This window comes from Schistocerca americana, chromosome 3 (genome assembly GCF_021461395.2).
Source record: "Schistocerca americana isolate TAMUIC-IGC-003095 chromosome 3, iqSchAmer2.1, whole genome shotgun sequence".
Lineage (NCBI taxonomy): Eukaryota > Metazoa > Arthropoda > Insecta > Orthoptera > Acrididae > Schistocerca > Schistocerca americana.
Window position 1 is genome coordinate 860,185,120 of NC_060121.1, and position 72,089 is coordinate 860,257,208.

The following is a 72,089-nucleotide window of genomic DNA, read 5'->3' on the forward strand; positions in this document are numbered from 1 at the left end:
ATTTTTTACAGAATAATTGAAATGGATAAAAAAATTACTCACCGAGTGGCGGCAGAACACACTCATAAAAGAGGGCTGTAATTAGCAAGTTTTCGGAGCCAGTGGCTCCTTTTTTCAGGCAGAAGGGTTGAAGGGAAGGAGTAGGGGTGAAGGAAAAGGACTGGAGATGTCTAGGAAAAGGGGTAGATTTCGGGAAAGTCACCCAGAATTGCGAATCAGGGGAGACTTGCCGCACGGGATGAGAAGGAAAGACTCATTGTTGGGGACTGCATCGGACGAGATACGAAACAGGTCTCATGTTTTCAAATCACGTCCGATGCATTCCGCAACAATCACACTTTCCTTCTCATCCCGTGCGGTAAGTCTCCCCCTTCCTTCCCTTCAACCCTTCTGCCTGAAGAAGAAGCCACTGGCGCCGAAAGCTTGCCTAATTATTAACTTCTTTTATGTGTGTATTCTGCCGCCGCTTGGTGAGTACATTTTTTTATCCATCCAATTGAAGTACAGATTAAATGTGGGTACAACCAAAGCGGCTCATATTGAAATGTACTCAAAAATTACTTGAGTCAATTAAACAGGAAACATTTCTCATACTGGGTGGTCAGAAACAGTCTCGAAAGTCTGCAAGAGTGGCCGGCCGGCGTGCCGAGCGGTTCTAGGCACTGCAGTCAGGAACCGCTCGACCGCTACGCTCGCAGCTTCGAATCCTGCCTCGGGCATGGGTGTGTGATGTCCTTAAGTTATTTAGGTTTAAGTAGTTCTAAGTTCTAGGGGACTGATGACCTGAGAAGTTAAGTCCCATAGTGCTCAGAGCCATCTGAACCATTTTTTTCTGCAAAGGTGTTGTAGCGGAGGTTTATCGGAGAAAGAATTGTGAAGGGGGGTAGGACGTCAAACTGGACGAACTGGAGCAGGAGAGGCACCACAGGACATTTTATTTTCCACTGTCTATACTTTTACAAATAAATTCATAACACTTCGTCAGCATGACCAGGAAGGATTCAAGATTCACACTCATAGCAGTTGAAGTTCAAAAACATAACAAAATAATTTTTTTTACATGTGAAATTTCATCATTTTTTCACTTAATATTGGCTGCATTTGTTGCTATAGATACATTTTTCTTATTAAGTAAGAGAAATCCTTCGATGAATTTTGCACAGCATACAAACCATACTTACAGGTGTATGAAACTCTAGAATTTATTTAATTTATGAAAAAAATGAATGAGCTGTTACGTTTTAAACTTCATTTTTAGAAAAAAACTCAAATTTTATAGTTAATTACCTCAATTATTACCATAGTCTTTAATATATTTGGAAAATTCTAGAGTTTTGCATTAAGGAGGTTCATTTTAATAAGCGTACTAAGTTTGAAAGCAAATACAAAATTTATTTTGGATGTTACATGTACCTAAGCACGGAAATTTTTTGGTTTTTGCGGAAAATGTCACTTAAAGTTTCTGCTTGTATTTGACATTCTTTTAGAACTGTCCAGCACCATAAGCAGGTTCTTTTTCATTTTCTAATTCAGTTTTCTACCTTTTCACGTTCCTATGATGAACTCTTCTTGATTTTATCACCTCCAAAAATAATTTATCTGCTTTCACTGCACGCTCTCTGTCTATCGCATACAAAGCTTTGATGCAGTTCACTCCAGGCTTAATTCCCATTTTCTCTAAAATATATTTCCTGTTTCACACACCATCATTAAAACACGAAACTCTGTCATAAACAACAATATCAAGTGCATTTCTGCCCCACAAAAATGATTTTTGGCAATCTTTCCCATACACATTGGATAAAATTTTCATGAATATTGAGTACTGCCGTGAAGACACTTCTTCAATAAGTTTTCATTTGCAAGGTCCCTGAATACAGCTTTAATGGCTTCCATTACAGCAGTTGGTAGAGAATTCCTGTGATGATATTCTTGACCGCCAGCAATTGACCTTTGGTAGCCACACCATGATTCGCTTCTTTTTGGGCACAAGTTATGGATGCAGTTATTGCCTGTGGACATGTTGTAGCAGTATAAGGCCCAAACTGCTTGCGTCCCCTGTGTTCATACTTATTGCCAAGCAATAATACGACGCCGCCCGGTGTGGCCGAGCGGTTCTAGGCGCTTCAGTCTGGAACCGCGCGACTGCTACGGTAGCAGGTTCGAATCCTGCCTCGGGCATGGATGTGTGTGATGTCCATAGGTTAGTTAGGTTTAAGTAGTTCTAAGTTCTAGGGGACTGATGACCTCAGATGTTAAGTCCCATAGTGCTCAGAGCCTTTTGCACCATCTGAATAATATGCCAGTAGCATCTCAATTTCTGCATCCGTCAGTCGCCCTCTCCCTTCTATTCCCTTCCCATCAGGTAACTTTTTCCTGACAAATCTTGTCTCAGCCTTCTAAGTCTAGTGCCTAGTCTTTTCTGCACATATACCACACATTCTAATTTCTGCACAATAGTCTCAGCTCGATATGGAGCACAGTTTTGAACCTCAAGGAAAGCTTTACTACCACACCAAGGTACTTCACATATCGCAGGCCACGGTAGGCAACAGATCTGGCAAACAAGCTCACAACTCCCTGCACTTCCACACCTTTACTTAAACCTTCGTGGTTCATATTACATTCATGACCAGGCGTCCCTTTCACACAACCATTACAAAATTTGCTCAACACTTCAACATGTAAAACACCATTCAGGAAAGTATGCCCTCTTTTTTGCCAGGTATCATCAAAAGCAGCCACTATGTCATCTGCAGCACTTTCCATTGATGACTCTACAACTTCTTTTACAGATACAAGCAGGTAGCCACAATATCTCTCAAATTTTGCTGGAAGAGACGGAAGATTGATCACTGCACGAAGTGTCCTTGCTGCCTTCTGTCCCCTTCCAATACAGCACATGCCATATGCTACTCTCAAATACACACCATAACCTTTGTTTACGATTTTAGATGTCATGTAAGATGCACAACGTTGCATTTGCTGCATATCACAGATAAGTTCGTAGCAAGGCCTTTCCTGGCACTCTCATCTTCCACCACAGAAACACACTGCACACGAAAGCAATTCTTGCACATAACATTGTCCAATATTAACTTTGACAGTATGTTAACATTGAAAGGTGGCTACACTGAGCCACAGCGCCAGAGAGTTTTGTTTCGCCGCCTCCACTGGCAGTTATTATTGAGAAGTGGCGGAGGGCAGTGCTTGTTGAGAACTCGTAGTAGTGAGTGCTTGCTGAGATGTCGTAATGAAGAGTGCTTGTCGAGATGTGGCAGTAGTCAGTTCTTGTTGAGATTTGGTAGTAGCGAGTCGGTGTGGAGATATTGTAATGATTAGAGTGCTTTTCATCAATATAAATGAAGGTAACAAACTCCTTTTCTTTTTTTTCTCATTATTTCAATGTCCTGAATAATGCGTCATTACAGGTTCAGTCAACAAACCATCTGGCTTGTGTTCTTGTATTAGAGTGTAATTCTGGTTTTCTTGCGCAATTATAGTATTTCTAATTTTTTTTCACTTCAGTATAAATGGTATTTGAAATTTGTTGTCTTATTGAAGAAGAACCGTGCCCGATGTGTACGTTGAGTCATACTTCCACACACAGAACAGTTATACTTGTGCTTTGGTTTCGTAGGTTTTATAGTTGCTGGGGACTTAATTAATTAATTGTGTTAACGAAAATTTTCTTTCATTCTTTGTTGTTATTCTATGCAGTCAGATTGCGTACTAATACTAGTCAGGGCCAACCGTTTACGAGACACAGCGTAGTCGGACATACAGCTACCAAAAATAAAAATGATTTTCAAATTTAATAAATAAGCCCCCATGCACGTGGCGACCGCTGCTTCGGATCGTCGCTTGGAATTCTTCTGATTGTAAAAATAGTAGACAGTAGTATTGTTGTAGTAATTTGTAGTTTAGTAATTGTAGTCTATATTGCATGTGTAGATTTGGTAATTGTCATTCTTCTAATGGTATTTCAGAATTTAATTTGTATACAAGAGCGGCTAAGAAGTATACAATCCCGAACCGTACTCACCCCGTCTTGGGAATCTGAGACGGTATTTCGAGAAGTACATAAACAATTTAGTGCAATTATTTCAATTGTTCGATTAATCGTGTTTGAGGGAAACATTTCGTGTAAATGGTATTGTTGGAGATAAAGAGTCATTGTGTGTAATTTTCGTACAGTGACGAGTTTTGTATGTTTTGTAAATGATTACGCGATCGATGAAAAAGGCAAAAATGATGGATAGTGAGAATGACGAAATTGTTAACATGGCGAACTCGCCAACAGAGGAAAACAGTATCATGAATATGATGTGGAAAACAATTTAATAAGTCGGGAAGATAGTCCGGAACCATTTCAAAATTTTTCTCAATCCGAAAATTCACAGAATACGAGATTAACGATAGAAGATTCTGGAATAGTATCGAACACAGATAGCTTTACAGATATGACGAAGGAAACTGGTTTTGTGGGAAATGCTAGGGGCGAAAAGAATTTCGAACAAGTTAATATGGAGCAGCTGATGAGTGCAATATTAAATTTGGGATCTCGGTTAGACTCACAAATGGAAACACGGTTAGACTCACTGGGATCACAAATAGGAACAATTAAAACAGAGATGGAAACAATGGAAACACGGTTAGATTCACGAATAGGGACATGTTTCAAAACATGAACGATGAATTAAAGAAAGAAATCAGAGAAGAAGTACAACCGATTTTGAATGCTCACAATAATAGATTAATTGCAGTAGAGATTAGACAAAGGGAACAGGATAGAGAACAGGAAGAAAGAGATCACGTGATAGTACAGAAATTTTCAGAGTTAAATTTACAACGTGCAAAAGATAAGGAAGAAATATTTGAGAGAATCGAGGAATCCGTACCAAATGGCAGATTAAATAACCTAACACAACAATATGAACAGCTAACTACCAAATGTGTTAATACTGAAACCCGAGTCACGACACTTACGGAAGACGTAAATAAACAGAAAGAACAAATAGGTGATTTATCGGAAAGAGTTGAGGAGATTTCAGATAAATTGACAAGTCTTAGTTTAAATGGGGACAGAGATTCAGATGATACAGCACCATTGCCATTTGCAGAAACCGAAGAGTACCAGAACATAAATAAGCATGTTGAAAATCAGGGAAAATTTAATGAACGCGTTAAAAGGGAAGTTGAGGCATTACGAAAGCAAGTCAAGCAAATTGAAGGCGAAATCGTAGGAAAAGATAGCAGAAGAAATTTAGAATCACAGATACCAGAAGGCTTTGAAGAAAATAATTTGTTTCATTTACGGGATGCAACAAGAGAGCGACAGGCGCGTGAACTTGACAATGATCGACATTCAGACGGGAACAGACGCGGTAGGTCTTTGTCGCCACGAGACGAAAACTTTGACTATAAACACTTTTTGACTGTTCGGAAATTTAAGATCTTTCGCAATTCTAAGAATGACATACATCCATGTTCATGGCTAGATCAATTTATGTGCGCATTTCCACCAAATTGGCCACTAAGTCACAAACTAGAAATTATGTGCGGCTATTAAAGTCCTCATGGGATTCACTACACTAAGTGAATATGTGCCGTAGCGTGCATAGGGCTCCGAGCTGTAGTGGTGCTATTTCCCTTTTAGTTTTCTGCACCGCTGCCTACTCTTTTACTATTCTTTGCATCTGTCAAAACAACTCTTCGACTATCAATCTAGCTAGTGAGTAAGTAAACAATAACCTGATATGACTATTTTTCCTAAATGTGATTTCGGAAATTACCGTTTGGACTTACTGTACCTTCAGCAGCATTCATTCCTAGTTTAAACGAAATCTTACCTGTTTGTCTTCGTGACAATATTACTTCATATGTTGACGATATTCTTATTGCTAAACGTTCTTGGAGTGAGCACAACAAAATTTTGGATTCATTATTACGTATTTTTGCAAGAGTTGGCATTACAGTGAACTTGGAAAAATCTTAATTTGGTCGTTCTCAGGTGAAATTTCTCGGTCACATTATTTCTACAGAAGGTATTCTTCCTGATCCAGAGACACTAGACGCTATTCGTAATTATGCTGTTCCTACCACAAAACGTGATGTTCGTAGTTTCCTTGGTGTGTCTAATTTTCCTAGACACTTTGTTAGATTGGAAAATTTGGCCACACATCGTTTTTGCGAACTATCTGGAAAGTTCTTTTTAAATGAAAATCGGTCGACAACTCTGTTTGGTTAGTTTGTATTCCTGATGAGTGGGTCAATAAATTGCTTTGGTACACACATCTCAGTTATGCACACTTTGGTCCCAGAAAATGCTTTCATAAATTACGGGAAAATTGCTACTTCAGTAATATGGAAAAACGTATTCGATCTGTTCTGGCTAAATGCAAATTATGTCAAAGGGCTAAGCCACCAACTATTTCTCACAGAGCACCGTTGTTTCCTATCATTCCAGCGAAATTAAAGGACATGGCTGCTGTCGATTTGTTCGGTCCAGTGGTTCGTTCTACTAATGGTTTTGCGTACATTTTCGTAGCAGTGGAGTTGACATCAAAATATGTGTGTTTTACACCGTTACGCAAAGCAACAGCTTGTTCAGTATCTAATGCTTTCATTAACCATTTTCTTAAAGAAGTTGGTCATGTTGATAAGGTTATATCAGATAATGGATCACAGTTTCGTTCTAAAATTTGGCTTCGTACTCTACGGCGTCGTAAAATTAAACCAATTTTCATTTCACTTTTTCACCCTCAATCTAACGCTTCAGAGAGATGGATGAAGGAAATCAATAAATTGTGTCGTCTTTATTGTCATCAGAATCACAGAACGTGGGATCAGTATCTTCATATTTTTCAAAACATTCTGAATGAACTTCCTAATGACTCAACTTCTTTACCGCCTATATTGATATTAAAAAACAAAGCACCGACAAATCGCATATCTGAAATCGTTCCTTTTCCGCCTTCACGGAAACTGCGGCATTCTGAAGTTGTCAACCTGGCTCTACAAAATATTGCATCTGCGGCTGCTAGAAGAGAGAAATCAGCTAAGCGTCCTGGTCGTTTAAAAATCTTGTCAGTTGGTCAAAAGGTGTTAATTAAGTCTCATCGTTTGTCTCACAAAGGAAAAGGCTTGTGTCGCAAATTTTTTCTGCTTTATAACGGTCCATATAGAATTCGCAAAATTATTCATGATAACACTGTTGAAGTAGAAACTCTTAAATCACGACGCTCTAAGGGAATACATCATATATCAAACGTTAAAATTTTTGTGGAATGACATACTTTCGAGAAACCAACAGTTTACGTAAACATGCAGAGAATACAAGGATACCGCGCTGTATTTTGGCGGCGGCATATACTCAAAGCAACAGTCAAGTCTGCGCGCCGCACAAGGCAGTCGTTGACCGCAAACAATTGCTTCCTACGTCACGTGCCTACAGCTGATCGAGCGCTCAGTGCGAATGCACTGACAGCCGTAAACAAATACACAGTCTAATTTCTCCGACTAAATTCAGTATAAAGCTATAGTGACTTGATGAATTATGTTATTAACGTTCGGTATTTTTCAGGATACGGTTGTATAAAATATTTAAGAACTTCAGGTAAATTCTGAGTGTCTCCGACGTTAAGAGGACTTGCTATCGAGAAAATTTCAGGAAGAATGTAATTTCCAAGAAGAAACTAATAAACTAAAAAGGTAACTATTAATTGAGTTTATTTTTTCAGGTAACATATTTCCACTTAGGTACGTACTTTAGACGTAATTTGCTGCTCGCAATTACGTGATTCATACTTTGTGCTAATTTCATGTTCTATGAATTTACTTGTGAAGCGACGTGATTGCGTGTTAACTGATTTTGACAATGTTTTATTAATGAACAGGGTTGTTATTTGTATATATTATGCATCGCTTGACTGCTGTGCCTTTTCACTGATGTCATATTTTTCTATTATGTGCATGCTGTGCTTATTTATTTAAATTATAATTGTCACCTGATTAATTGTGCTGACTGTGGTTATGTATGTAAGTTATACTTTGTGATTTATCTGCTTGCGCCTTCATGTTTACTTATTAAGATGACATATGAACATTTATTTGCTTATGCTGATATGATGCTAATGACCTGTTTATTACGGAAGATATATGTTTGCTGCCATGCGTATGGATTGCATATTTATACATTTCTGTTTGTTGTCATAACTACTCTTTAATTTGGTATATAGAAATGCTGATATACTGTGTACAAACATACAGTTTAGGTCACACTATGGTATTAATTATAGATTGTTCGCTTGGCGGAGCCTCGTTGTAAGAATTGTGCTGCATCCACTTGTTGACATTCTATTCTCTACTGGTATATTTACTCGCTATTGCATGTTTTGCTTACGCTCAGTGCCTTATATTTTTAGGATAAGAAAATGAACTGCTATAATTCGACGAACGACATTAGTACAAGAAACTTCATAGAAGTCACATGAGCTGGAGGTTTTATGGAAGCTGTATAAATTTATGCTAATAGGAAGGAAGCTAACGACATGACATACCAAAACTAGGTTTAGACCATTGACAGTTATTACACTGCATTTTTCGTGAGCAATTGAAATAGGAAGTGACACCTGACACAAGAAATACTCCACATGTTTGCTTCTGTTTGCCATAATTCTTGAAGTGGTGTACACACTGTGAAACATTATGATCATTCACACTCCGTAATCGTACTTAATTACTGAGAGTTATTCGAACTACGTCTGTTAGAGGTCATGTATGCATTTCTTTTATTTAATGATGGACAAGGTAACCGAAATCCATCTTATAATTTATAATGAGTAGAAGATGTGGGTCAGATGGATTACACAGAGATTGTGTGTTGACAGTGTGTCTTCGGATTGTATGGGATGATGAGGTTTGCATTAGGATTTTATCTGTACTTGTTCGAGGAGACTGACTAGAGGAAAGAGTTGTTATGGAAGTGAAATGATATTGGCGATAAGGTTTATATGTGTCGACGTATTGAAGAGGTATTATTGAGGTATTGAGATTATATGAAGTTGATGATTATTGGAGTTTTAGTGGACAAGAGGTAAGGTAAATGATATTGATGATAAGATTTATATGTATCGACGTAAGAGGTATTATTGAAGTATTGAGATTATGTGATGCTGATGATTATTGGAGTTTTGGTGGATAAGAGGTAAAGTAAGTGAGGTGCATATTTTTTTTTTTTGGTCTATATGGAACAAGGAGGATGAAGATAGCAGACTAGAACACTCAAGTAGAAGGAAGATTGTCTACACACACTTTGTTAAATCAATAAGCAGTACATATATATATATATATATATATATATATATATATATATATATATAATTTTTTTTTTTTTTTTTTTTTTTTTTTTTTTTTTTTTTTTTTTTTTTTGGAGAGAGGAAGTAATTGCATATCTTGGCTCACTGACAGTTGTTCAGCAACCGTACATTTTGATCTGGCTTGGCAAACATTGGTCTTGACATGATGACTATGACGTTGACTTAATTATTATTGACTGTTATACATTGCTGCCACTACTACTTGATACACATGATGAACATCAAATTTTGACAGAATTGCATTTACACAGTTAACACTATTCAATTACACAGTAGTACTTAATGTGGATGAAAGATGAGTGCGTGTGTTTTGTGTGTTTTCCTTTCCTAATCCTACCCACCTATCTCCTAAATATTATTTTATTTGTTTGTAGTGGCTTGCACTGACACCCATAAATATTATAGGTTTACTGATATTTGAGTATTTGTAATAGTTAATATGACAATTATCTGATATCATTTGTGTGTTTATTAGAATTTGTATGTTTAGTGTAAGAGCATTGAGAATAATTTTGTAAAAGCATTTGTATGTGCATTGAAACTATTGTTCATGCCTGAACTGTCTGATTAGTGATGGTGAATATTATGAACTGTTACCTGCACTTGTTCAACATTGATGTGTGACAGTTAGAAATGTTTAATTTCTGCTGATGAACTGTGTGATTAGGACAGTGAATATTATGGACTGTTACTTGTACTTTTTCTACATGATTGGTGCCACTAGGACATGTTTATTTTCTGCTTATAAACTCTGATGAACAGTGTGATCAGTGATAGTGAATATTATGGACTGCTCTCTGGACCTGCTCATCATTGCTAGGTGCAACTGATGGACTGCTTCTACTGAAATGAAGTCACTTGTTGGTGTCTGCACCTGTTCAGCAATGCTGGGTGCCACAAATGGAACTGCTTCTGCTGAGTGATGTCACTTGTTGCTGTCTGCACCTGTTCAACATTGCTAGGTGCCACTGATGGACTGTTTTTTACTGAAATAATGTGACTTGTTGCTGTGTGCACCTGCTCAACATTGCTGGGTGCCACTGATGAACTGCTTCTACTGAAATAATGTCACTTGTTGCAGTCTGCACCTGCTCAACATTACTGGGTGTCACTGATGGACTGCTTGTACTGAAATAATGTCACTTGTTGCTGTCTGCACCTGCTCAACATTGCTGGGTGCCACTGATGGACTGCTTCTACTGAAATGATGTTGCTTCTTGCTGTCTGCACCTGTTCAACATTACTGGGTGCCACAGATGGAACTGCTTTTACTAAACTGATGTCACTTGTTGGTGTTTGCACCTGTTGACCATTGCTGGGTGCTGCTGCTGGAACTATCAACTATTTTTTTTTTTTGAATAATTAAAAGTATTTTATGTGAACATTTGTATAAACTGATTTTTTGTGTATTGTGTAAACTATTATGTAAAGCCACATCTATGAAAGAATTTGTATTGCCTACTGTATTTTATATATTAGGTTATTGAAAGGTCAGTGCAAAGCCAAAATTTTATCTAATTATGTGATATTTACGTATTAATATTATCTTTTATTTTTGTCTGTATTTTTTTTTTGACGAATTTGGTGGTATTTTCACAACCAGTGCTGGCAAAAATACCATCAAATTCTAGCCCGTGGAGGAAGGGCATATGAAAGGTGGCTACACTGAGCCACAGCGCCAGAGAGTTTTTTTTCGCCGCCTCCACTGGCAGTGATTATTGAGAAGTGGCGGAGGGCAGTGCTTGTTGAGAACTCGTAGTAGTGAGTGCTTGCTGAGATGTCGTAATGAAGAGTGCTTGTCGAGATGTGGCAGTAGTCAGTTCTTGTTGAGATTTGGTAGTAGCGAGTCGGTGTGGAGATATTGTAATGATTAGAGTGCTTTTCATCAATATAAATGAAGGTAACAAACTCCTTTTCTTTTTTTTCTCATTATTTCAATGTCCTGAATAATGCGTCATTACAGGTTCAGTCAACAAACCATCTGGCTTGTGTTCTTGTATTAGAGTGTAATTCTGGTTTTCTTGCGCAATTATAGTATTTCTAATTTTTTTTTCACTTCAGTATAAATGGTATTTGAAATTTCTTGTCTTATTGAAGAAGAACCGTGCCAGATGTGTACGTTGAGTCATACTTCCACACACAGAACAGTTATACTTGTGCTTTGGTTTCGTAGGTTTTATAGTTGCTGGGGACTTAATTAATTAATTGTGTTAACGAAAATTTTCTTTCATTCTTTGTTGTTATTCTATGCAGTCAGATTGCGTACTAATACTAGTCAGGGCCAACCGTTTACGAGACACAGCGTAGTCGGACATACAGCTACCAAAAATAAAAATGATTTTCAAATTTAATAAATAAGCCCCCATGCAACATCAACAATAATATTACACGAACCTTCAGATTCACAGCCTCCGTTTTCATTAGCACCATAAACAAGTTTCCTTCTTGAAGCACCCGGCGTTGCTTTGTTTACCGCCTCAGAGAGATTGCAGTCTTGAGCCACTAGTGTAGCATCTGTTGTAGCGCTCTTTAATGTGTATCTGTTGCCCTGGTGACGTTTTTTTACGGTAGAAGCAACGAATTCTAGGCATCTTGTGCGATAATATGCCACAAACGACAAATTTAAGTTACGTAAATAAAAGCTATGTCTATTTGGTGTGAGGAAATCAAGGGAAGAACACGTTTGGCGACACAGCCTCTGGTAGGCTGCTTGAATTTGCGCACGCGACGACTTGATTGACTAATTTCAGTGCTAAATAACTCGGGAACATCGCAACGTATCGATTTTTTTCCTAAGCATTATCATTTCTCAGCACTACATCCCTTGCAACATCTTTTACAAGCTTTTTAGACTGTTTCTGACCACACAGTATAATGAGTCTGACGCTACAACACATTGGAAGGATAATGCAACTTTTAAGGCACCATATACATAAAGTGTGCTTAAGGAAATCGAGTGACATCCGAAACTAAATGAAATCTCGCGGTTGCTTAGAGCAAGGCACGTGAATCCCACTCATTGATCGGTGTTACACCTACCAAAGGATATCTGGCATTTCCGTGTTACAATAGTTTATCACAGCGTATGGATTAATCAGACCCGTACAAACAATGACAGTAAATACATTTTTACTGTGAACTGGCAGTTAACAACATTAATTCGTGTAAAACGAGTGTAATTTTGCTGTAGTCCTCACATAAAACAATGCAATCTTGCATAGCAGTAGTTAATGCTTCTAACAGAATAAATTTGACCAACAGAAATACAGCAGTAGGGGGTAAGCCACATTTACATAAAGTGAAGTATACTTAATTGAGAAGATTGCATAAGTAACCGAATTCAATAGAGATTACCTGCGATATACACTCCTGGAAATGGAAAAAAAGAGCACATTGACACCGGTGTGTCAGACCCACCATACTTTCTCCGGACACTGCGAGAGGGCTGTACAAGCAATGATCACACGCACGGCACAGCGGACACACCAGGAACCGCGGTGTTGGCCGTCGAATGGCGCTAGCTGCGCAGCATTTGTGCACCGCCGCCGTCAGTGTCAGCCAGTTTGCCGTGGCATACGGAGCTCCATCGCAGTCTTTAACAATGGTAGCATGCCGCGACAGCGTGGACGTGAACCGTATGTGCAGTTGACGGACTTTGAGCGAGGGCGTATAGTGGGCATGCGGGAGGCCGGGTGGACGTACCGCCGAATTGCTCAACACGTGGGGCGTAAGGTCTCCACAGTACATCAATGTTGTCGACAGTGGTCGGCGGAAGGTGCACGTGCCCGTCGACCTGGGACCGGACCGCAGCGACGCACGGATGCACGCCAAGACCGTAGGATCCTACGCAGTGCCGTAGGGGACCGCACCGCCACTTCCCAGCAAATTAGGGACACTGTTGCTCCTGGGGTATCGGCGAGGACCATTCGCAACCGTCTCCATGAAGCTGGGCTACGGTCCCGCACACCGTTAGGCCGTCTTCCGCTCACGCCCCAACATCGTGCAGCCCGCCTCCAGTGGTGTCGCGACAGGCGTGAATGGAGGGACGAATGGAGACGTGTCGTCTTCAGCGATGAGAGTCGCTTCTGCCTTGGTGCCAATGATGGTCGTATGTGTGTTTGGCGCCGTGCAGGTGAGCGCCACAATCAGAACTGCATACGACCGAGGCACACAGGGCCAACACCCGGCATCATGGTGTGGGGAGCGATCTCCTACACTGGCCGTACACCACTGGTGATCGTCGAGGGGACACTGAATAGTGCACGGTACATCCAAACCGTCATCGAACCCATCGTTCTACCATTCCTAGACCGGCAAGGGAACTTGCTGTTCCAACAGGACACTGCACGTCCGCATGTATCCCGTGCCACCCAACGTGCTCTAGAAGGTGTAAGTCAACTACCCTGGCCAGCAAGATCTCCGGATCTGTCCCCCATTGAGCATGTTTGGGACTGGATGAAGCGTCGTCTCACGCGGTCTGCACGTCCAGCACGAACGCTGGTCCAACTGAGGCGCCATGTGGAAATGGCATGGCAAGCCGTTCCACAGGACTACATCCAGCATCTCTACGATCGTCTCCATGGGAGAATAGCAGCCTGCATTGCTGCGAAAGGTGGAAATACACTGTACTAGTGCCGACATTGTGCATGCTCTGTTACCTGTGTCTATTTGCCTGTGGTTCTGTCAGTGTGATCATGTGATGCATCTGACCCCAGGAATGTGTCAATAAAGTTTCCCCTTCCTGGGACAATGAATTCACGGTGTTCTTATTTCAATTTCTAGGAGTGTAGCTTTGTAATGTTTGAATCTTATGCATGTGATTGGTTCTCAAATGTCTCTGAGCACTATGGGACTTAACTGCTGAGGTCATCAGTCCTCTAGAACTTAGAACTACTTAAACCTAACTAACCTAAGGCATCACACACATCGAAACTGCGACCGTAGCGGTCGTGCGGTTCCAGACTGTAGCGCGTAGAACGGCTCGGCGACTCCGGCCGGCTATGCATGTGATTCTTTTTTAATTCTCTATTCCAGAGGTGTGATTGCAATCTGTTCCATTACAAACCCTCGATTCTTTTTAGGCTAATACTGGGCGAACTGGTGCTGGGGAAGGGCTCACAGTTGGCTTCCCTTGAGAGAGGGACCGAGGGGATTAGCGGAAACTAACACAGTAATTAGATTTAATTATTCAAGACTTGCCTCAGAGAATATTTACTCCGTAGGCCTACTACTTTTGATGAAAGTCCACTTTCCATTTACACGTCAGTGTTTAACAGATCACGTTGATGGGACTCGCAGACGGCGCTGTGTTGAATTAATTATCCGATATAACTGCATTTGATTTAGAGCAGAGCATCGGTTAAAAAAAGAAGAGAAAAAGAATATAAGCGGTACGGGAAAGGATCGAGTGCTGCAAATATTGCACTTCATTGTAATCACGTACATCAAGCACACTCAATAACATGAATAGTAGGGGATGGTCTCTTCAGACTTTCACCCCTATAATACAAGCTTAATTTATTATTCGATTTCGAAATGACAGCATTCACTTTACGTGTGCTGCAGTCTTTCTCTGAAATTATAAAAAATACTCTGGAAAAGTTAAGTTTATCCAAAGGTGAAAAAGTGTCACATATCATGTACCTAGAAAAAGTATTGTATTGAAATTTAAAAGTGCTCGGCCGAGAAAATCTTGTCAATACTGTATTTAATAGTCTATCACTGATATTATCACTCTGCTAAACACCGTTAATCAAGTGAGTCAAATTAAAAAGAAGTTTTATTTAAAAAAACAGTTACAAATTAAAAACATTTTGAATTAGACTCTATTGGCAACTAACACAAATTTCCATTTTCAAGACACCGGAAAGTTGTTAACATATGAAAGAAACGCAGTTCCTTTCCAAAAGCATGAGTTTCGTGTTCGAAGACGTTCTTCCGTTTCAAGGCACAAGATGGTGCACAACTGGCGAAGTATGGCTTAACCGTACACACGTTATGTACCTAGTTTAAAAAAATATATACAAAAATTTACTCATCATAAAATTCTGTAACTGAAGAGTTAACAATATCTTCTAAACATGTTTAGCGTATTATACAGTACTTAAATATGTGAAAATTCCTGACATTTAAAAACGATGGATAAAAGACAACCTCATGACTCACAACAACAACAAAAACTGTAGAAAATCTCGGAATCCGCTTATGGCTGTATATAGTGCAAATTCCTTCATGTGATTCTGAAATCAGTCACTAGATCGGAACACCAACCAGGCAACGTCATGTGTTCCTAGGTACGCTATACTCTAGGTACTCTCCTACTACACTGGTACAAAAAAATCCCAACACCAAGAAATAATTAATGTAGGGTAATGAAATTTTAGCAATCCATTTACCTAGGTAACATGTTTAAGGGATTAACGTTGCCAGCTCGCAGGTTAATTAATGTAAGTGCGAGAAATGCTATTGCAAATGTGAAGTGCTGGTACGTTAATATGCGGTGTAGCCGCCAGAACGTTAAATACAACGATACAAACGTGCATGCACTATGTTGCACAGGTGCCGTTTGTGCGACGGAGTTCCATGCCTGATGCACCTGATCGGTCAATATAGGGACGGTTAATGCTGGTTGTAGATGACGCTGGAGTTGTCGCCAGATGATATCCCATATCTGCTCGATTGGAGACAGATCTGGTGATCGAGGGGGCCAAGACAATACGTCGACACTCCGTAGAGCACGTTGGGTTACAACAGCAGTATGTGGGCGAGCGTTATCCTGTTGGATAACACCCCCTGGAAGGCGGTTCATGAACGGCAGCACAGCAGGTCGAATCACCAGACTGACGCACAAATTTGCGGTCAGGGTGCGTGCGATAACCATGAGAGTGCTCCCGCTATCATATGAAACCGCATCTCAGAGTGTAACTCCAACTGTTAAGTCCAGTGTGTCTAGGCCGCGGTCAGGTTGGGTGTAGGCACCTTACCTGGCCTCCTTCTAACCAACAGGCGGTTCAAAATTGTTAAGGCTTTCGTGGCCACTTGTTGACAAACTGCCTATTGGCTTCTGTCTCGGGTTCTTCGGCCGACGTTCATCTAATGATTTTTCTGACGTTTCGCCACCGGCAATGGAGGGTGAAGCTTTGACAATGCCAGCCACTCGTGCTGGCGAAACGTCAGAAAAATCATTAGATGAACGTCGGCCGAAGAACCCGAGATAGAAGCCAATTGGCAGTTTGTCAACAGGCGGTTATCGTCAGTTTCCACCCTGCCCTCCAACGAACTCTCGCTAGACACCACTGAAGTCGCAAACGGCGGTGGTTTGTAGTCAGAGGAATGCAAGCTATAGGGGTCTGGCTCGAAGCTGTCCTTGAAGTAACCGATTTGTTACAGTTTGTTGTGTCATTGTGGTGCCAACTGCTGCTCGAATTACTGCTGCAGATGCAGTACGTTAGCGCCAGAGCCGTACGCCGCACACGATGGTCCACTCTCTTGGTAGAGCCACGTGGCCGTCCGGAGACCAGTCTTTCTGCTACCGTACATTCTCGTGACCACCGCTGTAGCAGTTATGTACAGTGGCCACATTTTTGCTCTTTCTGTAATATTACAGAATGAAAATCGATCTTATCGTAGCCGTATTACATGACCTCCTACAAACACAGTGAGCTACTGATAATGACGTCTTCGTCACCTTAAAAGCGTTCTCGGCTAACCTCTTCTCACTATGCCCAATCTCAAAGCAATTAACACTCACGACCGTTGCAGTGCATAATTAAAGCACGCCTGATTTAAATCCTCATGCTTGAACTTCTAGCGACACTCACGTGCAACAGATGCGACATTTGAACAGACGTCATCTTTAGGATGTAGAAACACGCCTACCAACTTTCGTTTATCTCGCACAACTGCTTCTTGGTGCTGTGATTTTTTTTCCGTCAGTGCAGCTTGAAAGTAAGTAGCATAAATCTTACTTATTCTTTGGAAAAAACGGGAAAAAGAAATTCTCATCCTTTTTGAGTTCACTACCAATACCAAATAACTGATGATGGTCGAAGTAGAGATGATATAAAATGTAGACTGGAAATGGCAAGGAAAGTGTTTCTGAAAAAGAGAAATCTGTTAACATCGGGTATAGATTTAAGTGTCAGGAAGTCGTTTCTGAAAGTATCTGTATGGAGTGTAACCATGTATGGAAGTGAAAAACGGACGATTAACAGTTTAGACAAGAAGAGAATAGGAGCTTTCGAAATGTGGTGCTACAGGAGAATGTTGGAGATTAGATGGGTAGATCACGTAACTAATGAGGAGGCAGTGCTAGAATTGGGGAGAAGAGGAATTTGTGGCACAATTTGATTAGAGGAAGGGATCGGTTGGTAGACCATGTTCTGAGCCATAAAGGGATCACCAATTTACTATTGGAGGACAGTGGAGGGTAAAAATCTTACAGGGAGACCAAGAGATGAATACAGTAAGCAGATTCAGAAGGATGTAGGTTGCAGTAGGTACTTGGAGATGAAGAAGCTTTCACAGGATAGAGTAGCATGGAGAGCTGTATCAAACCAGTCTCTGAACTGAAGACCACAATAACAACAACAATAACCAATGGCTTACTAATTTGTACCTATGCAGTCAAGCGCTTTGGTAATCTCTCCTTCTGCATTAGCGCTCTGTACGAGTTGTACTCGATTCTCAGACAGAAAGTCCTTTGGTTATCTTTGCTGTTACATTAGCGCTTTGTTGAAAGTTTATATGAGTCTCAGACAGCTAGTGCATATGACTTCCTTTCCTTAGATTAAATAACGGCTGTGGCGACAAAAAGGCATTGGCCACGAAGTTGTAATAAAATAAATTTTCCATACCATGGCTGCTAAGACAGAGGGAGAGAGACTGCCAAGGAATGAATCACCCCTCTCATCTTTTCACCAGTTACCAAATACTATTATGTGAGGGTGCATGTCATCCCATATAACGTTTTCAGTATATCTGCAAATAATATTTTTAGGAGTATTAAAAAAGTCATCAAACGGCACGTCACTTTCTGTGCTACCAGTCACTTCAAATTTTGCCATCTTGTCTTCAAACCTTTATCATATAACATTGGTGTGCGTGATACATCCGATCGATTATCCGGATCCAACTCTGAATCCGCAAACGAAGACGGTAAATTGCGGTCAAATCAGATGAAGCTGTTGGTTCGAATGTAATGAATTTTCTTCAGAGTTATAGAGATATAGTGTACATTTCCTGGTCGTTGTATTGAGTCAGTATCCTGAGTATATGTTCCGAGTGATCCGGAACGTATGGTAGTTTATTAGGTATTGCTGATGACGAACCGGTCATTGGTGAAGCTGACAAGCTTCACTGTTCGTCTATTACATATTTTTACGAGCTTCAAACAGGAGCGACTTATTTTCAGTTACCAGTGTAGTTACTACTATAGTTTTGTAATTTCTTTCTTCTCTGAGTGTTTATTAGGCACAATCCTTTATTTTAATAACAGTGTAGTGTAGAGTACTGCCTTTGCTATCGACCCTTGTATCGACCCTCGTATAGTGCAGGCTTTTATTTGTTTTGGTTAGAATAGCTCAGTGTCGGTTAGGCCGTCAGTGAGAGTACACCACGAGTTCCTGCTGCTAATAAGGTGAGTAAACCATTAGTTTATTACATGTTTTTACAAGCTTCAAACAGGATAGACTTCAGTAATTGATAGGATCTGCGATTGCTGTGTACAGATGAGAGCTGAGTTGTTGACTCTTCGCTCACAGCTCCAGGCTGTGTTGGCTTCCGTCACACAGCCTAAGGATGCTGTCAAGTGGCATCACTGTGGGGCGTCGGTCGCGGGGATGTAAAGGATGTCAAGCACATCCCACTTGTCCACCAGTTGGTTCATCGCTGTCGCTGCCCCGGGTACTGTCTGCACTGAGATTGACCCCTCACCCATGGTCGAGTTGAAGATCATTCCAAAGTCTGGCAGGCAGCAAAACACTTTCTGAGGGGCTGATCATAGGGCCTCCCCAGTTCGTTTGACGAACAGGTTTCGGGCGTGATCTGTGGCTGAGCCGGATGCCGTCGTCCACCCTGTTCCAGAAGAAGCTTCTCTGCTCACAAGGTCTGCGCATTCACAGAGGGTGAGTTTGCTGGTAGTTGGGTGCTCCAACGTTAGGCGCATAATGGGGCCCCTTAGGAACATGGCTGCGAAGGAGGGGAAGGAAGCTAGTGTGTACTGTGTGTGCGTACCAGGGGAAGTTATTCCGGATATGAAAGGGGTGCTTGCAGATGCCATGACGAGTACAGGGTGCAGCCAACTGGTGGTGGTGTCCCATGTCGGTACCAATGACGTGTGTCACTTTAGTTCAAAGGAGATTCTCTCTGCTTTCGGGTGGCTAGCGGGAATGGTAAACACTGCCAGTCTTGCTTCCGAGATTAAGGCGGAGCTCACCATCTGCAGCATCGTCGACAGAACCGACTGTGGTCCTTTAGTGCAGAGCCGAGTGGAGGGTCTGAATCAGAGGCTCAGGCGGTTCTGTAACCATGTAGGTTGCAGATTCCCTGGCTTGCGCCATCGGGTGGTGGGTTTCCGGGTTACACTTAATGGGTCAGGAATCCACTAAACACAGGAAGTGGCTACACGGGTAGAGGGGGCTGTGTGGAAGGGTCTGGGAGATTTTTTAGGTTAGAGGGTCCCAGGAAACCACAGAAAGGGCGTCCATATAAAAGTGGGCAGGTGAAACACAGTAAAGTAGTTGTAGAAATGATCGGTATTGCCGGCCGGAGTGGCCGAGCATTTAAAGGCGCTACAGTCTGGAACCGCACGACTGCTGCGGTCGCGGGTTCGAATCCTGCCTCAGGCATGGATGTGTGTGATGTCCTTAGGTTAGTTAGGTTTAAGTAGTTCTAAGTTCTAGGGGACTTATTACCACAGCAGTTGAGTCCCATAGTGCTCAGAGCCATTTGAACCAATTTTGATCCGTATTGTAGTTGTAAATTGCCGTAGCTGTGTTGGGAAACAACCATAGCTCCAGGCCCTAATAGAAAGCACTGAAGCTCAAATAGTTATAAGTACGGAAAGCTAGCTAAAGCCGCAATAAGTTCAGCCGAAATTTTTTCAAACGACCTAACAATGTTCAGAAAGTATAGATTAAATACAGTTGGTGGTGGAGTATTAATTGCTGTCAGAAGTAGTTTACCTTGTAGTGAAATTTAAGTAGTTAGTTCCTGCGAAATAGTATGGTTAGAAGTTATACTTGACAATCGAACTAATCTATTAATTGGATCGTTTTACCAAACCTCCCCCCCCCCCCCCCCCCCCGGACTCGGAAGATATAGCTGCTGAACAGTTCAAAGAAAACTTGAATTTCATTTCAAATAGGTAGCCCACTCATGAAATTATAGTCGGTGGTGATTTCAATCTATCCTCGATATGCCGGAAAAATTATACGTTTAAAGCCGGCGGCATAAAACATCATCCGAAATTGTACTGAATGCATTTTCAGAAAATTATTTTGAACAATTAGTTCATGAGCCCACTCGAAGCGTAAATGGTTGCGAAAGCATACTTGATCTCTTATCAACAAATGATCCTGGACAAATACGTATTATCATGATGAATACAGGGATTAGCGACCACAAGGCAGTTGCTGCTACGCTGAAAACCGTAACACCTACAACGATCAAAAAGGAACGCAATGTACATCCATTTAAAAAAGTTGATAAAAATGCTCTTAACGCCTTTTTAAGAGACAGTCCCCATTCCTTCCGATCTGATCACGTAAGCGTAGAAAAGATGAGGAATGATTTCAAAGAGATAGTATCGATGGCAATTGAGATATATACCACATAAATTAATAAGTGATGGTACTGATCCCCCATGGTACACAGAATGGGTCAGATCGCTGTTGCAGAAGCAACGAAAAAAGCATGCCAAATTTAAAAGAACGCAAAGTCCCCAAGATTGCCAAAGTTTTGCAGAAGTTCGAAATATAGCGCGTATTGCAATGCGAGATGCTTTTAATAATTTCCACAACGAAACTCTGTCTCGGAATCTGGCAGAAAACCCAAAGACATTCTGGTCATACATAAAGCACACCAGGGGCAAGACGCAATCAATATCTTCACTGCGCGATAACAACGATGATGTCACTGATGACAGTGCCACTAAAGCGGAGTTATTAAACATAGTTTTCCGAAACTCCTCCACCAAAGAAGACGAAGTAAATATTCCCGAATTCCAGTCAAGAAGAACTGCCAAGATGAGAAACATAGAAGAAGATATCCTCGGTGTAGCAAAGGCAGCTTAAATCACTTAATAAAGGCAAGGCCTCCGGTCCACATTACATACCAGTTACGTTCCTTTTAGAGTATGCTAATACAACAGCTCCATATTTAGCGACTACTCATATATACAACCGCTCACTTATAGAAAGATAGTTACCCAAGGACTGAGAAATTGTTCAAGTCACACCAATACCCAAAAAGGGAAATAGGAGTAATCCGCTGAATTGCAGGCCCATGTGACTAACATAGATTTCCAGTAGTGTTTTGGAACATATATTGTGTTCGAACATTATGAACTACCTCGGAGAAAACGATTTATTGACACATAGTCAGCATGAATTCAGAAAACATCGTTATTATGAAACACAACTAGCTCTTTATACTCATGAAGTAGTGAGTGTTATCGACAGGGAATGTCAAATTGATTCCATATTTTTACAGTTCCAGAAGGCTTTCGACACGGTTCCTCACAAGCGTCTTCTAACCAAACTGCGTGCCTATGGAATATCACCTCAGTTGTGCGACTGGACTCGTGATTTCCTGTCAGGAAGGTCACAGTTCGTAGTAATGGACGGAAAGTCATCGAGTAAAACAGAAGTAATATCCAGTGTTCTTCAAGAAAGTGTTATAGACCCTCTATTGTTCCCGATGCATATAACGACAATCTGAGTAGCCCTATTAGATTGTTTGCAGATGATTCTGTCATTTACTGTCTTGTAAAGTCTTCAGATGTCCAAAACGAATTGCAAAATGATTAAGATAAGATATCTCTATGGTGCGAAAAGAGGCAATTGACCCTGAATAAAGAAAAGTGTGAAGTTATTCACATGAGTACTAAAAGAAATCTGCTAAATTTCGGTTACGCGATAAGTCACACAAATCTTAACGTTGTAAATTCAACTAAATACTAAGGGATTACAATCACAAATAACTTAAATTGGAACGAACACATAGATAATGTTGTGGGGAGAGCAAACCAATGGATGCGATTCATTGGCAGAACACTTAGAAGGTGCAACAGATCTACTAAAGAGACTACTTACACCACGCTTGTCTGTCCCGTTCTGGAGTACTGCTGTACGGTGTGGGATCCGCATCAGGTGGGACTGACGGGAATCATTAAAACAAAGGCGTTTTTCGATGCGACGGGACCTTCTCATGAAATTTCAACCAGCAGTTTTCACCTCCGATTGCGAAAACATTATGTTGGCACCCACCCACATAGGGAAAAATGGTCATCACGACAAAATAAGAGAAATCAGGGATTGCACAGAAAAATGTAAGTGCTGGTTTCTCCCGCGCGCCGTTCTAGAGTGGAACGGTAGAGAGTCAGCTTCATTGTACCCTCTCCAAGGCACTTTATTGTGAATAGCAGAGTAATCAGATAGACGTAGATGTTGAATAAATTGTGTGCATTAAACCAGTCCAGTGTTCTCTTCACGGCCTCTTACGGTGCGATACGTAGAGGGTTTGTAGTCTCAGATTTCTCGCTTAAAGATGGTTATTAAAACTTTCTAAGGAGTCTTTCGCGGGATGGTTGGCGTCCGTCTTGAATCGTCTTCCAGTTCTGATTTTTCAGCGTCTCCGTGACGCTATTCCCTGGTTCAAACAACCCTGTGACCACTTGTGCTGCCCTTCTCTGTATACATTCAATATTCCCTGATAGTCCTGTTTGGTATGGGTCTCACACACTTGAGCAGTATTCTAGGATGTATCGTGCGAATGTTTTGTAAGCAATGTCGTTGGCAGATGATGGTGTTTACCCAGTATTCCACCCTTCCAATGAACCGAACTCTGCTGCCTGCCTTACCTACGACTGAGACTGTGTGGTCACCCATTTCATCCTCCTCTCAGTTCTCAAACGCAAGTATTTGTATGCGTTAAATTGGTTCAAGTTGAAACTCACTGTCATTGTTGTCATAGAATATTAAGTTTTTTTCGTTTTGTTGAGTGCACAGTTTTACATTTTTTGAAAATTTAAAGATAGTTGCCAATCTTGTACCAATTTGAAATTTTATCTGTGTCTGAGTCAGTGTCTGTATAGATTTTTTTTTTCACACGGTACTCCGTTTCACATAACGAAACTCTAAGGTTACTATTAACATTATATGAACGCGTGAAAGAAAAAATACCTCTTCATTCATAAAATTGATAAAAATCAATGGGAAATTAATCCACCACCTTCAGTGTGGATGTACAATGACGTTCGACCTCTTATGGGAATCTCAAAGTAGCGAGCATGGAGTCCATGGACGGGGACTGTGGATGGGTGATGCTAGGTGAGAGTGTGGCTCAGCTGGGGAGCGTACCGAAATAGTCCGCCAATTGCTATAAACACAGTGTCTGGGTGGCGCAGTGGTTCATGTTACTGTCTACTAAGCAGAAGATCATGGATTCGCGTCCCGATCCGGCACACATTTTTTACTCGTCGCTGCTGGTTCGCATAAATTCCCAATGCAGCTGATGTCATTAGTTCCTTCTCTTTACTTTACTTTCTTCCACCCCCACCTTGAATTACGAAACACTATTAATATCGTGTGCGACATCGATAATATAGGAGTCAATCAGAGCTCCACAGAGAAATTTTCGAAAGTTCTTCAGGGATACCTACTGGTATTTTGGTGTAAGTCTCCGGCAGCTCGTTACAGAATAATAATGTAATTTCGATTTATTCAGTCTGTTACTGCAATCACCCTTATTTCTTTGAAAATATCTTCATAACAATAAAGAAACATGCAATATGCAATACGCAAAATGTACAACAGACAACACAGAGTGGAATTAATTTGGCCTACATGTGGTGTTCCTCAAGATTCCACCTTAGGTCTGTTGCTTTTCTTGTGTGCATTAATTACCTCTCGTCTGTTACATTGCCAGTAGCTAATTTTGTTTTGTTTTCCAATGAACAAACATTACTACAAGCTGCAAGTAGAGTGCAGATTTAGAAATGGCTGCTAATCAAATTTTCATTGACATTAATAAATGGTTTAAAGCGAATTCACTGTCATTGAACTTTTGAAAGAGTCACTACATGCATTTCAGAATCTGTAAGAGATTTCGTTCCACCATGTGTATAACATATGAAACCATGCAGATCAAAGAGGTGGACGGAGTTAAATTTCTGGGATTACAACTCGATAATAAATCCAGCTGGGAAGGGGGTATCACAGAAGTGCTGAAGTGTCTAAACAAGTCTGTATTTGCAGTGAGAATTACGTCAGATGTAGGCGATATAAATATAAAAAACTTGCATACTTTGCTTACTTTCAGTCTATTATGTCATACGGGATTGTATTCTGGAGTAACTCAACAAAACGAGCAACAGTTTTTAGCTTGCAAAAACACATAATAAGAATCATTTGTGGTGTAAATTCAAGAACATAATGTAGAAAGCTGTTCAAGGAACTTTGTATTCTAACCACTGCTTCTTAGTATATTTACTCTTTAATGAAATTTGTTGCAAGTAATATATCACTATTTCCAACTAATAGCTCAATACACAGTATCAATACTAGGAATAAGAACAATCTACATAAAGACTTAAATTACTTACCTAGCTCCAAATAAGAGTCCAATATTCAGGAACACCATTTTCAAGAAATTGCTGGCAATCATTAAAAACTTTGTTTCAGGCAAATCACAGTTTAAACAGAGTTTGAAAGACTTTTTGGTAGGCAGCTCCTACTCTATAGATATCTTAAAATGGACTGTCAGACCAGCTTAAGTAAAAATTTCTGTTTGATTTCCGTTTTGACAGAACTTGGTCACAACAGTCAGGATTAGGTGTTTTGTGTATGATACATTTGTTAAAAGTGCATAAATATGTTTCATTCTGACAGTGTATTAATTCTGTAAATATTAGCCGTTCCAGTTTACTGTAATATTTTCACCTATTTTGACGATCTCCTGACAAACGATCTGGATATTGAGTATTATATTCAAATATTTTATGTTTTTATGTAATACTTTCGGACATGTTCCACACCCACGAGAATCATCTCATTTTTTGATCTGTGGAACGAAAACTGAATCCAAACTAGTCTATTGCAACAACCGTCAACAAAACATCCACATTTTCATCACAGTGAGTTCAGTCTCTTCTGCCACTGTACAGTACACCACGCAACAAAACGACAACTGTTCCTATACAGAATCTGTTAAAAATATACACTCCTGGAAATGGAAAAAAGAACACATTGACACCGGTGTGTCAGACCCACCATACTTGCTCCGGACACTGCGAGAGGGCTGTACAAGCAATGATCACACGTACGGCACAGCGGACACACCAGGAACCGCGGTGTTGGCCGTCGAATGGCGCTAGCTGCGCAGCATTTGTGCACCGCCGCAGTCAGTGTCAGCCAGTTTGCCGTGGCATACGGAGCTCCATCGCAGTCTTTAACACTGGTAGCATGCCGCGACAGCGTGGACGTGAACCGTATGTGCAGTTGACGGACTTTGAGCGAGGGCGTATAGTGGGCATGCGGGAGGCCGGGTGGACGTACCGCCGAATTGCTCAACACGTGGGGCGTGAGGTCTCCACAGTACATCGATGTTGTCGCCAGTGGTCGGCAGAAGGTGCACGTGCCCGTCGACCTGGGACCGGACCGCAGCGACGCACGGATGCACGCCAAGACCGTAGGATCCTACGCAATGCCGTAGGGGACCGCACCGCCACTTCCCAGCAAATTAGGGACACTGCTGCTCCTGGGGTATCGGCGAGGACTATTCGCAACCGTCTCCATGAAGCTGGGCTACGGTCCCGCACACCGTTAGGCCGTCTTCCGCTCACGCCCCAACATCGTGCAGCCCGCCTCCAGTGGTGTCGCGACAGGCGTGAATGGAGGGACGAATGGAGACGTGTCGTCTTCAGCGATGAGAGTCGCTTCTGCCTTGGTGCCAATGATGGTCGTATGCGTGTTTGGCGCCGTGCAGGTGAGCGCCACAATCAGGACTGCATACGACCGAGGCACACAGGGCCAACACCCGGCATCATGGTGTGGGGAGCGATCTCCTACACTGGCCGTACACCACTGGTGATCGTCGAGGGGACACTGAATAGTGCACGGTACATCCAAACCGTCATCGAACCCATCGTTCTACCATTCCTAGACCGGCAAGGGAACTTGCTGTTCCAACAGGACAATGCACGTCCGCATGTATCCCGTGCCACCCAATGTGCTCTAGAAGGTGTAAGTCAACTACCCTGGCCAGCAAGATCTCCGGATCTGTCCCCCATTGAGCATGTTTGGGACTGGATGAAGCGTCGTCTCACGCGGTCTGCACGTCCAGCACGAACGCTGGTCCAACTGAGGCGCCAGGTGGAAATGGCATGGCAAGCCGTTCCGCAGGACTACATCCAGCATCTCTATGATCGTCTCCATGGGAGAACAGCAGCCTGCATTGCTGCAAAAGGTGGATATACACTGTACTAATGCCGATATTGTGCATGCTCTGTTGCCTGTGTCTATGTGCCTGTGGTTCTGTCAGTGTGATCATGTGATGTATCTGACCCCAGGAATGTGTCAATAAAGTTTCCCCTTCCTGGGACAATGAATTCACGGTGTTCTTATTTCAATTTCCAGGAGTGTAGATCACCATGATCAAGGCAGGGTGTACAGCGCCGAACCAGCAACTGTCTTACTCGCTCAAGAGTTGCAGCAGTTTGACGTCCTATTTCCGCGGCTGCAAGAATTCTAACAACCAGGTCCGAGCGAGTATCGGCTGGACTCTCGGAAACTAGGTTCTTCTCGTGCCTCCAGAAAAACAGGTCCATTGGTGTCATGTCTGGTAACCGACCTGGACATGGAATAGGGCCGCCGCGACCAATCCATTGTACTTCAGTGGGGTTCCTAACATCGAGTGCTAAGTGTGCCGGCGCCTCGTCATGTTGAAACACACATAAGCTGACGACGTACAAGCTAACTGGGTCAAGAAACCAAACGAAAAGCAATAATTCTGTAACGAAGCACCCGGAGATCGTGGATCGCTTCTGTCAAACTACTCAGAAGGTGAAACTCCCTGGCAGATTAAAACTGCGTACCGGACTGAGACTCGAATTCGGGACCTTTGCCTTTCCCAGGCAAGTGCTCTACCGTCTGAGCTACCCAAGCACGACTCACGATCCGCCTTGACAGGTTCAGTTCTGCCAGTGCCTCGTGTCAGTAGGTATCCCTGAACAAACTCTGAAATTTTGTCTGAGGAGTTCTAGTTCACCCAGTACAACTTGGACAACCAAGGTTAAAACATCGTTATGGGGGCTTTCCAACAAAGTTACGTGGTGCATTCCTGAATTAAATCTTTTTTTCTTTTCTTTTTTTATTTTGCGACGACTCTCCACCCAAGATAATATGCTGCGTCTTCCCTACTAAAAAATTCACAATCTACTCACAAGTTTCGTTTGGTACCCCACATGATTGAAGTTTCCATAATAAGCTTAGGGTGGTAATGAGTCAAATGCTCTTCGTATATCAAGAAGTCATTCCTCTAACAGACTTGCTTGACCCGCAGATTTTACAACGTAATGTGAGAAGCGTGTTGTGACGTGCTGGCATCGGATTTCATCATTAATTCTTTTTAATTGTTGCAACTAAATCTATGTTTATACTTCGCAAGTCTCCTTCCGGTGCGTGGCGAAGGGTACTTCTGGTTATACGATGAATTACTCCATTTCCTTTTCCAGTCGCAAATAGTGCGTCGAAAAAATAATAAATTAGCGGCATGTAACATAACGAACTAGAATTTTCCCAATTTTCCAGGCACACTCGTTTCGAAAGACGTGCGTTGTAGAAGTAATAGGGTGACTTTCCTATCTCCTCTACTAATACTACGTGATAACGGTTCCATTTTGACGAGCAGTATTCAAGAACGATCGAATGACGATTTTGTAAGTTGCCTCTTCCGTCGGTCGGTTCCATTCCCTTCGTATTCATGGAATGAACCTCAGTTCGATGTACGCTTTTCCTATAGATAGCTTTATGTGTTCCTTCTACTTTACGTCGCTGCAGACGGTTGCTCCCAGATATTTGACGACTGTTAATGTCCTCACTGATTTACAGCCAATAGCGTAATCGAACAATCACGCGTCCTTCCGGCTATTTATGGCCAATACGTTAAAGTTATTTACGTTGATGGTCATTTGTCAATCACCGGACCAAGTGCGGAACTTCTGTAGAGCTTCATAAATTTCGCTACGAGTATCTTCCGTTGCGTCTACCCCTACCCTACATATAACAGTACCATCTACTAACGACCTTTATAAACCGTAACGACACAAGCATGACAATGTCCATGAGGTTTCGACATAATAATTATTTCCTTTCTTCTAGGAGTTGTAGTATGCAGGAGAACTTCTGTGAAGTTTTGGTAAGTAGAAGAGGGGTACTGGTGGATGTGGAGCTGGGAAGATGGGGGAAGGGGGGGGGGGGAGGGTAGGAGAGCGTTCGCGAGTCGTACTTGGGTAGCTTAGTCGATAGAGCACCTACCCGCAAGTGGCAATGCTTTGATGTTCGTATACCCATCTGGTATACAGTATTAGTCTGCCATTAAGTTTCAAACGAGCACAGACTCCACTGCAGAATGAAAATTCATTCTGACAATACTTTTATGTTAATATTCACGTCCTGTTGTAAAGTAATTCAGTCTTCCGTTGCAATATTGCATGTTTGGGGTGATCGCATAAACTCAGTACGTTTTACAGAGTGAAACGGTCCTCAGCAAAAAATGCCTCTTTCCTCTGTCGGACTGATAAAATCCTCGAGTGTCAAATTCTCGGTTCAGTTACCGAGTAACATGACAATCGGTACTGTCACCAATGAATCTAGTGAGCCTGAAAACTATGGTTCCGATACTAATATCGTTCGTTATCAAACATTTTTACTTGACAAAGCTTCCCACTCCCACCACCACTCATAGGGGTGGTCAGAAACCTTAATGAGTGCGCCAACTCACCGAAGTTTCATCGCAATCTAATCACGCCGTGTGTGTGTAGCCCTGTGATTGCTTTACAGTGTGATCTACGGTGTATTCATTCCAAGTCAATATGCGTGGCGGACCGAGCCTCGTTTTTTTGCGCCTTCTGGCCAGCTTTGTGTACGGCTGTGTAAGGATACATTATAAAATCTAACCGAACATGACTTCATACAGAGTGTCGAGGTAGCTTGTTACTCCATGGCACCAGCAGCTTTATATCTCGTCTGACTGTTGTTTAGAAGGTGCACTGTGCCTCTTATTTCGATTACACTTAAAATATTTCGTTGGGGAGACCTTACACATCCTCCATATAGTTCCTGTCTCTCCCCGTGCGATTTCCATATTCGTGGCCGTCAATTTGCTTCGGACGAAGAGGTGCACGCCTCGGTATAATCGCAGTTCCGCAGGCAACCGCAGATATTTTTGCATGAAGGCAATGGCCGTCTTGTCTCTCAGTGGTATAAATGTACTAACAACTGTGCGATTACTTTTGAAATAATAAAGTTTGCTTACTTCTTTTCCATCTGCCTCGTTTTCATTTGCCTACCCCTTATGATATAGATAGCCTCCAGGGATTCACCAAACCCGAACCCTTCAGTCGGAGCCGGCCGCGGTGGTCTCGCGGTTCTAGGCGCGCAGTCAGGAACCGTGCGACTGCTGCGGTCGCAGGTTCGAATCCTGCCTCGGGCATGGATGTGTGTGCTGTCCTTAGGTTAGTTAGGTTTAAGTAGTTCTAAGTTCTAGGGGACTGATGACCACAGCAGTTGAGTCCCATAGTGCTCAGAGCCATTTGAACCTTCAGTCGGATTGTCACAGGGTATAGCGTCGTTCATCACTCCAAATAACTCGTTTCCAATCATCCACTGTCTACAGCTCTTTATACCACCTCAAGCGTCGCTCACAACTGTTTACAGAAATGTGTGGTTGATTGAGGGCTGCTCGACTAGTGTACCTCATTCTTTTTAAATCGTTACACACAGCCATTCTGCTAGCTGAACTGGTGTTAGCACTTTAAAAGTCATAAGTTATTACTTCTGTTGATTTTATGCTATTTTTGTAGTAGAGGAGAGCATTCCTTATACATGATTGTGTAGCTATAAATAAACTACTTTTTTTTGAGCAGGTACTTCAATCTAATAACTGATTTTAGAATCACATTAAGGGAACACGCACTAGACACTGCTGCTGTTTCTATAAGCTGTATTGGTGTTAGACATGGGGCTGTGTTTAGTGTACAGCATTTGTATATATTTCGAGTTCTACGCATTTAAGTGCTTACAACATACTCAAGCTATTTGGAATATATTGTTAATTTTTCCATTGTAGATTTTTCATGACAAGTAAAATTCTGTGTACATACACTTGTGACATCGTCAGCGTGGGGGCGATCTGTAGTGTTATGAGCACTGAATAAATTTTCGACTGCCAAGATCGCTAAAGTTATTTGTTCATATAGATGACAGGTTTCGGCAGTTCGCTGTTGCCATCTTCGCACCTGCAACAGATGAGACCGAAAATTCTAGGATACAGCAACTGACATAACAGCACGCATAATTATATCCAAAATTTGCGGTACGTGGTATAGTAACATACCTATGTTTACACAATCTTCTCCTTCACTACAGTTAAGTAGTAATATTAAATGTACAATATGTCCATGTTGGTATCGTGAGCTATACTACGAGTCGGCATGTCAGTTTTAAAATAACAACTATGCACACACATGTTACTACGTCAATTACAAATGCTCACATTCATGACTACTTTACAACTGATAGATCGCAGCGTAAACATTCATAGTGATACGTAAGTACCTAAAATGACGTTGTGGTAGTTCAAATTGATACTGTCATCACATTAGATTAACGAATGGGTCTACTATTCCATATAACTACAAACGCCTAACTTATTACCGTATCTTATAAGCAAGTCAGTAGTCTAAATTATTAAAAAACTGTCTGTAAAATTTAGAATACTGACTTGGCTTATATATTATGATGATAATTTAGGCATATCTAACTATATGGAATTGTAGATCCACGCCTTAATCTATTGTGAGATGATAGTATCGGTTTGCACTACCACTGCGTCATCTGTTGCACATGTGTATCACTAAGAATGTTTACGCTGGGATCTGTCAATTGCAAAGTGGTGATGAATGTGAGCACTTGTAATTGACGTAGTAACATGTGTATACATACGCGTATCTGTTATTTTAAAACTGACATGCCGACTTCTGATATAGCTCACGATACCGACATGTACATACATTGCACAGCACCACTTACTATAGTGAAGGAGAAGATTGTGTAATATGTCAACATAGGTATGTTGCTATTCCATGTACCGCAAATTTTGGATATAATTATGTGTGCTGTTACGTTAGTTACTGTATCATAGCGTTTTTGGTCTTATCTTTTGCAAATCCGAAGATGGTAACAGAGAACTGCTGAACTAGTCATCTATATAAATAAATGATTTTAGCGATTTTGGCAGTTGAGAATTTATTCAGTGTTCACAGTTCCATCTATTTTTAAAACTAAGTTTTATAACATGTGTACACTTAAGCCATACTTCGTCGGTCATGCACCACCTTGTACTTTGAAACAGAAGCTCTTTTACCATGGAACCTGTAATATTTACAATTTAACTGAGTGTAGTTAATGTCTTAACAATATTACCTGTCTTGGAAATGGAAATTTGTGTTAGTTTCCAACAATGTCCGTTTCAAAACGTATTTGAGTTGTAACACATTTTTGATCATACCTACGCTTATTTGATTTCACTTTCTGATTATTGGTGTGTCATAGAGTAATAATGTAACATTCTTTGGTGTGACGTCACGTGTGCTGGAATGCTGTTGAAATTGCTCGTCAATATCTTATAAAGTTTTAGTTTCAGTTACTTATTTTAAAGTTTATTTGTGTTAATATTTGCTGTAAAAGTAACTTATTAGTGGATTTTCATTAACCTCAGTCTTTATTCCTGTGTTATTGACTCGAGTGGTCTGTTATTCCTGAGTGTGCTTGCATCGTTCGTTCAAGTCTCACGCCTCAGTAGTGTGTTTACATTTTGCGGCGTGCAGTTGCAGCTGTAGCGGTTATCAAGCTAAGTAATGACAACGTTACAGTTACATAGTTATTAAACTTAATAGTTTTCAGCGGTGTTTTGTCCTGTTTGTGGCGGAATAACGATTTAATACACTTTTGGAAACGTTCGCTTGCTGTGTTTTTTAGAGTTTTCTGGGCGTTGAAGTTGTTTATTAAATTTCGTGCTTTTGTTTTCAGCTGACGATTCTTATTGTTTCTAGTGAAGTATTTCAGTAAAATTTTCATTCAATGTTTTAACTTCGTTGAGTCTTCCATTGGCCGTTTGAATTTATGATTTTAGCTAACAATTTTGTGAAGTTTTGTTGGTATTGGTATTAGCTGTGGTGTAGTAGTATTAATATAAGTAGTTGCTTTCTTAGTAGACAGAGAATTTCGATACCGCTATTGTTACTTCTACAAATAGTTCTAATGGTCTAACTGAACTTAGGTAACGTAGACGTATAGATTTTCAGTAACTGTAAAATTTTACCATGAGTGAGAAGTGTGGGCTCTGTTGTAAGTAGTGGGTTACGGTGTGGGATTTCTTTGAAGTATTTTCTTAGGAGGGGGGGGGGGGGGAATGCAGTGGGGAAGCCAGTGGGCATTCTAACGAGATCCTCTCCTGGGAATGCAGAATCTGTAATAGAAATGAGTCTATAGAGGAGCAGGAGCGTAAGATCTGTGCCGCTCAGGTGCAGTTACAACGCGCAAAGGAGGAACTGGACAGGTTGAGAAGGGTGAAGGGTGGTGCGGAATGGAAACTGGCAGGTGGCAAGAAGGCAGCTAGGAAGAGAGGTATTCAGACAGTTGTACTTTTCGTATATGCAATAGATTTGACCAACTGTCAGAGTTGAAAGGAGCCTCTTGTAGCTGTAGATGTAGGGAACATGCAGCAGTCCTCAGAAGTTACGAGGCGTAGGTCAGTTGCAAACAAAGAAGGTTCTGCTGCTACGTAGTTCGCACGGTAGAGGTGTGGGCCAGAAGTTACAGGAAGTGTTGGGGAATGAGTACCAGGTCACCAGCATTGTCAAGCCTAGTGCAGGGTTGACTCAGATGGTTGGCAGCGTAGGGGAATTATGTAGGAATTTTACGAAGGAGGAGCAGGTAGTGATAGTGGGTGGAGCAGGGAACAGTCTTGATAGGAACGGGGAATATGGTGTAGGTGGTGACCTGGTAAAGATAGCTACTCAAAATGGTGGCACTAATGTGCATTTCGTGCAACTGTTTCAGCGTCATGACCGGCCTCATCTTAATGCGACTGTTAGGCGCGTTAACAAGGGGCTGAAGTAGGCACTGATGGCAGAGGGCATGGGTCACATTGCAGTGGTGCCAATTGAGTCTATCAGTAGATAGATAATTTCACCAGATATGGCCTGCGCCTCAATAGGTATGGGAAGGGGAGGCTGGCAAAGCATATAGGTGACAGTGTAATCGGTGGTGGAGGGATCATTCATGGAAAAATTCCTGTAGTAGTTGGTGTTAGAGCCACAACTATGTTAGATTAAAGTAAGCTGATAGGTATACCTGCTTAAAAGAAGCCCCTCTAACTAAGGGCTCACCCTCAGAGGATGTAGTGTTTCCAAGTAGAGAAGGAATTAGCATATTTCATCAAAATATAAGAAGTATTAGAGACAAAGTTAGTGAACTGCTTATAGATGTTAGGTTTCAAATTATTGGTATATAGGAGCACCACTTAAATAACTTGACAATTCAGAGGTTTCCTTTACCAGGATACAGATTAGCTGGCTGTTTTCAGGGAGCTCCTTGCGTGGTGGGGGAGTGGCTATGTACGTAAAAAATAGTATTCCATTTGAGTCCATAGAAGTATCACTGCACTACACTGAACAGATATTTGAATATTGTGCAAGGGCAGTTGAATTTAGTGAAACTGAACTTCTATTTGTTGTTGATTATAGGTCCCCTAACTCTGACTTCAGAGCATTTCTGCTCAAGCTAGAGAGGCTTCTTGATTCACTCTGTAGGAAGTACCAGAAATTAGGTACATGTGGTGACTTCAATATAAATTTTGTATATGATTGTGCAAGAAAGAGGATGTTGGTAGATCTCCTAAATTCATATGATCTGATGTAGACGATGTTTTTTTCCAACCAGGGTGCAAGGGAACAGTAGCACAGCCATAGACAATATTTTTATTCATTCTTCTATACTAGAAGGGCATTCTGTGAGTAAAAGGAAGAGTGAACTTTCAGACTATGATACACAAATTTTAACACTAAAAGGCTTTTGTACTCAAACCAATGTCACATATAATTACAAACTATGTAGGAAAGTTAATCCAACAGCAATAGATTGTTTTTTAAACCTTGTCAAGGATCAAGAGTGGCAGGATGATTATAGTTCCGATAAAATATATGATACGTATAATGCTTTCCTTAACACATTTCTCATGCTCTTTGAGAGTTGTTTCCCGTTAGAACGTTCTAAATGGGGCACTAGCAGTTATTGGCAGCCCAGGTGTCTGACTAGTGGGATAAGGTTATCATGTAGTACAAAGCGGGAATTATATCAAAATGTTAGAAGTGGTCACAATTAAGCTACAGTAGTCCATTACAAACAGTATTGAAAGGTGCTTAAAATGTTATTAGAAAGGCAGAGTATGTGGTATGCAAACAGAATAGTTAATTCACAGGATAAAATTAAAACCATTTGGTCAGTTGTGAAGGAAGTGTCTGGTCAGCAGCACAAGGTCGTCGATATAAAGTCAGTTCGTTGTAAAAATATTTCTGTTACTGATAAATCATATACTTGTACAGTATTTAACAATCATTTTCTGAGCATTGCTGGTGAATTAAATAAAAATTTAGTTTCTACTGGGAATCACATAACTCTCTTGGCAAATGCCTTTAAGAGACCTGTCTGAAATACTACTCTGTGATACAGATAGGGGAAGATTGAGTCAATAATTAAATCACTGAAGACTAAGGACTCTCATGGATATGATGGAGTGCTAGCAGAATATTGAAGTACTGTCCTACACATGTTAGCTCTGTACTTTAATTAGCCGGATATAGACTGGGAGACTCAAACGTTCATAACGGGTGGCAGGGACAAAGAATCCAGTGAAATTTTCTTAAGTGCTTTATCTGAAAACTACCTTGAGCAGTTAAGCAGAGAACCGACTAGTGGCGATAACATATTAGACCTTCTGGTGACAAACAGACCCGAACTATTTGAAACAGTTAAAGCAGAACAGGGAATCAGCGATCATAAAGCGGTTATTGCATCGATGATTTCTGCCGTAAATAGAAATATTAAAAAAGGTAGGAAGATTTTACTGTTTAGCAAAAGTGCCAAAAAGCAGATTTCAGAGTACCTGACGGCTCAGCACAAAATTTTTGTCTCAAGTACAGTTAGTGCTGAGGATCAGTGGACAAAGTTCAAAACCATCGTACAATATGCGTTAGATGAGTATGTGCCAAGAATGACCGTAAGAGATGGAAAAGAGCCACCGTGGTACAACAACCGAGTTAGAAAACTGCTTCGGAAGCAAAGAGAACTTCACACCAAACATAAACATAGCCAAAGCCTTGCGGACAAACAAAAATTACGCGAAGCGAAATGTAGTGTGAGGAGGGCTACGCGAGCGGCGTTCAATGAATTCGAAAGTAAAGTTCTATGTACTGACTTGGCAGAAAATCCTAAGAAATTTAGGTCTTATGTCAAAGCGGTAGGTGGATCAAAACATAATGTCCAGACACTCTGTGACCAAAATGGTACTGAAACAGAGGATGACAGACTAAAGGCTGAAATACTAAATGTCTTTTTCCAAAGCTGTTTCACAGAGGAAGACTGCACTGTAGTTCCTTCTCTAGATTGTCGCACAGATGAAAAAATGGTAGATATCGAAATAGACGACAGAGGGATAGAGAAACAATTAAAATCGCTCAAAAGAGGAAAGGCCGCTGGACCTGATGGGATACCAGTTCGATTTTACACAGAGTACGCGAAGGAATTTGCCCCCCTTATTGCAGCGGTGTACCGTAGGTCTCTAGAAGAGCGTAGCGTTCCAAAGGATTGGAAAAGGGCACAGGTCATCCCTGTTTTCAAGAATGGACGTCGAACAGATGTGCAGAAATATAGACCTATATCTCTAACATCTATCAGTTGTAGAATTTTGGAACACGTATTATGTACGAGTATAATGACTTTTCTGGAGACTAGAAATCTACTCTGTAGGAATCAGCATGGGTTTCGAAAAAGACGATCGTGTGAAACCCAACTCGCGCTATTCGTCCACGAGACTCAGAGGGCCATAGACACGGGATCCCAGGTAGATGCCGTGTTTCTTGACTCCCGCAAGGTGTTCGATACAGTTCCCCACAGTCGTTTAATGAACAAAGTAAGAGCATATAGTCTATCAGACCAATTGTGTGATTGGATTGAAGAGTTCCTAGATAACAGAACGCAGCATGTCATTCTCAATGAAGAGAATTCTTCCGAAGTAAGAGTGATTTCAGGTGTGCCGCAGGGGACTGTCGTAGGACCGTTGCTATTCACAATATACATAAATGACCTTGTGGATGACATCGGAAGTTCACTGAGGCTTTTTGCGGATGATGCTGTGGTATATCGAGAGGTTGTAACAATGGAAAATTGTACTGAAATGCAGGAGGATCTGCAGCGAATTGACGCATGGTGCAGGGAATGGCAGTTGAATCTCAATGTAGACAAGTGTAATGTGCTGCGAATACATAGAAAGAAAGACCCCTTATCATTTAGCTACAATATAGCAGGTCAGCAACTGGAAGCAGTTAATTCCATAAATTATCTGGGAGTACGCATTAGGAGTGATTTAAAATGGAAAGATCATATAAAGTTGATCGTCGGTAAAGCAGATGCCAGACTGAGATTCATTGGAAGAATCCTAAGGAAATGCAATCCGAAAACAAAGGAAGTTGGTTACAGTACGCTTGTTCGCCCACTGCTTGAATACTGCTCAGCAGTGTGGTATCCGTACCAGATAGGGTTGATAGAAGAGATAGAGAAGATCCAACGGAGAGCAATGCGCTTCGTTAGAGGATCATTTAGTAATCGCTAAAGCGTTACGGAGATGATAGATAAACTCCAGTGGAAGATTTTGCAGGAGAGACGCTCAGTAGCTCGGTACGGGCTTTTGTTGAGGTTTCGAGAACATACCTTCAGCGAGGAGTCAAGCGGTATATTCCTCCCTCCTACGTATATCTCGCGAAGAGATCATGAGGATAAAATCAGAGAGATTAGAGCCCACACAGAGGCGTACCGACAATCCTTCTTTCCACGAACAATACGAGACTGAAATAGAAGGGAGAACCGATAGAGGTACTCAAGGTACCCTCCCCCACACACCGTCAGGTGGCTTGCGGTGTATGGATGTAGATGTAAATGTATTTAGCCACATTGTAGTTTTTCCTTTGTGAATGGTCAGTTTCCTGAACGGTTAAAGTACTCAGTAGTAAAGCCGCTTTATAAAAAGGGAGAAAGGGATAATGTAGACAATTTTAGACCTATTTCTATGCCATCAGTATTTGTTAAAGTTATTGAAAAGGCTGTTTATGTAAGGATAATTGATGATTTTATGTTGCACGATTTGCTATCAAATGTACAGTTCTGCTTTAGAAGTCGTTTAACAACTGAAAATGCTATATTCTCTTTTCTTTGTGAGGTACTCGATGGTTTAAACAAAAGGTTTCGAACGCTAGACATATTTTTTGATTTAATTAAGGCGTTTGATTGAGTTGAACACAAAATATTGCTCCAGAAGTTGGATCATTACGGAATACGGGGAGTAGCTCACAATTGGTTCACTTAGCTCACAATTGTTTCACCATTTACTTTAGCAACAGACAGCAAGTCATTATTCACAGTGTTGAGAATGGCTGTGATGTGGGGTCTAAGTGGAGTACAATCAAATGGGGGGCCACTCCTGTTCCTTATTTATATAAATGATATGCCCTCTAGTATTACGGGTAACTCTAAAATATTTCTGTTTGCTGATGACAGTAGCTTGGTAGTGAAGGATGTTGTGCGCAACATTGGCTCGGTTTAAATAGTGCAGTTCATGATCAAATTTCATGGCTTGTAGAAAGTGAACTGACGCTAGATCACAGTAAGACTCAGTTTTTACAGTTTATAACACAGAATTCAACAAAACCTGGCCTTTTAATTTCGCAGAATGGGCATATGATTAGTGAAACTGAACAGTTTAAATTTCTAGGTGTTCAGATAGATAGTAAACTGTCGTGGAAAACCCACGTTCAGGATCTTGTTCAAAGACTTAATGCTGCCATTTTTACTATTCGAAAGGTATCTGAAGTGAGTGACCGTTCTACACGAAAATTAGTCTACTTTCCTCACTTTCATTCGCTCATGTCTTATGGTATTGTATATTGGGGTAACCCTTCCCATTCTGAAAGGATATTTTTGGCTCAGAAAGGGGCGGTTCGGGCAATAAGTGGTGTAAGTTCACGAACCTCTTGTCGACCCCTGTTCACGCGTCTGGGTATTTTTGACATTGGCCTCTCAATATACATATTCCTTACAGTAATTTTTTGTTAACATTATTAGCTTATTCCCAAGAATAAGTAACTTTTACACAGTTAATACTCGACAGAAATCAAATCTGCATTTGGATCGGACCTCCTTAACTCTTGTGCAGAAAGGTGTACAGTATACCGCTGCATCAATTTTCAATAAGCTACCACTCGAATTCAAAAATCTTAGCAGTAATCCACGCGCATTCAAATCAAAACCGTAGAGTTTCCTCATGGGTCGCTCCTTCTATTTTCTCAAAGAGTTCCTTGAAAAATTAAGCTGATTCTTGTTGTGTTGTTGATCGCGTTCACTTAAAGTTATGGACAGATCTTTTTCGGGTTCATAAACATTTTATTTTTAATTGTTATTACTAGTATGCTGTAATTTCATGTACTGACACGTTCCATGAGCTTGTAGATTTGCTCCTCAATTTTGTCCTACGGAACTTGATGTGTAAATAAAAATAAATAAATAAATATGGCACTCAGAAGATTTTCTCGATTGCAATGCTTTTAAATTTCAATAGAACATTTTTTTTCCTGTGTGCACGGCCACGTTGCACCTTGGACCATGTTTCCACATTTGGAAGAGCCATACTTTCGTGTAGCAGATTTTATGATTTCAGAAAAAAAGACTGCAGCACATAACGAGTGAATGCCATCATTTAAAAATGGAATGAGGAAATATATCAGATGTATGTTTCAGGGCTGAAAAACATAGGTTGAGATGTCCCTGATGAATCAGTTTGAGCCGGCCGGAGTAGCCGTCCGGTTCTAGGCGCTATAGTCTGGAACCGAGCAGCCGCTCCGGTCGCAGGCTCGAATCCTGCCTCGGGCATGGATGTGTGTGATGTCCTTAGGTTAGTTAGGTTTAATTAGTTCTAATTTCTAGGTGACTGATGACCTGAGAAGTTAAGTCGCATAGTGCTCAGAGCAATTTGAATCAGTTTGTCAGGTGGTATGCAACGCCTGCTTGACGTTCGAGGTCAGTGAGCTCTGCTGACCGACCCATTCCGCTCTTACTGCTCCTCTGCTGACAACACAACTCTCCACATCTACTTTTATTCTGGAGGGTCCGACTCTCGTAACATCTAGCGGTCAATTCCACGTTACATACGAGTGTCCGGATATTTTCGATCGCTTAGTTTATCCTTAAAGCTTTTCGCAGGTCGCTAAGTACTCTCATTCTCAAATATTGGGTAATTTGCTGCCAAGACTACACTGCCTCAAGAAGCACGTTCAGTTCAGTATTTTGGTTGGTTGGTCGATTCGGGGGAGGGGAGCAAACAACGAGGTCATTGGTCGCATCGTATTGTGGAATGATGGGGAAAGAAGTCGGCCATGTCCTTTCAAAGGAACCATCCCAGTATTTGCTTGAGGCGATTTCAGGAAATCACGGATGGCTGTACGCGGATCTGCACCGTCGTCCTCCAGAATGCAAGTCCGGTGTGCTTACCACTGCACCACCATGCTCGATTCCAGTATTTTAATACTTGTTTTATTGTGTTAATTCCTTGAATCCCAAAAATATGAAACAAACATAATTTTAAAATTTTTCGGGAAGTAACAATTTTCATCATAGTAATCAATGAATATAAGAAGAAACTGCCAGAGAGTAAACAAACAATTATTTTAAGGACGTCCTTTCACTTTTGAAGAACTAGGACCTACACTTTTCAACCGCCCATCATTTCATGTGACATATCTGAAAGCAAGATACAATACCACATCTGGAAACATCCATTGAACGGGTACAGTACCGCCTGACATTGAAAATAGGTACAACATACTTCATTATTCTTGTCAGAACAATATATTTTTTGTAAAAATAACTCAATTTCAATTAATACAGCGAAGCCAGATACCAGTGTGGGAAAGAATGACTATTTATTTATTTAATTGATCACATGTGCACTCCCACAAAATAAATGCCAACATCCAGTTTGGTGAGATCTGTGAAATGTATGAATGTATGGTCATCTGCTAACCGCAGATAGTGAATGTGAATATATGATCATCTTTGAGACGATCTTTTGGCCACCTTTGGTGGAACCAAAGAGATGAAATTTTACCGGAGCTTTGAGCGCCTGAAATGTGGCTGACCAATACGGTAACAAGGTGCTCCCCCATTTCGGCAGAGGTGCGAGAGGACCTGAAGAACGGCCATGTTTCAGCACTCTGCCGCTGGATCTAGTGTTGGTAAGACCTGTCTTAGGTGTGCTCCGTAAAGACAAAAGAGTGGAGACATGGTATGCTTGTGAAATACTTAAGAGTATTTTGGAATAATAATTTCTCTATTTCAGGAACTTTTGTGGGGAGAATTAAATGTCAGGCAGGTAATATTAAGGGGATCGTAGTAATCTTCGGAAGTGACCAACGGTCACAATGAAACCACATGTAGCAATAAGTTGAAATACTTCCGAGTGCTTAAGTTAAGTTGAATTACTAGCGTGTGTACTATAAGTTGGAAATATTTAAGAAATGGCGTGTGCAGGATTTGAAATTAGAGACGAGTACTTCCACGTGGTGAGTACTGTGTGAGTCTCAATCTGTGTATGAGACAAAGGATAAAGAGAAGTACTCGTCCACGGTATCAGTTGAGGACTCGCATGTCTGATGAATATGTTCTTAATATTACTTCGCGTGTTATGTTTCCGTGTGACGCTTGATTCAAACTACAATACTCTGAGAGAGAAGCAAGGTGAGTCAGCCGTCTATCCAGCAACGCCACTTGGCTTGCATTGCACAGGAAGACGTGCATATATCCTCCAGAGTTCATAGTAGGAAAGAAAAATTACGAAGTGGGGCAGTGTCGTGTGAAACTGGGATAAATACTAATTGAAGTGGGAAAGCTGAAAGTGATGTGATTATAACGTTGTGACTATTCTTTGTATTGTATGTTGCCAGTGTGGTGTATTTCATGAAATTTAAGTAGGTGCGGTTGGCATGGGAGAGTAACAAGATAGTTTCAGAGGCAGTGGGTTATGCATGTTCCTTTTTGTACCGCTCGGTCTGGAGGAAATTTTCGTAATGATGGGTGTGAGAGTCGAAGTGTGAGATATAGAAAAGGATCCACCATCCTATCCAGAAAGTGCGCTGTAGCGTTAAATAATTACGAGACCATAAGATAGAGAATCACCAATGTAAAGTCATGCCCACTGGGAGGAATTTCTAATGTGTTATTGTTGTAGGTTATAGAATTTGTGTGTTTAGGTTATAGAATTTATCGGAATAAATAAGATAGTGAAAAGAAAAAGATTGGTGGCCTTTTCCTTCGAATAGTATGTTGTCACGATACCCAGAATTTATAATGTGTCCGCCATTCATATTCAGTGCGATGGCCACGCGTTGATCAAAGCCGTTAAATAAGAAAGAATATGTGGTATTGCCAGTGTGTAGTGAACAGTCAGAGTTGTGTAAATTACTAATAGTCAGATGTGCGTTTCCGAACCCGTTGCGTAATATTCAAACAGGAGAATAACTGGTAACTTAATTGTGAACACTAGAGTTCATGTTACTCGATAAATAAGAATGAGTCCACTCGCTTGGCAGACCACTCATCTTGCAGGCCTGACTGCTTGATGCCACAGTATGAGTAAGGCATGTGGGTGCCTCTCACCATGAACTCATAATGTCTAAAACAAGCTGTAGTCCTAAATAACAAGCAAAAATGGGCCTAAAATTTAACTAATTTTTTATAAAAACTACGTACTACCCCAGTAGTTTCATTTCAAAACCACTCATAAAGGCTGTATTACAGACTCAGATTTACGGTGCAAAAGCAACCAGACACCATCCGAACAGGCCTTGAAGCCCCAAAGGTACCGACTGGCCGCCATGTCATCCTCAGCCCTTAGGCGTCGCCGGATGCGGATAAAGAGGAGTGTGTGGTCAGCACATCTCTCTCCCGGCGGTTGTCAGCTCCTCAATTGGCCCCACAAGGGCTGAGTGCTCCCCGCTTCGGCAGACCCGGACGGTGACCTAGCCAAACCCGACAGCGCTTGACTTCGCTGATCTCGTTACAGTAACTTTAAATATACTTACTTCCACTCTCAGCAATCTCCTTAATATGGCCGCTATATGAAAAAGAAACGCATGTCACAATCTTCTACAATCCCGTACCTCCATGTCTGCGCCGACTGCTACACTGCGCCACATTCGTATAAGTACCGCAGTGCACCATTAGATGTCGCCGTCTTGCAACAGCATCAAGAGTTTCCTGCTGAAGGCACTCGTACTTCAGAAAATGAATAAAACGGTGATTTCAGACAGGAACTACTAGTACACAAAGGGTTAAACCTGCAACGTAAGATTATGACAGCATTTAAATCTTTTAAATTCACTCAGTGATGATATGAAATACTGAAAAGCAAATGTTTGTTGCGCTTGGAAGCCATTAGATACACTCCTGGAAATGGAAAAAAGAACACATTGACACCGGTGTGTCAGACCCATCATACTTGCTCCGGACACTGCGAGAGGGCTGTACAAGCAATGATCACACGCACGGCACAGCGGACACACCAGGAACCGCGGTGTTGGCCGTCGAATGGCGCTAGCTGCGCAGCATTTGTGCACCGCCGCCGTCAGTGTCAGCCAGTTTGCCGTGGCATACGGAGCTCCATCGCAGTCTTTAACACTGGTAGCATGCCGTGACAGCGTGGACGTGAACCGTATGTGCAGTTGACGGACTTTGAGCGAGGGCGTATAGTGGGCATGCGGGAGGCCGGGTGGACGTACCGCCGAATTGCTCAACACGTGGGGCGTGAGGTCTCCACGGTACATCGATGTTGTCGCCAGTGGTCGGCGGAAGGTGCACGTGCCCGTCGACCTGGGACCGGACCGCAGCGACGCACGGATGCACGCCAAGACCGTAGGATCCTACGCAGTGCCGTAGGGGACCGCACCGCCACTTCCCAGCAAATTAGGGACACTGTTGCTCCTGGGGTATCGGCGAGGACCATTCGCAACCGTCTCCATGAAGCTGGGCTACGGTCCCGCACACCGTTAGGCCGTCTTCCGCTCACGCCCCAACATCGTGCAGCCCGCCTCCAGTGGTGTCGCGACAGGCGTCAATGGAGGGACGAATGGAGACGTGTCGTCTTCAGCGATGAGAGTCGCATCTGCCTTGGTGCCAGTGATGGTCGTATGCGTGTTTGGCGCCGTGCAGGTGAGCGCCACAATCAGGACTGCATACGACCGAGGCACACAGGGCCAACACCCGGCATCATGGTGTGGGGAGCGATCTCCTACACTGGCCGTGCACCACTGGTGATCGTCGAGGGGACACTGAATAGTGCACGGTACATCCAAATCGTCATCGAACCCATCGTTCTACCATTCCTAAACCGGCAAGGGAACTTGCTGTTCCAACAGGACAATGCACGTCCGCATGTATCCCGTGCCACCCAACGTGCTCTAGAAGGTGTAAGTCAACTACCCTGGCCAGCAAGATCTCCGGATCTGTCCCCCATTGAGCATGTTTGGGACTGGATGAAGCGTCGTCTCACGCGGTCTGCACGTCCAGCACGAACGCTGGTCCAGCTGAGGCGCCAGGTGGAAATGGCATGGCAAGCCGTTCCACAGGACTACATCCAGCATCTCTACGATCGTCTCCATGGGAGAATAGCAGCCTGCATTGCTGTGAAAGGTGGATATACACTGTACTAGTGCCGGCATTGTGCATGCTCTGTTGCCTGTGTCTATGTGCCTGTGGTTCTGTCAGTGTGATCATGTGATGTATCTGACCCCAGGAATGTGTCAATAAAGTTTCCCCTTCCTGGGACAATGAATTCACGGTGTTCTTATTTCAATTTCCAGGAATGTAGTTGCATTGCTACTGGGATCGAGTGCCCGGTTGAGAGTTTACATGATTAGTTACCTGATTAGTATATAAAATAAAGGGTGAGTCAGGAGGAAAGGTACGTGCTTTTACAGGTGATACTACTGGTGATTCTGAACAAAATACTTCTACTAAACATATGCCCTTTTCTTAACCGTCTCCGGGTAAACCAATGAAAACAGCTAGAAACGGGAAAGGAGTAGGTGCCGGCCTGTGTGGCCGTGCGGTTCTAGGCGCTTCCGTCTGGAACCGCGTGACTGCTACGGTCGCAGGTTCGAATCCTGCCTCGGGCATGGATGTGTGTGATGTCCTTAGGTTAGTTAGGTTTAAGTAGTTCCAAGTTCTAGGGGACTGATTACCGCAGATGTTAAGTCCCATAGTGCTCAGAGCCATTTGAACCATTTGATAGGTACAGGTGACGGTAAATTAAGATACTGTTATGACATAGTTTGCTTAATTGTGTACGTTTCCTCACAGATGTTCAAACAGTCCACCGCCAACTTCAATGCAAGTCGCCGATCGGAGCACAGTTTTACTTTCCTTTACCTTAGCACAAGCATGTAAAATACGAGCGAGAAGTTCCTCTCTTGTGCTCATTCTATCACCACAAACAGAAATCCAGTGGGGTAAGATCGGGTGACCTCGGTGGCCAAGCAATGACTCCACGGTGACCGATCCAACGACCAGGATACGTTGTGTTGAGATACTGTCACTGGCCGTACAGAATGTGTAGGAACTCCGTCATGCTGAAACTACAAACGAGCTCGTGTTACAAAAGGGATATCCTCCACGTATTCTGCTAACAAATTTTGAAGAAACTCAAGGTACCGTGTCCCAGTAAGATGGTTATCTAAAGCAACTAGACCGACGAATTGGTCATCAGTAATACCACACCACGCGTTGACTGAGAAACGTCGCTGTAAATTCGTTTCCACAGTAGCGTGCTCATTTTCATTTGCCCACACATGAGAGTTGCGCGTGTTGTTAATTCCGTTGCGGGTAAATGTTGACTCATCAGTGAACAGAATGCATAGAATTAATCGCTCAAAAAATTGTTCAAATGGCTCTAAGCACTATGGGACTTAACATCTGAGGTCATCAGTCCCCTAGAACTTAGAACTACTTAAACCTAACTAACCTAGGGACATCACACATCCATGCCCGAGGCAGGATACGAACCTGCGACCGTAGCGGTCGCGCGGTTCCAGACTGTAGCGCCTAGAACCGTTCGGTCACGCCGGCCGGCCAATTAATCGCTCAAAAAATGGCTCTAGGCACTATGGGAAATAACATCTGAGGTCATCAGTCCCCTAGACTTAGAACTACTTAAACCTAAAGACATCACGCACATCCATGCCCGAGGCAGGATTCGAACCTGCGACCGCAGCAGCAGCACGGTTCCGGACTGAAGTGCCTAGAACCGCTCGGCCACACCGGCCGGCATTAATCGTTCATTGGTAATGATCCATTGGCAGAATTCTTGCTGGGTGGTAGCATCTCCTTCATGCAGATGTTGTACACTCTGCCAATGAAAGGGATACAACCGTACTCGTGTACTGTGCGTATCAGTCGTGTTTGTGGAATTCTAAGTTGGGCAGCAATTCTTCTAGAGCCAGTAGTACGGTTGCGTTCCACTACTTGAAGAAAGTTCTCAACTTTATTAAGAGTTTCTTGTAAGGGACGTTCAGAGACAACATATCCGCTGGGAAGCGTAGCACGCTCACGTAATCAGTGGAACACCCCGCTAAACACCCTGCTATCTGGAACTCTGAGATTCGGAAATCGTTGTTGGTATTCTCTGGAATTCCCATTGGACAAACCATAGACAAACTCCATGTCAGCATACTCCGCATGTGTAAAAATCCGTGGCTTTTTCACTACACAAAACTGTATACGTTGTTCACTGTCGGACTCAGACTTGAGGTAAACAACTGCACCATGCGCAAGTGAACTGCGTACTGACACGGTTAGTAAGGACGACGCTACACGTTTCCCGTTTCGGAGTCTTCTGTTCAGAATCACCACTAGTGTCACTCCTCAAAGCTTGTACCTTTCCTCCTGACTCATCCTGTAGATGACAGGTTGTAACCTCCCCCTCACTTATCGACCTTAATGACAGTGAAAAATTAAACCGCGTCTACCTAATGGAAATTTGGGAAAAGCAATCGTCACCCAAGTTAATCTGTCGGTAAAGAGGGAGGAAGGGTTACATCTAAATGAAAGCAAAAATCCAAATGAAATTGGTGGAAATTAATTTTAAAAAAAGGTAAAGTTAATAAAGAAAGTAAATGTGCGGTCGTTACGTTAACAATTGACTGGCGTTAATTAGACATTTGAGATTTGGAGAAAATTGCGGTCGCCAGTCCTATGGACAACTACTATAATATCTGAAAAAGAAAGGTCAATGCACATATAATTAGCACTAAAAGCGTGGCAACTGAAGGTTGACACGTGTAGTGTGAAAACTGAATGTTTGTCAGAACAATAAATTTCGCTACACTCTGACTTAATTTAGCAAAAGAATTAATAAAACTGGAAAATTGAAAGTTAATTTAGTGACTGAAATTAATAGTGAACTTTGTTTCTGAAGCACTACGAAATTAAATAAAATAAGGTTAGCCTTGGGCTACCTCAACTATCATCTCAAAAGCTACTTGAATCTACGCAATTTAGAAATAAGAGATTTAACTTTCAACTCGAATTAAATGATTCTGAACAGTTAACAATAGTAAAATTTAGTATGTACCAAGCTGAGTTGCAGTCACATGTAAGCTAAAATATGGTAACAAAACTCGCACTCTTAATATGTGGTTGTGTAATCTAAATATAGTTCTGTTTGGTTATTGTAGCCAGCTATGAATACTTTAACTGAACTTTGAAATTAAAGCAGTGAAATGAAATGATATTACTTTAATGCTGGCGTTTGAATTTCAACGACCCACGGGTTCATTTCGGAAAAAGAAGGGACCCTGCTTGGTAATGCAATTGGGACAATGAGCAACAAAGGTTCATGCTAAGTTGCTGTAGTTTAGTGATGCAAATGGATAAGTTTGAAAAGCTGAGATCTACCGTACAGCTCTAAAATTTTACGTGCTTTCAACCTTCCTTGTTGGTTGATTCAAGGTTTGAAGTCGTCGATCGAGGAGGGGGCGACAATCACTCATTGTCGGTCGTAGCTATTGCAGAAGCTGGATGTTGGCGCGCCTTCTTCTCGACACAGTCACCAGGTGAAACAGGCTCTTGATGTGTGCCAGCTAATGCTTCCCGTCCGTGACACCGTGCCAGAAACTATCATAGCAAGTCGAGCGCAATTACATGCTGCCAAACCCCGAAAGCGCGGCAACTCGCGGGAGCGTCACTGAACACTGCTCCACCGCCCTACTCCAGCCAGACTCTGCTCTGCCCGCGCTCCACGCGGCAAAGTGAACACTGCCCAAGATCCTAAACCTTTGGCTCTCCACATGACCTATCGATGTAATCGTTCGATATCATAGTTTTCCCTAGGCAAGACTCAGCGTAAAAATACAAATAATATTTACAAAACAAACCAATTATACATCGACATATATATATATATATATATATATATATATATATATATATATATATATATATATATATATATATTGTAAAACAAAAAAATGACTCTGAGCACTATGGGACTTAACTTCTGTTGTCATCAGTCCCCTATAACTTAGAACTACTTAAACCTAACTAACCTAACGACACCACACACATCCATGCCCGAGGCAGGATTCGAACCTGCGACCGTAGCGGTCGCGCGGTTCCAGACTGTAGCGCCTCGAACCGCTCGGCCATTCCGGTCGGCTATTGTAAAACAATTACAATATATAAAGACACAGAAATGTCATATCTTCAGGTAGCAAAATAAGGGAAAAAATTTATAGGACAATAGATGGAAATAGGAGTATATGCATTTCCGGCGTTACAAGGTGAAAATCGTTTGTGAGTACGACTCTGTTCTCGCCTGGCGTTCGTCGCACTACACTAGTTCCCAGCTATGCGGGCACAAGCGCAGGCGAGCCGCCAGCCAGCTGCTAGACCGTTGCGTCCGTAGAGCGGCCTCGGAGCCGCCAGTACCGGCATCGCTTTGATGGCAGCTCGCAGCCCGGGGCCACCGCCGCCGCCCTCTCCTTTGCCGCGTTTAATATTCCCTCTGCAGGGAAATACACTCGCCGCCGCCGCCGCGTATATATTTATAAATCCTGTCAGGGAAGATATACACCGTCTGAGGGCGCGGCCATACGGCGGCCGCCGGCGCCGACTCGCAGTCGGCGCTCGGAGATGAGATTCTGAAGACATTCATCACGCCGCACGCCGCCCGGCGCAACACCACGGCACGCGCGGGCAGCCGCGGCAGCTTGCTCCTCCCACCGCCAGGGGCGCTGGAGTCGGCGCAGGGTCTCGCCTTGCGGGCGCCGCCAATTTGTGTCCTTACGTCTCTGTGGTCTCACCGTACGTCAGCCCAAAATCCTACTACACCAGCGATAAAGAGCACAGAAATCAGTCGTAAATGTTTATTGCGAAACCAGACTTCGGTCACTGTGTGACAGTATTCGGTGCAGCAACTGTAAGTTAAAAAAATCAGCATTTAATCTACACACTAGCAACAAGACTGTCCATGTCAAAGGTTGAACTCAACCTCTGACATGGATAGTCCAGTTAGGACTAAGTGTATACAGGGTGGTCCATTGATAGTGACCGAGCCAAATATCTCACGAAATAAGCATCAAACGAAAAAACTACAAAGAACGAAACTCGTCTAGCTTGAAGGGAGAAACCAGATGGCACTATGGTTGGCCCGTTATATGCCGCTGCCATAGGTCAAACGGATATCAACTGCGTTTTTTAATAGGAACCCCCATTTTTATTACATATTCGTGTAGTACGTAAAGAAATATGAATGTTTTAGTTGGACCACTTTTTTCGCTTTGTGATAGATGGCGCTGTAATAGTCAAAAATATATGGCTTACAATTTTAGACGAGCAGTTGGTAACATGTAGATTTTTTAAATTAAAATACAGAACATAGGAACGTTTGAACATTTTATTTCGGTTGTTCCAATGTGATACATGTACCTTTGAGAACTTATCATTTCTGAGAACGCATGCTGTTACAGCGTGATTACCTGTCAACACCACATTAATGCAATAAATGCTCAAAATGATGTCCGTCAACCTCAATGCATTTGGCAATACGTGTAACGACATTCCTCTCAACAGCGAGTAGTTCGCCTTCCGTAATGTTCGCACATGCATTCACAATGCGCTGACGCATGTTGTCAGGCGTTGTCGGTGGATCACGATAGCAAATATCCTTCAACTTTCCCCACAGAAAAGAAATCCGGGGACGTCCGGGCCATGGTATGGTGCTTCGACGAACAATCCACCTGTCATGAAATATGCCATTCAATACCGCTTCAACCGCACGCGAGCTATGTGCCGGACATCCAACATGTTGCAAGTACATCGCTATTCTGTCATGCAGTGGAACATCTTGTAGGAACATCGGTAGAACATTACGGAGGAAATCAGCATACACTGCACCATTTAGATCGCCATCGATAAAATGGGGGCCAATTATCCTTCCTCCCATAATGCCGCACCATACATTAATCCGCCAAGGTCGCTGATGTTTCACTTGTCGCAGCCATCGTGGATTTTCCATTGCCCAACAGTGCAAATTATGCCGGTTTACGTTACCGCTGTTGGTGAATGACGCTTCGTCGCTAAATAGAACGCGTGCAAAAAATGTCATCGTCCCGTAATTTCTCTTGTGCCCAGTTGCACAACTGTACACGACGTTCAAACTCGTCGCCATGCAATTCCTGCTGCATAGAAAAATGGTACGGGTGCAATCGATGTTGATGTAGCATTCTCAACACCGACGTTTTTTGAGATTCCAGACTCTCGCATTAGCCGCGACAGCAGTTAAAACACCTACTTGGGCATCATTATTTGTTGCAAGTCATGGTTGACGTTTCACATGTGGCTGAACACTTCCTATTTCCTTAAATAACGTAACTATCCGGCGAACGGCCCGCATACTTGAATGATGTCGTCCAGGATACCGAGCAGCATACATAGCACACACCCGTTGGGCATTATGATCACAATAGCCATACATCAACACGATATCGACCTTTTACGCAATTGGTAAACGGTCAATTTTAACACGGGTAATGTATCACGAAACAAATGCCGTCGGCACAGGCGGTATGGTACGTGATACCACGTACTTATACGTTTGTGACTATTACAGCGCCATCTATCACAAACGGAAAAAAGTGGTCCAACTAAAACAATCATATTTCTTTACGAACATGTAATAAAAAATGTGGGTTTCTATTTTAAAAAACGCAGTTGATATCAGTTTGACGTATGGCAGCGCCATCTAGCGGGCCAACCATAGTGCCATTTGATTTCCACCTTCAAGCTAGACAAGTTTCGTTCTTTGTAGTTTTTTTTTGTTTGACGCTTATTTCGTGAGATATTTGGCCCGGTCACGATCACTGGACCACCCTGTATACAATCTTCAACAAAATTAATGTGTCCACTTGTCAAAAGTCTGAATAACCAACTTTTTCAGTGCGATACGTGCAGGAAGAGTCAGTGAGCTTCTGGAAGGTACCGGCAGGAATGAGGAGCCATGCCAACTCCATTTCCATGACCAGCTGCACTAAGTTCCTCGGTTGAGGATTCATGCCGTAAACATCCCCATCGAGGTGGTGCTTCAGATTCACGATTGAGTTTAAATCTGGGGAGTTTAGTGGCCAGTGGAGGACGGTAAATTCCTCGTCGTGGTCTTTGAACCTTGAACGTACACTGCGAACTGTATGACACGTTGCATTACCCTGCTGGTACACTACTGGCCATCAAAATTGCTACACCAAGACGAAATGCAGATGATGAACGGATATTCATTTGACAAATATATTATACTAGAACTGACATGTGATTACATTTTCAGGCGATTTGGGTGCATAGATCCTGAGAAACCAGTACCTAGAACAACCACCTCTGGCCGTATTAACGGCCTTGATACGCCTGGGCATTGAGTCAAACAGAGCTTGGATGGCGTGTACAGGTACAGCTACCCATGCAGCTTCAACACGATACCACAGTTCATCAAGAGTAGTGACTGGCGTATTGTGACGAGCCAGTTGCTCGGCCACCATTGACCAGACATTTTCAATTGGTGAGAGATCTGGAGAATGTGCTGGCCAGGGCAGCAGTCGAACATTTTCTTTATCCAGAATGGCCCGTACAGAACTTGCAACAAGCGGTAGTGCATTATCCTGCTGAAATGTAGGGTTTCTCAGGGATCGAATGAAGCGTAGAGCCACGGGTCGTAACACATCTGAAATGTAACGTCCACTGGTCAAAGTGCTGTCAATGCGAACAAGAGGTGAGCGAGACGTGCAGCCAATGCCACCCCATACCATCACGCCGGGTGATACGCGAGTATAGCGATGACGAATACACGCTTCCAATGTGCGTTCACCGCGATGTCGCCAAACACGGATGCGACCATCATGATGCTGTAAACAGAACCTAGATTCATCCGAAAAAATGACGTTTTGCCATTCGTGCACCCAGGTTCGTTGCTCAGTACACCATCGCAGGCGGTCCTGTCTGTGATGCAGCGTCAAGGGTAATCGCAGCCATGGTCTCCGAGATGCACTTTCGAACTGTTCGTGCAGATGGTTGTTGTCTTGCAAACGTACCCATCTGTTGATTCAGGGATAGAGACGTGGCTGCACGATCCGTTACAACCATGCGGATAAGATACCTGTCATCTCGACTGCTAGCGATACGAGGCCATTGGGATCCAGCACGGCGTTCCGTATTACCCTCCGGAACCCAGCGATTCTGTATTGTGCTAACAGTCATTGGATCTCGACCAATGCGAGCAGCAATGTCGCGATACGATAAACCGCAATCGCGATAGGCTACAATCCAACCTTTATCAAAGTCGGAAACGTGATGGTACGCATTTCTCCTCCTTACACGAGGCATCACAACAACGTTTCACCAGGCAACACAGGTCAACTGCTGTTTTTGTGTGTGAGAAATCGGTTGTAAACTTTTCTCATATCAGCACGTTTTAGGTGTCGCCACCGGCGCCAACTTTGTGTGAATGCTCTGAAAAGCTAATCATTTGCATATCACAGCATCTTCTTCCTGACGGTTAAATTTCGCGCCTGTAGCACGTCATCTACGTGGTGTAGCAATTTTAATGGTCTGTAGTGTAGATTCCATCGGGCCGAAGAAAAACGAAGATGGTCCCCAAGGATTGATGCATACTTGTATTGATCCCTTGTGCCTTTCAGGACGACTTGATATCATCCAGAGAATGTCACGAAAACATTCCCAGACCATTACCCTCCCTCCTCCGGCATGGACCCATCCTAAGGTTCTTACAGGGTGTTTCTTTCAAACATTTCACGCCGTATACTCCAATGGTCATGTGTCTGATGGAGCATAAAACGAGGTCCATCTGAAAAGGCCCCTTGTTCCCACTCAGTGGACGTCCAACTGCTGTACTGGCGTGCAAAGTCCAGCCTTCTTCGCCAACGAACAACAGTCAGCATGGCTGCATGAACCAGGCATCTTGTTGGGAAGCCCACACGCAGCAAGGTTCGCTGAATGGTCGTTGAGGAGACACTGTTAGTAGCTCCTTGGCTCATCTGGACAGTCAGTTGCTCAACATCTGCACGTCGCCCGCACACATCTCCACAGCCGTCATTCACCCCTGTCATCTATGGCCTGTGGTGCACCACAGATGCCCCGGCACCGGTTTTGGATAGCGCCATTTTGTCATACACGGTATACTTTAACCATGGCGGCACTCGAACAGTTTAAAAACTTAGCCGTTTCGGAAATCCTTCCACCCTTGGTCCAAGAGCCAATGATCATGGTCTATTAGACGTCAGATGAATCGTTCCGTTTACACATTACAACAACGACTGCACTGTTTTCCACGTCCTCCCAATACGTTTTAAACACCCTCTGCTGTTCGTGCTGCGGCCTGCCATTTGTGAGTGGTTATTGCTCACTGGCGTCGAACATAGGTGGTGGTCACATTATTTGTAATGTTCGGAAAGTTACTGTGCAGTTACAACATACGTTGGGAATGATTGGAGCTAAACAAGTCTGAGCACTGTTCATTTTATTGAAGAACACTTTCTGGGGATCTGATAGTGATGTACTTCTGACGCACGGAGTCTCAGTTTTTAAGTCTCAAAGCGTGCATGGGCGTTTGCGATACACTACACTTTGCTACTCCTCAAAGAAAAATTGTTGAGTAAGATCCGGCGAGTGAGGGGGCCATAGGTGTTTTGAGATGACACGTTACCCAAAAAAACTCTTCCAGGACACACACACACACACACACACACACACACACAAACACACACACACACACACACACACACACACACACCGATAAACCAAAAGATTATGGCCACCTCCTTAATAACTTATTTGTTCGTCTTAGGAGCGAAGTATACCACGGATTCTACGTATCAGGTCCAAATGGTTCAAATGGCTCCAAGCACTATGGGACTTACCTTCTGCGGTCATCAGTCCCCGATACTTAGAACTACTTAAACGTAACTAACCTAACGACACCACACACATCCATGCCCGAGGCAGGATTCGAACCTGCGACCGTAGCAGCAACGTGGTTCCAGACTGAAGCGCCTAGAGCCGCTCGGCCACATCGGCCGGCTACGTATCAGGGATCCGACGGTTTGTTTGTAGGTCTGTGGAGGTTTATGGTATTAGACGTCTACGCACAGGTCATATAATTCGCGTAAGTAACGGGCCGATGATTTGCGTACGTGGTGATGGCCCTGATAGCGACCCAGATGGGTTTCATAGGATTTACATCCGGCGAATTCGGTCGCGGAGACATCAACGTGAGTTCACTATAATGCTCCTCAAACCACTGCAGCACGGTTCTGGATCCGAGACACGGACAGTTATACTGCTGTAAAGACGACATCGCCGACGCGGAAAACATCAAGCATGAAGGGGTGCAGGTGGTTCGCAGCTGAAATTATGTCTTTGATTACTACCAGAGGTTCCATGTAAGCTCAAAAATGGTTCAAATGGCTCTGAGCACCAAGGGGGTTATCATCTGAGGTCGTCAGCCCCTTAGAACTTAGAACTACTTAAACCTAACTAACCTAAGGATATCACACACATCCATGCCCGAGGCAGGATTAGAACCTGAGAACGTATCAGTCGCCCGGTTCTGGACTGAAGCGCCCACAACCGCTCGGCCACAGCGGCCGGCTCCATGTAAGCGCAGGAGAATGTCTCCCATAGCATAACACTGCTCTCACCAGTCTGAGTCCGCTGCGCGCTGCACGTTTCGAGCCGCCGTTCACCTCTATGACGGCGTTTGTGGAGACTACCATCGACCTAGTGTAGCAAAAATGTGATTCGTCAGGAGAGCCGAGACGTTTCCATTGATCGACGCTCGAATCCCGCTGGTCTCGTGCCCACTGCAGTGTTCTTGGATGAACACGTGAACACGTAGGGGTGGTCTGTTGCGGAGCCCCATGTACGATAAACAGTGTGCTCCGAAACATTTGAGCGTGCTCCAGCATTGTACTCTTTCGGCAGAGATGCCACAGATTAAGATCCATCCTGCTTTACAGAGCGGGCAAGCCTCCGAAACGCACGTTCTGTGAAGAGTCGTGGACGTCCAGCCGTTTAGCGTCAAGTGGTAATTTCACTGCCCTTCTACCACCTTCTGCAGATGCTCACGACGATAGCACGTGAACATTCGACAAGCTTCACCGTTTTCGAGATACTCCAGCAAAAGCTCTGGGTAATAATTGTGGTGTCACCGCCAGACACCACACTTGCTAGGTGGTAGCTTAAATCGGCCGCGGTCCATTTAGTACATGTCGGACCCGCGTGTCGCCACTGTGTGATCGCAGACCGAGAGCCACCACAAGGCAGGTCTCGAGATACGATAGAGCACTCGCCCCAGTTGTACGGACGACATTGCTAGCGACAATAAGGACGAAGCCTTCCTCTCATTTGCCGAGAGACAGTTAGAATAGCCTTCTGCTAAGTCCATGGCTACGACCTAGCAAGGCGCCATTAGCCTTACCTAGTTTGAGAGTTATCGTATAAATGTCTCAAGAAGAACGTGTAAACCAACAAAGAATAAAGTTAAGTATATTCCAAAGCTACGTATTTTCTTGATAGCAGTCATAACGTATCCTGTTCCAGAATTGACGCCAGTCGGCGTGTGTGTACGCGTGCCTTTCTTTCGGCTCCCTTCCCAGTGTGGCGTAGCAAGCTTGTTACGCCACAACAATAATAATCTGCCCTCTGTTAAAGTCCCTTATCTCAATGTATTTCCCCATTTGTAGCCCATGTCTTCTCTAAGGTAATTGCCCATCCGTGTCTGCTCCACACACATACTTTTGCTACTGAGTCACGTGCCGCAACGCTACCAGGCGGATTCCAACGTCGCGCTGGGCGGTGGTCATAATGTTTTGGCTTATCAGTGCAATGTTGTTAGTTGGGTGCACAATACTGCCATTAGCAACTGATTTTGTCTTTCTTTGCTGTCCAATGAACTGTGGATCATTAAACAATAACTTCACCGTTCACGGTTTCTTCAGAAAATATGGTCCAGTAATGCCGGGTCTGGATCTTGCTGCCCACACTGTGATATTCCCACCACGCAGTGGCGTTTCAAGCACAGCACGGGGATTCCCCGTTGACAATAATCATATGTTTTGCGTGTTAACACGAGCAGAGAGGTGGAAACAGGCTTCGCCTGTGTAGAAGGTGAGGTCAAGAATATCTGTGATATTCCTCTCGATAAACTATGTAACTCACTTGCAGTAACGGATTAATTATTTACGATCCACGTCTTTCAATTCAAGCCCTGCTGTCACTTTATACCAGAAAAATTTCAGTGTTTACCTAACCGCTTTATGCGCGGCTGCAGGTTCGACATCTTTTTCTCGCGCCGACTTGGGCCATGATTTTGCAGTCTCTGCTGCACATAATCAGAAATTTCCTACTACTTCTGTTCGTTTAATACCGGTGGTCTTCCAGTTCATCCGGTACCTAAGACTGAGCCAGTCTCTCTAAATTTCTCAGTAAGTCGACAGACGTCATTACAATGAGGTGCAGCTGTTCCCAATAATTTTTCAGTTCACTACCTCCTGCTCTAAATTTGTGTAACCTCGTCAGAACACATGTTCAACAAAGAAAATACGTTCCTCAGTTGAAAGTGCCATAATTTAAAAACAAATGTAACATCGAAACTCTATACGCATCGCTTCCAATAGCTTTCACCAATTGAACTAAACAGTTAAATATAATTGCGTAGGCTTCCGCGGCCAGAGTCAGTCCACATAAAAGTCGTCTGGGTATGGTATCGCGTCATAATGTATAAAACTACTGCTGCTGGAGAAAAACCAACGTTTCGGCAACGGCTGCAGCTGCCTTCTTCTAGACCCAGATACTAATCCACCGGGCGGATTCGTGCTGGGAACCGGCACGCCTTCCCACCCCGAAAGCAGTGCGTTAGACCGCACGGCTAACCGGGCGGGCTAACCCTAGGTTACTAAACCCTTGTAACATTTACGATTGCAGTAGGGTATGAAACAGGGCATTTTGTACTTAATTTGGTACGTAACATACCATTCGAGATCTAATGATGGTAATTTAACTTATTCACAAGTTCCTTTGAATGAAATGGGGAGTAGTATACTTTACGATGGGTTGGTAGCAATGCAACGTTCTCCCCCCTTTAGTGTTGTCGGTTTAAGAAGCTCCACTGTAATCTGCACACGTGGTCCACGGTCTAATGCACGGCGACTTCCCGAATACACTGTAGTAGTGTTTAGGCTGCGGTCACAGTGGCTCCAATGTCGATGGATTCCGCCGACGACTGACATCGGCCGGAGACGGTCGATCTTTTCAGATCAGTACGCTAATACGTGCACCGTCCCACTATAGCCGATATTATCTCCCGAATGTACAAACTTCGGACGACAATCAGTGAAATTCAGATCATTTTGTTTTCCCTTCGGTCAAATCGACCGACGTTCTCACACACGAAATATGTTGTGTGAGAAACTGATAAGTTTAGCCCAAGAAATAGTGAGTTTGTGGCATCCTGAGGATGAAAATATGATAATCTGGTTATAGTTCTGAATCTAAGGACTGAAATCGCAGATTTATTCGAAACCTCAAATAGGCAAAAATATTTATTGAAAATTTTAGGCACACTAACCTCAAAAAATAATTTGTTCCAAGGGAAAAGATGGCGTATCTTATATGCTTATGGTTACTGTACCGGATCTTTTTGTTGTAAGTTGTCATTAGTTGTCTACAAATTATTATTACTGCTTACTGGCGTCTTGTGCCAGTAGGGTAGTGATTCTGTTAATATGAAGTGGTTTGCAAATGTGGTGTATAGTATGTATTTCCAATTTTAAGTGCTCTAGGTTTTCAGAGTACCTTATGCTTGTCTTTCAGTCGTGTGCTAAATGACAGCCATTGAAGATTTATTGACGTACGTCTGCACAGAATTAAATAAATATAGTCAAACAGAGTGTTTATAACTTGCCTTAGACCACCACGAATTATCTCGAGTATGTAACAAAGCGTTTCTCCCGTTATCTCATATATTCGTAAAACTTGTCTGGTTATTCCGATAACTGAGGACAGAGTGTATATTACTAGCCAATTTCTTTACAAGACAGGAAAGTTCATTCACATGCATTCGCTGTCTCCTTAATAGCAGAAGCCACTATGCAACACTCGTCCCTCAAGGATCCATCTTAGGGCCATTGCTTTTTCTTGTGTACATTGATGATCTCTCATCAGTTACACTGCCAGAAGCAGAGTTCGTTTTGTTTGCAGATGACACAAGTATTGTAATAAATAGTATGTCGAGTGTAGTTCCAGAAAGATCTGCTATTGATATTTTCGTGGATATTAATAAATGGTTTAAACCCAACTCATTGACATTAAACTCCGAAAAGACTCACTATGTGCAATTCAGAAACTGTAAGAGGCTTCCACGCAGCATATGCATAAAGTATGAAGAAGAGCAGATAGAAGACGTTGACAGTCTTAAATTCCTGGAATTACAACTTAATAAATTCAGTTGGGAGGAGCACACCACGGAACTGCAGAAACGCCTTAACAAATCAGTATTTGCAATTCGAGTGTTAGCAGACATAGGCGACATAAAAATGAAAAAGCTTGCATACTTTGCCTACTTTCATTCCATAATGTCATATGGTATAATATTTTGGGGTAATTCTTCAAGTCAAACAAAAGTTTTCCGAGTCCAAAAGCGTGTAATACGTATTATTTGTGGAGTAAATTCACGGACATCCTGTAGAAACCTCTTCAAAGAACTGGGTATAGTAACTACTGCCTCTCAGTATATTTACTCCTTAATGAAATTTGTCCTAAATAATATATCTCTTTTTCCAACAAACAGCTCAGTTCATACATACAATACCAAGAACAAAAATGATCTGCACAAAAACTTAAAAGCACTTACTTTAGTTCAAAAATGGGTCCACTACTCAGGAACACTCATCTTCAATCATTTTCCAGCAAACATAAAAAAATTGGTTACAAATAAAGATCAGTTTAAAAGGAGCCTGAAAGACTTACTAGTGGCCAACTCCTTCTACTCCATTGACGAATTTTTTAATAAAAACAAATGATGTATTGTATATATTCATACTATTAGTATTGTTATTTCAGCTTTAAAAAAAATTGACATGTTCCACATCGACGAGGATCTCCTCAGCACGGATCTATGGAACGAAGAACTAGTCTAATCTAATCTAAGCACAGAGGCGTCGCGGTACCCACCCCATCCTCAGAAGTTTAAATCTGACCTCCTTCATACATGGAATAGATTCCAACCTAACCTAACCTCATCTCCTTGACCCTGTCAAAAACTGACGAAGGAGATCGGGCGCACTACGATCACGCTGTCGGCCAATGTTGACGGGTGACCTCTGGCGACAGTCTCCGACGACCGTTGTCAGTGCCACTGTGAACGCAGCCTTACAGCTTCACGTCAATATAACGTTTGTTGCATACTGTCTTAGTGATGTTGCAAGTTTAACGGCCAGCAGAGTACAACTACCGGCGGTGCACAGATTAAAAAGCAAACGAGGTGCCCTCTCGTTGAGAAGAAGTGAGAACAATTCCACAGTGAAGTCATTTCCCTCTGCGAATGGCCGCTCGTCGCATATCGGTCGCGAGCGTTAGCGGAACGACCTTGTACGCCAGTAATTAGGCCGTTTGTGCGGTCCGCACAGCTGTGCGCAGGTAAGAAAACCAGTTAGTCGCGGCGCACAAGCAGGATCCGCATCGCGAGCGACTAATCGCCGAGCCCATGTCGTTCGCTGCGACTAGCAGCTAAGGAGTCTGGCTACCCGCGAGGGAATTAGTCGCGCGCAAACACCCCTCCCCATACTACAGTTGTGGCGCGTGGCGATTGCGCCTAATTAAAGTGGGCGCCCGCGACGGCAGTCACACAGCGCCCTGCGAGCCACCTTCGACCGCGTTATCTGTTTGAATCAGCACCAGGTATTAAAACAAACGGCCCGCGCGCCTGTAATGGATATAAGCTGCCCCGTAATCCGATTTGGAGCGCTCTCCAGCTGCCTGTGTTAACAGCTCCTCCGCTTCTACACCGGTCCTTTGCCCATCACGTCTGTAATCGCCAATCGAGGTGACGTAAGTGCCAGAGTCGCAATTGGAAGGATCTGGGTTCGACTCCCAGTACGGCTAACGCCAGGTGTAGTATCTGAGCTTCTGCTGCAGCACGTCAAGCAGTTGTCGGAATGGTTCTTTCATTGGTAATGTCGTGTAGGCGATGATAGTTCCAAGGCCAAGCGGGAGAAGTCAACAGGGTGTAACGCAGAGTACCTCTTCGGCTGACAGGAGCTTTTGATACAATGTCAGTTGCTGTGTAGCAGTTAATATTTGGAGCATGTCCACTTGATCTCTAGATATGAAAATAATTATTTCAATGCACCACGTTTTTAAAGCGGACTAAAAAGTATAAAATAATGTCTCCTAGCCCCATACAAATTCCTAACCCCATGCAGATAGCCCTGAAAATTTGTGACTGCGAATTTTTAACAACTATGGAAATAGTTGTAAGATTTAAAACGAAAAATGTGGGGCGCATGCAGTAGATAATAAGAGGGGTGTTCAATAAGTAATGCAACATTTTTTTTCTCGCCAATTTCGGTTGAGTATATACGGAATTTTTGTGGGAGATTGTGGAATATTCCCGCTTCAGCCTGAAGTTCTGGCAGGTGGCGGCACCATACGTGGCATTCAAAACGGCGTCTGTTACGGAAGTGCGTTCCAAGCAGAGAGCTGTGATTGAGCTTCTTTTGGCGGAAAACCAGAGCAACGCAGATATTCATAGGCTCTTGCAGAACATCTCCGGACACCCAGCAGCGAACAAAAGCACAGTGAGTCATTGGGTGAGGCGTCTGTCATCATCGCAACAATGTCGCGCAAACTTCCCAAACTCCCGCGTGCCAGCTGGTTACACACAGCTGTGGCACCCGCAGTGTTGGAATGCGCGGACACTCTTATTCCAGGTGATCGGTACAATCAAATACCTCACTGCATAACTGGAATGGTACCATCCGGCCATACAGCCCTCCCCCACCTCCCCCCCCCCCCCCCCCCCAGTAAGGTGGTCTAAGGCCTTCGTATTGAACGGAGATAATGTTGAAAAATAGGGTCTTGTACCCAAAAGAGTGGAGACTAATATGTTGTACTGAAATCCCGAATAAAACAACCTGCTTTCAGAAGACAATGTGTTGCTTTACTTATTGAATGCCTCTCATAGTAAGATAGTAAACTATTTACTCATCAATTTGTGTAATACTAAGGAAGTGAACTGTTCATGCATCAATTACGTATTGCATGTGCTCCACGTTTGTTTTTGTTTTAAAATTTACAGGTATTTTCAGAGCTCTTAAGTATTCACAATCGCAAATTATCAGGACTATCTGCGTGGGGTTAGCAACCTGTATGGGCTAGGAGAAATCATTTTAAAATTCTTTGTCCAGTTTCAAAACATGTCATATCAAAATTTAATTTTATTTTAACACTATTTTCTGCATTTTTACTCTTGTGCATGTGATATTTTTCAGTCAATTTTAAACATTTTGATGCTATTAAAACACAGACATATAGTAAATGTCAGGTTTATTTCAGTTTATTTTAACCTGACTCAACCAATACATTGCTTCTTCCTACATATCTCTCGTGAAAAGACAGTGAACATAAAAATTAGAGAAATTTTAGCTCACTCTGAGCCTTACCAGCAATCACTCTTTCAGCAAATCATTCGCGAGTGGAAGAGGAAGAGGGGAAAACGGGAGTGGTACACAAAGTATCCTCCGCCCCACACCAGACAAGAAAGCGAGCTAATATTGCATTGTCATCCAGTTCTGAGCTATGTTTAAACCCTCAAATCTCTACCTCGTCAGGATATAACAGTGGTAAACAAAGTTCCCTCAGCTACATATCAGACAAGAGAGTGCTTTAATATTGCATTCCCATGCAGTTCCAGGCTCTGTTTAAAATTTCAAGACTGTAGCTCACCGGGAAGTTAGTTTAAAATCAAAATTTGTACCGAACAGACTGACAAGAAAACGAGCCAGTAAAAATTTGGTAAAAAGTGATGATTTGTTGGCTGAAGTAAGAACAATGTCGTGAAGTGCTGAATTTAATTGGAATACGGGCCACAACCAAGCAGAAAATTTAGAATCTCATCCCCCAACTGTGGCACAAGCGATGGAATCCTTCTCAAACTGTGGGACGCACTTACAGTTTGTGCCTGAACATAAAACAGAGACTGAGAATGAGATACTAGAAATCCTCAAGAGGCCTAAAACACTTCTTGACCGATCATTTACCTTACGCCCCTTACTGGCATCGAAGCAGATGAAGATGAACATGTAAATGTGCCTATTGATCGAAGAACGCACGTCAGAAAATACAGTCTGTGGATTTCCGCTGTATGCCGATGTTGCTGATACTGATCGGCAGCAAATGAATCTTCACGGAACTCTCGTTGTCAAGAAGATACTGCGTTGTGACACAGAATGGCACATACTGAGCAATATTGCAGACACCATTTCAAGAAATGCTTGGGTGGCGTGTTACATTATAAATCAAGTCTCGCCTACTTCACTATGGGAGATTGCGACATAAGAGCGGGGAAGCACCAGAGCGAAGACAAATGAGGTCAGCGGTTGCAGCAGACAAACAACCAACACCGCATACATGGCGAGCTCACCAACGGCGTCAGTGTGGAATCGCAGTCGAGTGCCGTGGTTCAAATGGCTCTGAGCACTATGGGACTTAACATCTGTGGTCATCAGTCCCCTAGAACTTAGAACTACTTAAACCTAACTAACCTAAGGACATCACACACATCCATGCCCGAGGCAGGATTCGAACCTGCGACCGTAGCAGTCGCGCGGTTCCGGACTGAGCGCCTAGAACCGCGAGACCACCGCGGCCGGCCCCGAGTGCCGTGACTCGGTACCCAAGAAACTAGGATCGAGGTGTGTATCACTCATGTGGGGGCCTGCGCTCCTCACTGGCAGAAATGGTAATCCCTCCGAACAAGGTAGCCGTCCCCTGGATCCAGGGGGACAGCAGATAATGGAAGAAGGAGATGCAACCACAATGCCATCTGCAGCGATCAAGGAACAGGCAGGGTGTGTCTACAGACCAGGGAGGAATGGAGTTAACTGCGGAATGTGGTAGAAAAGGACTTTTGTTATTATAACAGTGGTAGATATACGTTGAAGAACCAAAGAAATTGGTACACCAGCCTAATACCATGTGGGGCCTCTGTGAGTAAGCAGAAGTGCCGCAGCACGATGAGGCATGGACTCAACTAATGTCTGAAGTAATGCTGGAAGGAACCGAAACCACGAATACCGTAGGGCTGTCCAAGAAATCCATAAGAGTACGAGAAAGTGGATATCTCTTCTGAACAGCACGTTGCAAGGCATCCCATATACGCTCAATAATGCTAGTGTCTGAGGAGTTGGGTGGCCAGCGGAAATGTTTAAATTCATAAGTTTGGAGCCACACTGTATCAATTCTGGACATGTGGAGTGTTGCATTGTCCTGCTGGAATTGGCCAATTCCGCTGGAACGCACAATGGACATGGATGGATGCAGCTAATCAGACAAGATCCTTATGTACGTGTCACCTGTCAGAATCGTATCTGGACGTATCAGGGATCCCGTATCACTCCAACTGCACACGCCCCACACCATTACAGAGCTTCCACCACCTTCAACAGTCCTCTGCTGACATGCAGGCTCATGGATTCTCCATACCTGTACACGGCCATCCGCTCGATACAATTTCAAACGAGACTCGTCCGACCAGGAAACATGTTTCCAGTCAACAGTCCAATATCGGTGTTGAGTGGCCCAGGAAAGACGTAAAGCTTTGTGTTGTGCAGTCATAAAGGGCATAAGAGTGGCCCTTTGGTTCAGATATCCCATTTCGATGATGTTACGTTGAACTGTTCGCATGCCGACACTTGCTGATGGCCCGGCATTGGAATCTGCAGCAAATTTGCGGAAGGGTTGCACTTCTGTCACCCTGAACGGTTCTTTTTAGTCGTCGACGGTCCCGTTCATGCAGGATCTTCTTCGGGCCGCAGCGATGTCGGAGATTTGATGTTTTACCAGATTTCTGGTATTCGCGGTAGTCTAGTGAAATAGTCGTACGGGAAAATCCCCACTTCATCGCTACCTCCGAGATGCTGTGTCCCATCGCTCGTGCGTCGACTATAACACCACGCTCAAACTCACTTAAATCTTGGTAACCTGCCATTGTAGCAACAATAACCTACCTAACAACTGCATTGTCTTATATAGGCGTTGCCGACCACAGCGCCATATTCTGCCTGTTTACATATCTCTGCATTTTAATTCATATGCCTATAGCAGTCTCTTGGGCGCTTTAGTGTATTTAGATTTGGTCGTATGTGCAGATTTTATTAATAGTAGAAATAGCTACACTGAAGGGAAGTAGTATTGTATTAGATGTTTAGAGACAGACACCAAAAAAATTTTTGGATCACCTCTGTTCAGAGAGTTCCAGAACCTGTACAGATCATTGCAATAGAGATCAATATAAACATCATTTCCGCCCTTTTTATCGCTCATCAAAAGTACACATTGCATGTTATACCACCATACAGTAAGACCTTCAGAAGTAATGGTCCAGATTGCTGTACACACAGGTACCTATAATACCCAGTAGCATGTCATTTTGCATTGATGCATTCGTCGTGGCATACTATCCACAGGTTCATCAAGGCACTGTTGGTCCTGATTGTCCCACTCCTCAATGGCGATTCGGCGTAGATCCCTCAGAATGGTTGGTGGGTCACGTCGTCCATAAACATTCCTTTTCAATCTATCCGAGGGATGTTCGACAGGGTTCACGTCTGCAGAACGTACTGGCCACTCTAGTCGAGGCGTCATTTACAAAACGTGCACGATGGGGGCGCGAATTGTTGTCGATGAAGACGAATGCCTCGCCAATATGCTGCCGATATGGTTGCACTATCAGTCGAATGATGGCATTCATGTATCGTACAGCCGTTACGGCGCCTTTCATGACCACCAGCGGCGTATGTCGGCCCCACATAATGCCACCCCAAAACAGCAGGGCACCTCCAACTTGCTGCACTCGCTGGACAGTGTGTCTAAGGCGTTCAGCCTGACCGGGTTGCCTCCAAACACGTCTCCGACGATTGTCTGGTTGAAGGCATATGCTACTCTCATCGGTGAAGAGAACGTGATGCCAGTACTGAGCGGTCCATTCGGCACGTTGTTGGGCCCATCTGTACCGCGCTACATGGTGTCGCGGTTGCAAAGATGGTCATCGCCACGGACTTCGGGTATGAAGTTGCGCATCATGCAGCCTATTGCACACAGTTTGAGTCGTAGCGCGACATCCTGTGGCTGCCGAAAAGCATTACTCAACATAGTGCCGTTGCTGTCAGGGTGTCTCCGAGCCATAATCCGTAAGTAGCGGTCATCCACTGCAGTAGTAGCCCTTGGGCGGCCTGAGCGAGGCATGTCATCAACAGTCCCTGTCTCTCCTTATTTCCTCCATGTCCGAACAACATCGCGTTGGTTCACTCCGAGACGCCTGGACACTTCCCTTGTTGAGAGCTCTGCCTAGCATCAAGTAACAATGTGGATGCGATCGAACCGCTGTTTTGACCGTCTTGGCATGGTTGAACTACAGTCAACACGAGCCGTGTACCTCCTTCCTGGTGGAATGACTGGAACTTTGGCTGTCGGACCCTTCCGTCTAATAGGCGATGCTTGTGCATCGTTGTTTACATCTTTGGGCGGGTTTAGCGACACCTCTGAACAGTCAAAGGAACTGTGTCTGTGATACAATATCCACAGTCAACGTCTATCTTCAGGAGTTCAGGGAACTGAGGTGATGCAAAACATTTTTATGTGTGTATATGAATGAATATTGTATAATAAGTTGATGCCTTACACCAAAAATGCTGTTCATATTAATAATCTGTGTTAGAATGATTACAGCCTGTGTTTAAATTTTAGGTAACAGACTACAATCTAATAAGCAAATAAATATCACATCTGCAATGGCCAACCGAGGTGATGTAAGGATGAGTTATGTTCGATTGCCAGTATAGCTAACACTATCTGTGGTACCTGAGCTTTATCTGTCTAACCTCAGGAATCTGTTGGGACGTTTCCTTCACTGGTAATGACATGGTGGTGGGTGTTGCTAGCTCTGTGGACAAGGAGAAAATTTCTCTTGGTAACATATAGATGACGTTAATATCAATGAAGTTTTGTTTTTCTTGATGCAAAGAATTGTAAGTCTATGTAGATGATCTTGTTGTGGACTAATAGACCATGTTTTATGCTCACATCATATTATGACCTTTAAGGAGTATGAAAGCCTTCTCTACAAAAACCAACATGCATTCCGCAAACAGAGATCTCGTTAAACTCAGCTCTTTCTGTTCGTTCATGAAATCCAGAGCATCTTAGTCAACAGCACCCAGGCTGGTGCCGTGTTCCTTGACTTTCGGATGGCGCTGGATAGAGTACCACACTGCCATTCACTCAAAAGAAAACACTAGGTTACCGAGCATCATGTCTGATTTGTGATTGGATTCATGAGTTCCTAGAACAAAGAACTCAAAATGTTGTTCGTAAGGAGGCGAAATTGTAGGATGCAAATCTAACATTAGGAGTATCCGAAAGGAGTCTTATGGAGTCATGACTGCTTACAATCTACAGAGTGTTAGGGGTATAAATGCAGATATGTCTATTGATGAGTGAGGAAAGTTCTCTGAACAACACTAAATCTATATTTACTTCATTTGCAGACTGATAATTATAGCTGTTACAAGTAGCATGTTTTTAGGTTGGTTAGTACCTCCAAGTATACATGGCACAAGCAAGCCATTAATGTTTATTTTCATCTGGGGAGCACGCCGGGTATTGAAATGTGAACACGTGGAATCAAAATGGGTAGTCAATACTGACAGGCATAGACCATTTCTGGTGCAGGTTACGACGGTGCAGAAAACATCAGGTGGTAAATTATGTGATGTGTCTGCAGGAATGGTGTTAGACGGAGCAAAAAAAACTACTTCACAGAAGTGGGTACCTAGTAAGGTACCAATGACCACAATATTTGTACCTATACCCCTAATATCCTGTCTATAAATAATCCAATGCTTAAAGGCTCACTCAGTGAGGCTGCTCGTGGACGAAGCTATTGTTTATATCTACATCTATATCTACATGACTGCTCTGAAATTCACATTCAGGTGTTTGTCAGAGCGTCCATCGAAGCACCTTCACACTATTCCTCTATCGTTCCGCTCGCGAATAGCATTTGATGAAACGAACACTTAAATCATTCTGCAAGACCGTTGATTTGTCTTATTTTAACACAATGATCATTTCTCCCTATATAAGTGGACGTCAACGAAATATTTTTGCATTCAGAGAGAAATCTGGTGGCTGAACTTTCGGGGAAAAGATGACGCCACAACGAAAAATGCCTTTGTTTCAATGACTGCCGTCTCAAATAGCGTATCACATTCATGACGATCTCTCCCCTATTTCGTGATAATACAGAACGATCTGCCTTTCTTTGAGCCTTTTGATAACCATCTTCAATCCTGTCTGGTAAGTAACCCATATTGCGCAGCAACACTCCAGAAGAGGATGGACAAATGTAGTGTCGGCAGGCTCTTTAGCAGATATGTTGCATCTTCTAAGTGTTCTACTAATAAAAGGCAGTCTTTGGCTCACATTTCTCACAATATTATCAATGTGACCTTCCCAATTTAAACTGCATGTTATAGTAATCTCTAGGTGTTAAGCAGTATTGTCAGCCTTGTGGTTTTTGTGATTTATTGTGTGCCTGAAATTTAGTTGATTCCCTTTAGTACTGCTGTGAATGCCCTCACATTTTTGAGTGTTCAAAGTCAATTGTCACTTTTTGCACCATACAGATATCTCGTTTAAGTCATTTTGCAATTGACTTTGATCTTCTGATGATTTTAGAAGACAGTAAGTGACAGCATCAGCTGCAAACAATCTAAGAGAGTTGCTCAGATTGTTTCCTGAATCGTTTATATAGATGAGAAACGGTAGAGGGCCTCTAGCACTTCCTTGGGAAAGCCAGGCATCATTTCTGTTTTACTCAAGGACTTCGTGTCTGTTGCTACAAACAGTGACCTTTCTGACGGGAAAACACAAATCCAGATACACAACTGCAATAATGGTCCATATTTATGCAATTTGCTTACAAGCCGCTAAGAGAGTTCTTGTACAGTCTGTATTGTTGCCAGATTTCCCCCTATACCCCTCCTCTCTCCCCTCCCTCTCCCCCTTCCCTTTCCCCATGACGACATGTGCTGTTGGTAGGTTTTTCCTCCCCCACACCTCTGACATAGGTCAATTGTCTTTTGCATAAAATCTGGGAAATTCAAAAAATGGTGGAAACTTTAAAACAGTCACTATTTTTTCCACCCCTCTAAGATCATTAGGGAAGTCAGACAGTTGCCCTAAATGTAAAATGGCAATAAATTCAAAAAATCCAAACCTCCAGTTCACTGTCTTAGACTATGGTGTCATCGAGACTGTCCTGATATCTCCATTCTCCAGGTCACCATCCTGGATCAACATCTTGGATCGATATCTTGGATTCTATACTAAGCACAAGTAGCCTGCTTCTGCCAATACGACAATGCTCCACCTTGGATTTTTTTAAATTTCCCACCATTTTACAATTAGGACGATTGCCCTACCTACACAATAATGTCAGAAGTTTGGGGAAAATTGATTATTTTGAAATTTTCACCACTTTTTGAATTTCACATCGTTTTATAATAGGGCAATTAGCCTACATCGAGGTGGGGACGCTCGGCAGCTCGTGGTCGTGCGGTAGCGTTCTCGCTTCCCACGCCCAGGTTCCCAGGTTCGATTCCCGGCGGGGTCAGGGATTTTCTTTGCCTCGTGATGACTGGGTGTTGTGTGATGTTCTCAGGTTAGTTAGGTTTAAGTAGTTCTAAGTTCTAGGGAACTGATGACCAAGATGGTAAGTCCCATAGTGCTCAGAGCCATTGGAACCATTTTTTCGAGGTGGGGGCATCAGTGCACAACCACAGAGGAGGGGGAAAGGGGATGGGAAAATCTGGTAACAGTGCAGTCTATCCCATAACTCTCTTAGTTCTACTACTTTCACTTGTAGGAAATTGTGTCAAAAACCTTCTGGAAACCTAGAAAAATGGAATCAATTTGGTATTCTTTGTTGATTACTTTGTGTAAACGAAGAACCAGTTGTGTTTCACAAGAGTGATGTTTTCTGAATCCATGCTGATTATGTTTCAATAGATCGTTTTATTTGAGGCTGTTCATGAAAGTTCAGACACAGTAAATGTTCCAAAATCCTACTGCAAATCGACGTCAGTGATATGTTTCTGTAATTAAGCGGATGACCCCTATTTCCTTTCTTGCGTGTCAGTGTGACCTGTGCAACTTTCTAGTTATCAGGCACGGATATATCGTCGAGCGAGCGCTTGCTTGCTAAGTATGGAGCTATTACATCAGCATACCCTGAAAGATACCTAGCTGGTATACACTTTGGACCGGAAGGTTTTCCTTCATTAAGTGATTAAAGCTGCTCCTCTACACTGTGGGTGTCTACTTTTAAGTTAGTTTCCTTGGCAGCCATTCTTGATTGGAATTGTGGAATTTTTACTTCGTTTTCTACGTCGAAGGAATTTCGAAAAAGCGTTTTTAGTAACTCCGCTTTAGTGACACTGTCATCGGTAATATTATCATTGCCATCACACAGTGAAGTTGTTGACTGGTTCTTGCCGCTGGTGTACTTTACATACGACCTGAGTCTCTTTGGATTTTCTGTCTGATTTCGAGACAGCGCTTCTTTGTGAAAACTATTAAAAGCATCTCGGATTGAACTCGGAGCTAAATTTGGAACATCTACAGGAATATTTCAATGGCAAAACTTTAGAGCTATGCAGGATGATCTGCAGAGGATCGAAAATTGGCACAGAAACTGGCAGTTCGCCGTGAACGTAAATAAATGTAACGTATTACGCATAAACAGGCGAATTCGATTATTGGCGAAAAGTCGCTGGAAACAGAAACTACCAAATAATACCCAGGAGTTTCTGCCCGGAGCGATCTAAAGTTGAATGGTCACATAGGGTTAATTGTAGGAACGCAGATGACAGCCAGGTTGATTCATTGGAAGAGCCTTAAGGCACTTTAATACATACACGAAAGAAGTTATTTACAAAAAACTCGTTAGATCGATTCTTATTATTCGCCGGTCCGTGGTCCTTATCATGTTGAGTTAATAAAAGAAGTAGTGAAGATCCAACGAAGAATGGTGCATTTCATTGTAGAATAATCTAGTGAACGTGGAAGTGTTACTGTCTAGGAAAACTCCCCATCGCACCCCCCTCAGATTTAGTGGTAAGATGGCCCAGTTGACAGACCGTCAAAAACTGAACACAGATCAAGCATGAAAACAGGAAGAAGGTGTTTTGAACTGTGAAAACAAAAAAAAAAGTATAAACAGTGAACGGACCAAAAACAAGAAGTGGAAGATAGAGAAAACTGGAAGAGACACGGCGTCATAGTTAAGAGATCACTGGGTTAGAGTTCTAGGCGCGCAGTCCGGAACCGTGCGACTGCTACGGTCGCAGGTTCGAATCCTGCCTCGGGCATGGATGTGTGTGATGTCCTTAGGTTAGTTAGGTTTAAGTAGTTCTAAGTTCTAGGGGACTGATGACCACAGCTGTTAAGTCCCATAGTGCTCAGAGCCATTTGAACCATTTTGAACTGGGTTAGACTGCAAATCGGGTGAGCTGTGTTCGAAGCTCGCTCGTCCAATTATTTTTTTTCTCTGTTCTCCGTATTCGGATTTGTCTCTGTGTCGTGGTGTAACGTCCGTTTGCAGTAGCGAGGTGTAAGGAAGAGACCTATAGTGACACTTGATTCTCCACAACTACTGTATTAGCAGCCGAAAGGAAGTGGCTTTCGAATGGGAACTGCAAACGTTTGATGACAAGGCGACGAGTCTACCGTATCCTCCACTGGAAAACACGTTGAAGCAAACCAAGCGCTGTATCATGTGTGAGATACTGAGGCGAGCGAGTGCGCCGGGACTTACCACAGTTCACTGCTAGTAGGTCCACATCATCTTAAAGCGTCTGCATGTAGCGCACAATTTAGTATGAAATTAAAAATCAAAATTTATGTTTAGAACTTTGTTAAATTATAGTTAGTGTAATAATGTTCTAAATACCAAGTCTTGATGTTCTAAACTTAATAGTTTACGGAAAATGCCGTT